Here is a 72,089-nt window from a genome sequence, read left to right as displayed (position 1 = left end):
AGATTAAGCAGCAAGTGTAAAATTCATTATGAGAGGCATAAAAGTAATATGTACAGTCTGTTTCACATTTAAGGGAAAACAGGGGCTCCGAGTTTTCCCCTAAGTGTGAAACAGACCGTACGTATAAGGGTCACCTTATGCAGACACATACTCATAAGATGTTTTCAAGCAGAATATTTATTTGAAACCTAATAATAATTTATATTGCTAAGACAACTTATTTTGAGTGAAATCAAATAATTACATTCTTTCTTGTCAGCCTGGGTGCCAATCTGTTGCCCCTTTACTATTTAGAGAACGAGAGAAAGCTCTTTATTGAAAATACAGTGTTCAGAAAGCATATTTTCGCCTACATGCTACTCTGCAGCGAATGGGACGAAGGAGAAGTAAGGCCCTAGAAAAGGGTAAGCAGAAGAAAAACGAAAGAAAAAATGCAGCTCGTGTCATGTTATCAGCAGTAGAGTAACTGTTCGAGGTGATGAAGGTGGACGGCCAATGCAAAAGAAAAAAAGATCACAGTCCTGATGATACAATGCGCGTGAGTCTTAGTTTAGACAGCAAACCTCAATACATTAAAGCAATAAGTCCAGGGCTTAGTGCTGTTTTGATGGGCAAGTCCAGGAACCCAACACCCATGTCAACGTCAGGGGGCCTTGGTCGGGATTTCCATGTTCATATTATATCGATGTCGCTCGTCTCTTTAAGCTGGGCACTCAAGCAAGATGTTCTCTAGAGATTGCACGGCGCCACATGTAGTTGTCACAACATGGGTTTGTGGACTGGTCATTGGAAAAAAGAAGATTGTTCATGTATGCAAAATTCAGCTGAAGCCGGCGAAACAGGGTCTCCAGATGCCGTGGTAGACATTGTGGTAGCTTTGTTTGGAGTTCTGTGTTGATGTGGAACAAAGACTTGCAATTACTTGAAGTTGAAGACCCTCTTCTATGCCGTTCATTGAGTACATATCGGCTCGCCAAAGCTGAGGCCTCACTTTTAGTGAAAAACACGTTTATAAATTTTATGTGATCATGTCCTTTGCGGGCTAGCTCATTCGCCTTTTCATTACCTATTATACTGCACTTATACTAATTCAGCATTTACACAATGTGAAACACACTACCAAAGTGCACAAAAATTAAGCAGTACCATGATAGGCATGCTCCCTCTCTCAGCCATGGCAGCAGACAAAGATGATCGACTTGAGACTGTTTGATACTGTCAGCATCATACATGCGTGTTCTATTTCGATCACTCTATATATGAAAAATAAGTTCGCACAGGATGCACATGATTAGTGAAGTATTGTAAGCTCTACCAGAGACCTTCTATGTTTTTCTGGTCACGAAACTCCGCCCTCACGATATGGGAGAGGTTCATACGCTGCCCAAAGCTGCCGCGACGCGGCGCCACTGTGCCACAGAGGGCATCGTTCGCGTACCGAAGCGCTTCCGCGGTGCGAGGTGAGCTGAGTGATCAGGTGCGTTCTGTGCATGTGCTGCGCTATTTTTCGAGTGCTGGACTGTTTAGTTGAAGTGGCGGGGTGGGACAACGATGCCGAACACGTGTTGTGTGCCGGGGTGCCATTCCGGCTACAAAGGCACGACCTAAAAGGATTTGTTACAAGGAGCAGTGCGAGAAATGGAAGCGGGCCGTACCACGACAGGAAAGTGGCGGTTTTAACTTCGCATCGAAGTATACGCGTGTGTGCGCGAAACACTTGGACGCCTCGGACATCATCACTGCGTACAATTTCAAGATCAACGGCGACGCCGTGTCCCTGGAGCGTGAGAAGCAGACGCTAAAAACTAACGCCGTTCCAAGGATTTTTGAAGGCCTCCCAGCGTACCTCACGAAACCTCGGTCCCGCTCATCGACAGTTTGACCCTCACGCAAACGACCACGTGAGTCGGCGGGTACGGTGAAGAGCGCCGATCATCGCCGACGCCATGTTTAGACTGGACCCATGCTGCAGTCAGCGAATGACGCATTTCTCCGCATTGCTTTGCAAAGTAGATGTAGAGCCTAGATGGTAGTGGCGCATACCCGCTCTGGGGGATTAGAAGCGCACGAAGCAGCTCAATTTCATTTTCTTTGTCATTAAGTATTCTACGGAAGCAGCCCTTCGCAATAACAATTTAATTGTTTTGATCTTCTGATAAGATATTGCCCACAGTTTAACAGAAAGTGAACAGCTGTGCTCGGCGAACTATCTGGCGCTATGCGCAGCGGAGAATTGGCGCTTACGGGTGAGCGAAGGTGCAACAGCTCACATGTTTGCATCTGATGGTTTGTTGCGAATGTGGGGTGTTTGATTTCAGGCAATTATTAAAAAGCGGAGCCTACCGAAGTGTTGAGGCGAACGGCGATGATGAAGAATTCTGTACCAAGACCGCCCGGCCGTGCACAGCGGACGCATTTCGACGGGGGCGAAATGCAAAATGACCGTTTATTTAAATTTAGGTGCATTTTAAAGAATCTCAGGTGGTCAAAACTAATCCTGAGTCCCCCACTACGGCGTGCCTCATAATCGTATCGCGGTCCTGGCTCTTATAATCCCAGAATTTTTTTTTGGACTGAGACCGCCGCAAGCTCCATGTTATCAGCGGCTTTTTTTTCTCGTCCCACGCGCTCATTTCATGGCAGAAGATGCACTCAGGCAGTTATTTAAGCATGTGGTGCAGATTTGCTGGCAGAATGTGCTTATCAGCATAACTGCCTAGCATTCAAAAATCATTTGAAATGTAAGGGTGGATGCTCAGCTTTGCTGGTGTGATATTTTACACTTAGAGTACAAAACCACATCATTGGTTTTGGGCACCCTCAGGACACCACACAAATACTCGTGTTTTGACCTCTCAGTCATAATTCAAGTAGTTTCCTGAGGTTTTCTCTGTGGTTTTTAGCTGTAAACATGTGAAGCAATCTGTAAATTCGAAAGTGTATTAAGTAAACTGAGACACTATGAAATGCACCATAGCACTGCACGACAAGCAATATAACACTCAGGTGTACACAATTTTTTGTCACATCAGCTCTTTGCGGTGCAGCTCTTTGTAGTGCATATATATATGCACTATTCGTAGCTGCAAACAGCATGCATTTCACATTTACAGCTCAAAATGATCAGTCCAAGAGATTTTTAATGCGTCAGACATTGACACGGTCACTTTTCCACTGTGTTGCACGTTGATAGCTGTGTTTGGTGCAACTTGAGTAGCATATATACAATGGACTGCTACATACAACACCCGTTTTTCACTTCTACTTTGACATTCTACCTTCCGACACAGAAGACAAAAGTACAGACTCGAATTTTTCTTCTCATCAATATACAAAAGGCAAGCAGGTTTTCGGCACCACACGTCTCCATTTTTCTCACATAGCACTCATTGCATGTTCTGAATGTGCATTCATTGCGGTGGAATATCTTCTAATGTGAAAATACTTTGTTTGACGTATTTACACCTGTATATTTTTTACTTACCCATAAATTCTCTCTGATTTACATGTAGAGATACCTCCTTCAGAAGGGGTACGTGTACAGTACCTTCATTAGTGCAGTAACTGTTATGAAAGCTGTGAATTCATAACATAGAAAGGCTATTAAATATAAACAAGAAACCAACAGGCAAGAGCATCATGACAAGCCAGCTGAGATGGTGGCACTATTGTACAGCTTATTTCCCCCTTGTGCGGTCATACGGTTGCAATCCGATAAGCTCACAAAGGTTTGGGTCATTCCCATTCCAAGTGATGAGTGACAGTTGCATAACTACATCTTCATCTGCCTATATCAATGACATAACTATATGTAGCAGCTTCAGCTGTGTGATTATTGGTGTAGCTGAAGTGATGTATCATACATAGTTTCCGCACACAATCTGATTGGATAAAAGCATGCAGGAATTGGTCTTGGAGCTATTGGTTCAGTGGTGGCTTTCCACTAAATTCACTGCTGGATAGATTTCACTTTATCGAAAGGCCCAAGTGAAAATGAGCCAAGAACTCATAACACCAAATGCAATCACCATTTATGATGCAAGAATAACATGTGACACAACGATGAGCAGTGGAATTCTCTCACTAGTGTACGAAGTAGTGTAGCTGTGTTCAGTATTTCAGTGCTGGTATACTAAACACAGAACTTTATACGAGTTGTTTAGATGGCATAATCAACAAGACCCCTCTAATAAGTGATGGCAAAGGATAAATATAAAGCTGCTGCCTCAGGTACTGTCATTGGCCTAAAATATGCATTCTCACATGCAGCAAACACAGTTCATAAACTGGTTTACATACAGGTAAGAAATGTAACCGCATCACGTGGTAAAATTTAAATGAGACCAGCTGAGTACCATATAGAGCATCTTTCATGGGTTCAAGTTGTAGTGACATGTCTTGATATTAGAAGTTGTGCTGTTTTATTCACACACATGCATGTAAACGCAATGTACGCATACAATTTGTGTTTACGTGTAACTGGATTTATGGGATTACTCATTATTAGTTTCGCAATGATTTCTTTTCTCACATGCAGCAACTCATTTGCATGCATACGCTAAGCTGATGTTGCTAATATATAGCTGAGCTTGCCTACCATTTCCAAAAATGACAAAATAAAGAAGTGTCAATGTGTATGACTAAAATTGATGGTTTTACAATATCTTATCTGCCTGGGTAGTAAATTTGTGCAAAAAAATGCAGCACAGTGATCAAAACATTGCGGCTAATATAACATAGTGAGCAAATATTCTGCCGGCAGAGTCACTTGGAAAAATTTGCCACCAATTCATCCTCATTGGCTGTCTTCAATCACATATCTAATGCTGACATAATTGTGAAATTTCTGTTTAGAATATTCTCATGACAGCCAGTAGGCACCTTTTTATTGTGATAGCAGCTTAATTCTCAGGCGCTATGTACTGTGGCCATAAAAATTCTTAAGAATGATGAGGTGACGCACCTCTTTTCATAGTCTGGCACCTTAGCTAAAAACTGTTCAGTTAATGAGTGGAAGCACGGCCTGTGCAAAATAAAGATAACCGAGATGGCCACTCATAGTGTCCAACATCCTACATCCACGAATAATAGGTAACCGTACGCTTACAGCGAGATGAAAATGCACCGCAAAAACACCTAACGGACATACTTTGCAGGCTCAAGTCAGTTTAACACACATTATTTGGTAGTAAAGGTGGGCAGAACGAACAACAGGGTAAAAAATATAGCACTTCCTAGTCACATAATTCTGGTCCCTGGGATAAATAATGTTCGCATTAAACTGAAGGCTTGTGCCAAAACAGGTGGCATGAACCAGAGAACGAAATAGGGTGGATGCACACAGTAACGGCAAAGTTTCGTTTAGCTTATTCTGCCTGCATTACTAACGTCACCATTGCTAGCCAGTGAGGAAGAACTCTGGGCAAATTTTCTTGCATGCGATTCTGCTGGCTGCAAGCAGAATGTATCACCATACCTGTGTTCAGTCTTATTCTTTTCACATGAATATTCTTTTTTGTCAGGGAACGTAAATTTGTACTTAATCATAAGGAAGTATCCAGTACTCATTCATACCATATTCATCTACAGTACCACTGGTTTCTTCACAAACAGACTCTGTGCTTAGTCACCAGCAAAAACCAAGCAGTTAACATTTTTGAGTACGCAAGCCGCTTGCATCACAAAATATAAAGCTTTTTACTTCGTGCAGTCTAGAAATCCTGATATTCACCACACTGCCCACATGATACAAATCAAGGCTGCTTGAAATTTGCATTCATAGCATTAGTGCTCAGGCGCATCCACATTTGAGGACAGCGCAGTATGTCTTGACTTATTATGATGTTCTATTATGATATTATGAGTATTATGATGTTCCCTAAATTACCCTCACCGATAGAACCATCTTCAATAGCGCCGTAACAACTTTTGCAACAAACGACATATGTACGAAACAGAAAGGTCGGTGTGATAGGGCTTCTCTCTAGGGGTACTAGGTAAGAAAACGCGATCGGCAACACTTATGCACAGTTCACTTCTGAGCATACGCACATCGCATAAAACGAGCACTTTTACGCCTAGTACCACTGCGACACATATATATCCCGATTTTAGCTTGCAACACTTCGTAACAGCAACAACACAGCTCGAACCGGCTCGAACGTCGCGGTCACCACGGCGCATCGCCGGCGGCAAAACGGCTCACGCAGTATAGCACACGAGGAATGATAGCGATAACGAGGAAAGAAATCTTATCGCTACTGATCTTGTCATCACTTTTAAAGGTTGTAAAGGACTGGCGTTCACCACTTTTCGGCAACAAACTGCATACACAAAACACATACAAGTCGCGTACGCTGGGTGCGCCGATCGGACACTTTTCACTTCGACACGCCCTGAATAATGAATGAATGAACTTTATTTTCTCGTTCAAACGAGGGGAGAGTGGGACTAAAGGCACAGAGGCCTGACAGAGGTCCCAGCCCCCCACAGTTACAACAGCGGTGATAACATAAATTTCTTCATTGTATTGAGTAACAAAAAAAAAATTAGCACAAATGGTACCTATATGAACTGTTTACGTCATACAAGCATACGTACAGATGTGAAAGAAACCAAATATCAATGAATAGTGAAAGCAATGTCTTCGGCGAGTAATAATGCACTAAGCGCTTTTTTGAACGAGCTTTCACAAGCGCTAAATTTAACAGTTCTCCTACCTTGTTCAATATTTCTGTCGATTGATTTAGGAATGTTTGTTTTCCATAATTTGTTCTTGTTTGTGGAACGTGCCAGGTTTTCCGGCGTAGAGGGTAACGAGATATTTCATCATTGTCCGTTTTGGTGAATAATTTTTGTTTATGTATGGTGACCAGAAGCTTCTTATAATATATTCTGTCTGCTCGAAGAAGGGAGTAGCGCTGAAATAATGGACCTGTAGCAAGGTCTATGAAACGGCTATGGTGATTGCAGTACATACGAAGGATTCGTTTCTGTAAAAGAATTAATTTGTTTAGAGTAAAAAAGAGCGTTGTATAACTGTTGTTTGAGCCAAAGCAGAATTAGATGTTTTATTCTATTAATGATACCGAGAGATTTAGACAGGTCACTGCAGAGTATCCTTATATGTGAACCCCAGGATAAATGTTCATCAAACCATACGCCTAAGAATTTTTGTTCTTGGACATGGTTAATAGCCGTTTCATTAAAATAAATGTTAATCTCATTGGGTATGTTCTTCTTACGAGCTCTGAATAAAATGTATGTTGACTTTGCAATATTTTATTCTAGACTATTCTCTCTCAGCCAAACTGACAAGCGATTTAGATACGCGTTAACAATATTAGTAAGTTCGGAAGTGTCATTGGATGTAAAAAATACGTTGGTATCATCGGCATACATTGCCAAGTCGGGTGAGTCAAGTATTCGTACAATATCGCTTACATAAATTAAGAACAATAATGGGCCCAGTTTCGAGCCCTGAGGTACAACCTGCTTTATAGGTAAAATGTCAGAGGCAACAGAATTTATCTGAACAAACTGGTTTCGATTCGTTAAATCACTTCTTAATAAATCATTATAGCGACGCCACGTACCGCGTAGATTTCTAATTTATGTAATAATATTTTATGATCAATCGAGTCGAAAGCCTTCCGAAAATCTAAAAAAAGACCAAGTGTAACCTTCTGTTTTTCAATGTTCTCAATTATTTTATCTTTTATATCTAGAAGGGCTTGCGCTGCTGACCTATTTTTTTGGAAACCATATTGGTACTTAGAGATTACGTTATGTTTGGTCAAGAAAGACCACAACCTGTCAACCACGACACTTTGAAAAAGTTTTGAAAATATATTTAAGACCGATATTGGCCGGTAATTTGAGACTTGATCTTTCGCCACCACCTTTATCGATTGGTGTTACTCGAGCGGTTTTTAGCGCATCAGGAAAAATTCCTGAAGATATTGCCACGGGGATGAGAGTAGCAAAAGGGGTAGGAAAATTATATTTACACGATATATACAGAGAAAGAGAGGGCTGGCAAGATCGCAGAACAACAACATGAGCGCTGCCCAGATCGTCGTCTTCACCGTCTTTTTGGCGCATTCTTCCATGCTCGGCATAGCGCGTAACATAGAACCCCCGCCATCGAGAGCGCCGTCTCGGCGCTTAAGGAGCAGTAGGATCTTGTCCGGCAACATAAGGCTTAAGGCGGGAGACGTGCACGATATCAGTGGCGGACGCGGCAGATGAGCGACTGTTCAATAGAGTGATCTCGTACGTGACGTCTTTGACTTGGCGTAGGCCCTTGTAAGGCCCGGAGTATCGGGAAAGAACATTTGACAACAAGCCAACGTGGCGCCAAGACGTCCAGAGGAGGACCAAAGAGCCCGGAGAGTAATTAACGACTCTGTGATGGCTATCGTAGCGGGCCGTGCTGGGAGGCATGAAGATGATCCCGGGCAATCTGGCGAGCCGTTGCAGCCCGAGAAGCTGCATGAGTCAGGTATTCGTACAATATCGTTTACATAAATTAAGAATAATAATGGGCCCAGCTTTTGGGCCCATTATTTGGACAGAAAGGAGCGACCACGGTCGGTCAGCAGCTGTCGAGGAGCGCCGTGGTGAAGAATAACGTCGTTAAGTAGGAATTCCGCAACGTCAGTGGCACAGCTTGTCGGTAGTCTCCGCGTGATAGCGTATCGTGTCGCGTAGTCCGTAGCGACGGCAATCCACTTGTTCCCAGTCAGAGATGTTGGGAATGGCCCGATGAGATCAAGGCCGACGCGGTAGAACGGGACACCGGGAATGTCGATGGGCTGAAGAGGACCGGCTGGCGACAAGGATGGATGCTTGTGGCGCTGGCAAGACTCGCAAGAAGCAACGTATCGGCGCACAGAGCGGTGGAGGCCTGGCCAGAAGAACCGACGCCGAACGCGATCGCACGTGCGAGTTGCTCTGAGATGTCCAGCGGTTGGGGCATCATGAAGCTGTTCGAGGACAGTGGAACGGAGTGTTTCGGGAACAACCAGTAGAAGCTCTGGGCCATCGGAGCTGGTATTGCGTCTGTATAAGATGCCGTCACGAAGCACGAATAATTGTAGGGACGGGGCACAGTCATGAGAGCGTAGACGGCGGATAATTTACCGCAAATTGGCATCGCTGAGCTGTTCGCTGCGTATGTCGGATAAATCGGATATCGCGAAGACACAGGCGTCCGAATCGTGCGCTGACAAGTCGGGAGGGTCCACTGGATGACGGGATAGGCAGTCCGCATCCTGGTGCAGTCTGCCAGACTTGTAAGTGACGTCAAAGCTGTATTCTTGCAGTTTCAGTGCCCAGCGACCAAGTCGTCCAGTCGGATCTTTGAGGGAAGACAACCAGCAAAGCGCATGGTGGCCTGTGATGACCGAAAAGGTGCGGCCAAACAAGTATGGTTGAAACTTTCCGACAGCCCAAACTAGTGCGAGGCACTCGCGCTCAGTGATCGAAAATTTGCACTCCGAAGAGGAAAGAAGGCGACTGGCATAGGCGATGACGCGATCGCGTCCTTGTTGCTGCTGGGCGAGAACAGCACCGATGTCATGTCCACTGGCGTCGGTGCGAAGTTCAGTAGGGGCTGACGGGTCAAAATGGGCCAAGATGGGTGGTGACGTAAGTAACGTGGTGAGCGTGTGAAATGCAGTGGCCTGTTCAGGACCCCAAGAAAATGGCGTTTCCTTTTTCAAGAGTTCCGTGAGTGAACGGGCAACGTCGGCGAAGTTCCTGACAAAACGTCGAAAATAGGAGCACAAGCCGACAAAGCTCCGGACGTCTTTAGTGGAATATGGTATAGGGAAGTGTTTGACAACACGAATTTTTTCTGGGTCAGGTTGCACGCCTTCAGCACTCACAAGGTGGCCAAGCACAGTGATTTCGCGGCGGCCAAAACGGCATTTGGAAGAGTTCAGCTGAAGGCCTGCTCGCCTGAAAACTTCAAGAACAGCCGACAATCGGCTAAGGTGACTGTCAAATGTCGGTGAGAACACGATGACATCGTCAAGGTAACACAGGCAAGTTGACCATTCGTATCCACGGAGGAGGGAGTCCATCATCCTTTCAAATGTGGCTGGGGCATTACACAGTCCAAAGGGCATTACCTTAAACTGGTAAAGTCCATCGGGCGTAACAAATGCGGTCTTTTCACGGTCTTGATCATCGACGGAGATCTGCCAGTAGCCTGACCTCAGGTCGATGGAAGAGAAGTATGCAGAGCCGTGTAGACAGTCGAGAGCGTCGTCGATCCGCAGCAAAGGGTAGACGTCCTTGCACGCCACCTTGTTTAAGTGGCGGTAGTCGACGCAGAAGCGCCAGCTGCCACCTTTCTTCTTCACCAGGACGACCGGTGATGCCCATGGACTGCATGAAGATTCAATGACGTCCTTGGTGAGCATCTTGTCGACTTCACGCTGTATCACTTCTCGCTCGGCATGGGACACGCGAAAGGGACGTCGTCTGATTGGGCTGGCGTCCCCAGTATTGATCTTATGAGTGACCACAGATGTCTGTCCCAAAGGACGGTCATTGAAGTCAAAGATGTCGCGGTAGGACTTCAATATGTGCCGCATATCGGCTGTCTGTGCAGGAAGAAGGTCAGACGCAATCATCTTGTCAATATCACCGTCGACGAGAATGTGTGAGAAAGAGGAAGGGGCAGAGGATAAAGAAGCGTCGGTGACGAATGCAGAAACGGCACACTCATCGATAGAAGCAATGTGGCCTAGAGTCATGCCGCTTGGGATGAGTTGCGTGCACCAGCTAAAGTTCAGTATGGGTAGCGACGTGTGATTATCTGCAACTCTAATAAGCGTGTGAGGAAGAGCGACGTTTTTGGCGTGTACGACGTCAACGATCGGGGTCAAGATGTAATCGCCATCGGGAATGGGCGAACAAGACCGCAAGTCCACATACATAACGGCTTGAGGAGGTAGCCTAACGTAATCCACTGAGCACAAGCGCGGTTGGCGTGCAGTAGCAGCGTCATGGTAGCACGGTAGGTCTAGCTGAAGCAAGCCGGTTCCACAGTCAATAAGGGCAGAATGGGCAGACAGAAAACCCATACCGAGAATGAGGTCATGGGAGCATTTCTCGAGCACGGCAAGGAGTACGCTTGTGGATCGGTCAGCAACACTTATTCGGGCGGAGCACATCCCTAGCACGGGAGACGTTCCGCCATCGGCGACACGAATGAGCGGTACTGTGGGTGGTGTTAGGACCTTCTTAAGGCGGCGACGAAGCTCCGAATTCATCACTGATATCTGAGCCCCAGTGTCCACTAGAGCGACAACATGTGCGTCCAGTTTAACGTCTATCAGGTTTCGTCTGGTCTGCAGTGTGGTCAGAGGATTTGGCAGGCGGGTCGTCGATGCAGCATCACCTCTGGGAGCTGCATCGTCTAGTTTTCCCGAGGGAGTCGTTCAATCGGCGACGTAGGGCGGCGAAATTGGGGCCAGCGAGATGATTGGCGATGCGATAACGGCGAACGGGACTGGTGACCACGTGGGGATGGCGAACGACGATACGACATGGGGGGAGCGTCTTCAGCGGTGGTTTGGGGATGCTCGTGGTAGGGCTGAAATCGGCCGTGATCCATGTCGGGACGACGGTTGTTTCCATAGGGAGCCTGATACCAATACCACCGGCTGTTACAATGGCGGGCCACGTGTCCAATACGACGGCAGTTAAAGCAAATGGGACGGCCATCAGCAGTCCTCCACTCGGCTGGGTTGCGATTACGGAAAGGCGGCCTTTGACCTTGGGCGTGCGAAAGTGAGGGACGGCGGTCGATCGGCTGCGAAGGAGCTGCGAAGGAGCTGTCCAGGCCAGCATTGGAGAGCTCCTGATGAACGATAGCTTGGACTAGTGGCACCATCTGGGAGCTATGATCACAAGTTCGGCCACACGTAGAAGCAGGAGACGCAGCGTCAAGTTCACGTCGGATGATCTTTTTCACGTGTTCCACGGTGAGCAGCGCCGACGGCTCAGGTACATCTTCGCAGGACCACGTTGCTGCCGTGTTCGGAAGTCGAGCGAAATTATTGGCAATGCGTCGACTTTTGGCGGCCTCAAAGCGCTTGTACTCTTGGATGATGGCATCGATGATGTCGCAGTCTTTGCAGATTAGCAGGTTGAAGGCATCATCTGCTATGCCCTTTAACACGTGGCCTACTTTCTCAGACTCCGTCATGCCGTCGTCGGCTTTGCGGCAAAGGGCAAGCACGTCCTGTATATAAGTCAGGTATGACTCTGTCGCTGTCTGTGCACGAGATGCCAGCTCCTTCTTTGCTGCTGCCTTTCTACCTGCGGACTTGCCGAACAGGGAACGCATCTTTTCCTTGCATGCATCCCAGCTCCCAATTTCCTCTTCATTATTCTGAAACCACACCTTCGCGGTTCCCTTGAGATAAAATAATATGTTTACCAACATGATCGTCTCATCCCAGTGATTATTCTTACTTGCACGCTCGTACAGGGGTAGCCAGTCCTCGATGTCGACGTTATCAGTCCCGCAGAATGTGCCTGGGTCCTTTAGCTGAGCCAGGACGACCGTTGTCGTTGCAGCCGCCTCGGTGGGCGCAGACACTTCTTCCGCCATCGTGGATAAAGACAAGCGTCGGCCGCTGCGGAGCTCCGTTGTACCGTGTGGGTACCCCGCACCTCCCACCAAAATGCCACGGGGATGAGAGTAGCAAAAGGGATAGGAAAATTATATTGACACGATATATACAGAGAGAGAGACGGCTGGCAAGATCGCAGAACAACAACATGAGCGCTGCCCAGATCGTCGTCTTCACCGTCTTTTTGGCGCATTCTTCCATGCTCAGCATAGCGCGTAACAATATTGACAAATTGACAATGTAAGCTAGAACGACACTTATTTCGCCCGAAACATATTTAATCGGCTCCGGCCGAATTCCGTCAGGTCCTGCCGAGGCTGTACACTTCATTTTGTCTATCAGATTTTGTATCTCAACACTATCTGTGGGTTGCAGAAAGATAGAGCTGGTCACTGGCGGGATATCGATTACATGAACCATGCTTCTTTCGCCTCCTCTCGAGGCACGTGACCCCGCTTGTACAAAATGTACGTTCATGCTCGTCATTTGACTTTTGTTCAGCAGTTGTATCTGTGACGTGCAACTTGACTTTCTACTCGTTATTTTATTCACAGCGTTCCATATCCGTTTTGGTTCGTTGCGTATGCCAGAAAACAATTGTTGGTAGTAATCTTGTTTGGCTTTCTTCAGTTTGCTTTGTAGGTGATTCCTGAACTTTTTGAATGCCGCGAACTGTTCTTGATCATGTGTTTTTATAAAAAAGTGGTACATCGCATTTTTAGTTTTTATGTCGTTTAATAAATGACGGTTTATCCAAGGTTTTCGTACTTTCTTATTTCTGTTTCGTTCATATCGCAGCGGGAAAGCCGATTCATAAGAACTTTGTATGTTTGAAAGAAAGATGTTAAAAGCTGTGTTAACATCACTTTCATTGTAGACCGCCTGCCAGTCTATAGCTACAATTAATTCCCGAAAGTGTTCTAAAGAAAAATTGTTTATCATTCGGCGATAACAAGGTGCATGGGTAGAGCCATTGTTGTTAGAGAAATTGGTAAAGGAAAATAGGGATAAATGGTCACTTATGTCACTTGCAAGAACGCCGGCAAATACTTCTTCATTTACGTTTGTAACACAGATGTCAATTAAAGTGGCACTATTCGCTGTAACTCTGGTTGGTAACTTAATATGATTTGTGCAGGCATGGCAAGCAAGAAGTGATTTCAGTTCCCATGTCCACGTGTCATGTGAGCTCATATCTATATTGATATCTCCCATGATTATCACAGGCTCATTGCTAGAACAGGCACGTGATAGCAACATGTCTAAAAAATTGCTAAAACTTTTCTTTGTCGCCAGTAGGAGGCCTATATATTACCGATGCCGAGGCCTTTCCTAAATGCACAGTAAGTCATTCTACCTCTTCGGTAACTACAGAGAATTTTTTCACTACTGTAAAACGTATCGTTTCATTTATGTACAAAGTACACTACCTCCCCTTTGACTGATTCTAGTTATGTGCTGCGAGCGATACCCTTCAAAGAAAGGTATGTGGTCGTTTGGTGATAACCAAGTTTCGGTAAAACACAAAACATCAAATTTATTTTCTATTCACGACATCAGATTGTCAATTTCGTCTACTTTGTTCCTTATACTCCTGGCATTAATATGTATAGTTCAAAAATATTTTAAACCTGTGGCTTCTCTGTTGAGACGAAGGACGTCATAATAAGTCTCACTGATTGATCCAAATCCCATCCTAGAAGAATTTTCGAGGTAATGTAGGCGGGCCTGACAATCTATTCGCCATCTGAATATGTGTTGTATACTCAGAATACACGGGTATGTGATGGCCTTCTCGTTAGCAATTCACACGTGAAGCACGGCACAAGAAATCACGAAGGCGACGGCTTGAAATATTTCTTCCGACACTCGCGCAAACCAGTAGCGCCCCCAGGATCTTTGCCAGGGAGGGGGGGGGGGGGTGACAGTTTGCCAATACCATCTAAACAGCACTAATTTCAATTTCTTCGCTGGAAATTGTCAAAAAATGCGCTTTTGCGAGTGTGCAGACGATCACGAAGTCGACGGCTTGCAATATTTCTTCCGACGCTCGCACAAACACAACACACTTCCTCCGCTCCGTCTAATTCTGTCGGCGATAGCCCGCACTGATGAAGACTGGGAGGGTACACCGGCTTGCTGACTTCAACGACTATCTTCGTGGGTGCTGGATAACTCTAGTAAGAATCACAAGAACCAGCAAAATAGCCTAGGCCTCGCGTCACCGCTTCGCTTCGCTTCGAGCAAGCGCCATGTTTGCCGTGATGACATCCTACGCCGTCCGCCTCGTACCAGCCAATGAGAGACGAGCAGGCATGCGGATGGCAAAGTTGCGTCCGCCCGTCCAGACGATCGGGCAGGCTTCCGCCCCTGTCCGCATGCGTGCGGAGCAGATGTGCGGATTGAGCGCGTATGGGCCATTACTAAATAGCTGACACACTTCCCGCCGTTCGCCCGCCTGCTCCTGCGGTGGCACCGCTCTCGTATGCCGACTACCCATCGGGCGTCATTCCTCCGCCGCTCAACCAGGTTGCCGCGACTGCAAGCATTCCCCCACCCCCGCCCCAATGCCATATCCCATCAATGCACCGGGTTCCCCTTGCCCCCGTTCCACGGCAGGCACCTCAGCTTCTATGTCGAGCCGACACGTGGCGCACGCCAGATATGAGGCCTATTGGCTGCGCCTGTGGCACTGCTGGTCACGTTGTTCGCTTTTGTCGTCGCAACATGTCCTCGAACCGTGGCACCTTCAACCAGTTTCGCTACGCGCCGCAACACGCCGCAGAGGTACGTTTCAGAGATGACGCTGATTCGCCGCCGAGACTCTGCGATCGCGACTGCCATTCAGACAATCACCGTTCTCCTTCTTCACGTCGACGGTCACTGTCACCTATGCGTCGTCGGTCACCTCCTGCCGAGGGAAACTGAATAGCGCCGTTCCAGAGGCAAGAAATGCAAACTCATTTGGATTTCTTGCAAAGTTTGCAAATGCAAACTTTTGAAGGCCCCCATTTTAACCACAGAATGAAATTGACGTCAATGTTGAGGGAGCATCCGCACAAGCTCTTGTCGATATCCAGGGCAGCCATTTCTGTCATGCATGAAAATCTGTCGCAAGCTGAAAAAAGTCACGACGTCTTTATCGGGCATGACACTCTGCACTGCTAGCGTGCAACGCATTCATCCTACAGCTGTAGGCACCGCCCGTGAGGTCATCAAAGACGCTTTGTACATCATCGAGTTTTTTGTGTTGCCCTCCTCTTTTCATGATCTCCCCGCAGGGGCGTCTGCGCAAGCAGGCGTTTGGTGAGTTGCGCCACCACGGACCCGAGCACATGAGGGTTGGACCCTCCCGCGTGTAGCCGTGCGCGGCTGAGCCGTGTCTGGGGAAAGGGGGATCCTGGGGGTTGAGCCGATGCCGGGTGTTCGGACCTTTATGGCCCCCCGGCAGAGGCAACACACCCCTTTGGCCTCGGCTTCACATAGACGGCACCCCCGGACTGACCCACCCGGGGGAAATCGGTAGTTGCCTTTTCCTATCCTCCTCTTCAATCTTCGTCTTTTTCTCTCACTTTCAATCTTTCCTGTCTCCTTCTTACTTCTTATATTCTGATTTTCCAGGCAGCTAGGGTTAACCTTGTGTGAGATAGCCAACCTTGGTTATATCATATTTGGTTATAGTGGTTGTGTACAGCTGGCGTTGGCAGGTCTTGTTCATAACAACCCTGTCGCGTCCCCTTGTTGGGCTCCGCGGTGGGCGGCTGGCACCGCTGCCGAAGTCACTAATTTGTATGGCTTCCTCATACCCCAAACTCCCTGATCGCCCTCTCATAAAAAGAGGGCGCACCGATGAATCATTCATCTTCTTCACAAAGGCCACCGAAAATTTTCCACGTTTCCACGTGATTCACTGTGAAAACGCCGACAAAAAAGCAACAAACATTTCACCCTTCTTAGTGTCAAAATGTCTCACGGAGGTCATTGGAAGTGGCTACAAAGCCACCAAGATGGCAAGTGGTGACCTTCTGATTGAGGTAAAAGACAAAATGCAGTACGAGAAACTCGCAAACCTGGTGGCATTTGGCGATAAAACCATATCTGTCAGCGCACACCGAACAATGAACACCGTCAAGGGTGTGGTTTCAGACAGCGACCTCATGGATTTGACTGACGAAGAACTCCTGAATGGGTGGAAAGAAGAAAACGTTATAAATGTACAACGCATAAAAATCAGGCGCGATAACAAAGAACTACCAACCAAACACATAGTACTTACTTTTGGCTCTAGCACACTCCCAGATGCAATAGAAACAGGCTACCTTAAACTGCGTGTAAGACCTTACATTCCGAATCCACGACGTTGCTACAAGTGTCAGAGGTTTGGCCATGCCTCTCAACGCTGCCGAGGACAACTAACTTGTGCGAAATGCGCTGCAAAAGATCACTCTGCTGATGAATGTACTGCTGAGGCCCATTGCGCAAACTGCGATGGCAGCCACCCTGCATATTCCAGATCTTGCGCAGCCTGGAAGAAAGAAAAAGAGATAATTACGATCAAAGTCAAAGAGAATATCACTTTCCGGGAAGCACGACAGCGTCTTTCGCCTTCATTTTCCATGAAAACTTCTTTTGCCGAAGTGGTGCAACAGGGGGCAGCATCACGACGGACCCCGGCGGTCGCCCAAGGTACGCGCAGCGTACTGAAGCGACTGCCACCCGCCCCCATGGTGGGAGCAGCTAAGGCTGCCCTGCCCTTCTCGAAATCGGCCACACCAGAGGCCTCTACTAGCGCTGCCAGCAGCCATCGCAGCTCAGAGGCTAAGGAGGACCCATCGGCCTCCGGGCTGGTGGGTCCACAGCCTTCGTCCCTCGAGGCGAAGGCTACACGACGTACACATCGCTCGTTAGAGCGAGTGTCCAGCGCTTCGGAAGAGGCTATGGACACTACTCCAAGCAAGGTGGTGCAGTCAGCACCTAAAGAGCGGCCAAATTCTTTGGACCGCTCTAGAAAAGACAGAACCAAAATTACAGGGCCGCAAACGGCTCTGTAGGCTAAAACACGTTCTTCGTACACACAGCACCAACTTACCTTCACTATGGACACGCAAATTATGCAGTGGAACGTCAGAGGCCTTCTTAGGAACCTCGACGATATCCAAGAACTCCTTTACCAACACAATCCAAAAGTGCTGTGTGTACAAGAAACACACTTAAAATCAAAACATACAAACTTTCTCCGACAGTATGTTACGTTTCGTAAAGATCGGGATGATGCTCTCGCGTCATCAGGCGGTGTTGCCATCATAATACACAAAAGCATAGCATGCCAACGTTTGCAGCTACAAACGCCCCTTGAAGCAGTGGCAGTTCGACTTGTTCTTCTAAACAAACTCATCACCATTTGCTCGCTTTACATACCCCCACATTACCGCTTACACAAACACGAATTTCAGTCCTTTATAGACGAATTGCCAGAACCTTATCTTGTTCTTGGCGATTTCAATGCGCACAGCAGTCTGTGGGGCGACTCTCGTATCGATGCGCGAGGTCGTCTTGTTGAACAATTTCTTTTCTCGTCTGGTGCGTGCCTCCTGAATAAAAAGGAACCTACATTTTACTGTATTGCAAACAGAACATTTTCTTCTATTGATCTGAGCATAGCTTCCGCGTCTCTATTTTCTGAACTTAAATGGGAAGTTACCAAAAATCCTTACGGGAGCGATCACTTCCCAATACTACTGAGAACAACCAAAGAAAATGAGTCCTTACCACAAGCCCCTCGATGGAAGGTTGATACAGCGGATTGGGAGAAATTTCGAACTCTTACTAGTAGTATCTCCTGGGCTGACATGTCTTCGTTAGGAATTGATGCTGCTGTGGAGTATTTCACTACCTTCATAATTGATGCCGCTTCTAAATGCATATCCCAAATGAGTAGTGTGGCATGCAAACGCCGTGTCCCATGGTGGAACGACGAATGTAGGAGCGCTCGTAGGAAACAGAACAAAGCATGGGGGCTGCTACGTGAGTATCCTACTGCGGAGAATCTTGTCAATTTTAAGAAGGTAAAGTCCCAAGGCAGGAGAACGCGCCGACAGGCCAGAAGAGAGAGCTGGCAGAAGTTTTTATCAAGTATAAACTCGTATACAGATGAATCCAAAGTCTGGAACAGGGTAAATAAAGTAAGAGGACGACAAACATATTCACTCCCTTTGGTAAGCACACAGGGCGACAGCTTGGAAGACCAAGCGAACTTCCTGGGCGCACATTTTGAACATGTGTCCAGCTCATCGCACTACTCGGAAACATTTAAACGATACAAAGCCAGAATAGAAGGACAGAAGCTGGAACGAAAATGCAAAAAACACGAGGCATATAACGAACCGTTAAGATTAGCTGAGCTACAGGCATCACTAAACTGCTGCAACAATTCTGCACCAGGTGCTGACCGTGTCATATATGAAATGCTGAAGCACCTTCCCCATGAAACACAGAAAACCCTCCTTTCCCTCTATAACGCTGTATGGTCTTCCGGCGAGATACCGTCTGCCTGGAAAGAGGCCATTATAATTCCTATCCTGAAACAGGGCAAGGATCCATCGTCTGTTTCGAGTTACCGGCCTATAGCACTAACTAGCTGTCTTTGCAAAGTCTTCGAAAAAATGATAAACCGCCGCCTACTACATTTCCTAGAATCAAACAAACTGCTTGACCCATACCAGTGCGGTTTTCGCGAGGGTCGATCCACCACTGACCATTTGATACGTATTGAGGCGCAGATACGCGAAGCTTTTATTCACAAACAGTTCTTTCTGTCTGTATTTCTAGACATGGAAAAGGCCTACGACACCACATGGCGGTTTGGAATACTGAGAGACCTCTCCCACTTTGGTATACGTGGTAATATGTTAAATGTGATTGCGAGTTATCTGCTGAATCGCACATTCCGTGTGCGAATTGGCAATGTGTTATCACGACCTTTTGTGCAGGAAACTGGTGTACCCCAGGGAGGTGTGCTCAGCTGCACACTCTTTATCGTTAAAATGAACACAATCCGTGCTTCGTTACCACCCGCTATTTTTTATTCCATCTATGTGGACGATATACAAATAGGGTTCAAGTCCTGTAACCTCGCAGTTTGCGAGAGACAAGTACAGCAGGGGTTAAACAAAGTGTCTAAGTGGGCAGACGAAAACGGGTTCAAAGTAAACCCCCACAAAAGTTCTTGTGTTCTTTTCACTAGGAAGAGCGGTCTCGTTGCAGATCCTACTATCGAAATGTATGGACAACAAATACCTATGAACAAAGAACACAAGTTTTTAGGCATCATACTTGACTCTAAGCTTACTTTCACCCACCACATAAAACATCTCAAGGCGAAATGCCTGAAAACAATGAACTTACTGAAACTTTTATCTCGCACTTCCTGGGGCAGTGACAGGAAGTGTCTAATGAATCTTTACAAGAGCCTCATTCGGTCACGATTGGACTATGGTGCCGTAGTATATCACTCTGCCGCCCCGAGCGCGCTAAAAATGCTAGATCCTGTCCACCACCTAGGCATCCGCCTGGCCACTGGCGCATTCAGAACAAGCCCCGTCGAAAGCTTATACGTAGAATCCAATGAGTGGTCACTCCATCTCCAGAGAACATACATCAGCTTCACTTATTTTCTCAAAGTGCACTCCGATTGGGAACATCCTTGTTCTGTAACCATTAATGATTTGAAGTGTGCAACGCTTTTCTATAATCGACCCTCTGTGAGACGACCTTTCTCACTGCGTGTAAGAGAACTCAGCGAAGAGATGGATGTCCCACTTCTAGAACATAGCCTAATGCCTCCAGCTAAGATGTCACCGCCCTGGGAGTGGCACGTGATAGAGTGTGATCTATCCTTTGTAGAGGTCACAAAGCACGCACCCGAGCTCGAAATTGCAATGCATTTCCGCGAACTTCAATCGAAGTACTCGTGCTCGGAATTCTACACCGACGCATCCAAGTCCCATGCTGGCGTATCTTATGCGGCTGTTGGCCCCTCTTTTTCTAAATCTGACGTATTGAACCCCCTAACAAGTATCTTCACAGCAGAAGCCTACGCAGTACTTTCTGCAGTGAAACATATAGACAAATTGAAACTACAAAAGGCAATAATATTCACAGACTCGTTGAGTCTTGTAAAAGCGCTAACATCTTTACAAAAGCATAATAATCCTGTTTTTCTTGAGCTTTACTCACTCTTGTGTGACATATACCAATCTCATAGACATGTAATAATATGCTGGGTGCCTGGTCATAGAGGCATCGACGGCAATGTGCTAGCAGACCAGTTGGCCACATCAACTACATCGCAAGCTATTAATCCTGCCGCTGCTATTCCCTCCACAGACCTGAAGCCTTTCCTACGAAACAAACTGCGAAGCCACTGGCAACGCTTGTGGGACGCCGAAGCAAATAATAAGCTCCACTTGATTAAGCCACAGGTAGGGTTCTGGCCCTGTACAACTAAAACACGACGAACTGATGTCCTATTCTGTCGTCTCAGAATAGGACACACATATGGTACTCACAATTTTCTATTGAATGGCAATGATCCTCCTACCTGTGGTAGATGTGGCGAGAGGCTCACCGTCCTCCACGTCCTCTTGGAGTGTCGGGATGCCGAAAGAGAAAGAAAGAAACATTTTCCGCTAGCATATCGCTATTGTGTCCCTCTCCATCCCGCTATGTTTCTCGGTAAAGAACCGCTTTTTAGCACCAATGCAGTCCTCGCATTCTTGAAAGATGTTGTGCTACATGTTATTAGCCCAATAAGTTCATAGCACATCCTCTCTCCAGAGGATGTTGCTGTGATAGTTCTTTCTCTTTATAGCACATACCTCCAGGCCCTTGTGTTTCAAGGGCTCTGTTTAGGCACTTGTGCTTCTGGCCAAGTCTAGCATCTTTATATTTTAAGTCGCATCATTCCTCCGCAATGCATTGTTCATGTCCATAGTACACATAATCAGTCATTGCCATAATCTTATTATGTATATATTTTACGCACTTTACAGCGACTGTTTTTAGGCCCCTTTACAGCCATGTCACATCTAGTGTTCATATAGTTCATTCTTCATATACCACTATCAAACCACTACCATCGTCTTGGCGCTCTTTGGCCACATGTGGCCCTTGCGCCAATAAACCACAATAATCATCATCTTTTCATGATCTCATCCACGGGTGGGACTTTCTATCACGTTATAGTGCCATCATAAATTGTTCTCGCGCGCAAGTGGCGCTTTCGCGGCTGTGTCATTCACCATGAGTCGGCGAAGACCTCAGTGTTCGCAAAGTCTTCGCTGATGTTGATACTGACCATCAGTGTAGACATTTGGTCTTGCGGGTGTAACACGTTTGCAGATTTTCTTCTTGCAGCGCAAAACACACGGACGTAAAAGAAGAACGCAGACAAACACAGGCGCTGACTTCCAACAACGATTTATTTCCGGGATGGACGCCACTTTTATACCCTCACGTTTTTTCTGCTTTCTTCACAAGCACGTGCCTACTTACACGGTACATGATAGTCAAAAATACTTGCAGACTAAAGCAAGATAACAAAGCACACGTTAAAATGATACATGATAGTCTAAAATACTTGCAGACTAAGGCAAGATAACAAAGCACATGTTAAAATGATACATGGTAGTCTAATATACTTGCAGACTAAGGCAAGATAACAAAGCACATGGTAAAATGATAAAATAGCACTTGCAGACTAGGCAGATAAAACTATTATGTTCAACGAACGCGCAGGAATTCCAACTACTTCTTGGGGAGTAACAGGGACGATTTGCTAACACAAGCATCGCCGAACTTTTCAATGTGAGCGCTTTCAATGATTAGACGAGTTAGTTCGCATTTGCTTCTCCCTATAATAACTGTATCTTCGAAGCGGGCTCACTGAATCCGCACTTGGGACAATGACTTGCGAGGAAGCCATTAACCGCCGGCTTGTTAACTTTATTCGCATGTTCTCTAAGCCTACCATTGAGGCATCTGCTGGTTTTTCTGATATAACTCCTTCCACATTGCAAAGGTTTTCAGTAAATGACACAGTTCCTACAGTTAAGGTATCCTCTTCGTTTGGCTGCAACCAACCATCCATGGGTCGCACGACAAGTGTCTCCTATACCATCGACACCGGTTCCCATACCTCCTTGCCACAGCGCGCGTATCGCGTTTGCGCCGAAGAGCGCCGAGTTATCACGAAACAAGTGAACGACATGCTACAGCGCGGCGTCATTCAGCCTTCTCAAAGCCCTTGGTCATCTGTTGTCCTAGTGCGCAAAAAAGATGGCTCCATCCGGTTTTATATTCATTATCGCCGCCTAAACAGGATTACGAGAAAACATGTCTACCCTCTGCCTCGGATCGACGATGCTCTTGACTGTCTGCAAGGTGCCGAATACTTCTCGTCTTTATATCTCCTCTCTGGCTATTGGCAGGTTCCCATGGCTGAGGCTGACCGCCCAAAGAAAGCTTTCATTCCTCCTGATGGCCTCTACTAGTTTACCGTTATGCCTTTCGGGCTCTGCAATGCTCCCGCTACCTTCGAGAGCATGATTGATACCATCCTTTGCGGACACAAGTGGAAGACTTGTTTATGTTGTTGTTTTCTCAAAGGATTTTTCAACATCTCACCCGTCTGCATGACATCCTCACCTGTCTCACTTCAGCTGGCCTACAGCTCAACCTCAAGAAGTGCCGTATCGCTGCCCGAAAATTAACTGCCTTGGGTCGTGTTGTCTCGAAACACCACCTCCTTCATGATCCCAACAAGCTTCGCGCCGTCGCCGAGTTTCCAAAGCCAACATCTATCAAGGCCCTGCGAAGTTGCATAGGCCTGTGCTCCTATTTCCGTCGATTCGTCCGGAACCTCGCCTTTATCATCGCACCCTTGAGGAAGCTGCTTACCACAAGCAGCGGCATTTCCGCGTGGTCATCACCATGCGATGAAGCCTTTGAAAAGTTGCGCGGGCTGCTGAATTCTACGCTGATTTTTCGTCATTACGACCCAAATGCATCGCGGAGGTTCACACCTACGCCAGTGGTGTCGGCCGTGGTGCGGTCTTGGCCCAACGGAAAGCCACGAATAAGGAATACGTCGCTGCTTTGCGAGCCGCACCCTTAATAAAGCTGAGTTTAATTACATCGTTACCGTGAAGGAGTGCTTAGCCATCATTTGGGCGTTGGGCAAGTTTCGTCCTTACCTCTACGGTCGTCCTTTCAGCATCATCACTGACCATCACGCCCTGTTTTGGCTCTCTTCCTTGAAAGACCCGTCGGGTCACCTCGGCCGTTGGACGCTTCGCCTGCAGGAATATGACATGCGTGTCGTATACAGCTCTGGCCGAAAGCATTCCGACGCTGACGCGCTCTCTCGCTCGCCGATGACACCTGATGCTGCTTCTCTTTCCGTTCCCTCTACGACCTCAGACCCGCTACTACTAACCGCTATTGATATGCCCTCCGAGCAACGCAAGGACCCATCACTTTCCCTCCTGCTCGACTACCTTGCCGCTCCATCGGTCGTTCCTTCAACGCGGACGCTACGCCGTCAAGCAGCCCACTTTTCCGTGCGAGACAACACCCTCTACCACCGCAACTATATGCCTGATGGTCGTAAATGGCTTCTAGCTATCCCTCGTCACAATGCGCTCCGATATCTGCGCGTATCTCCATGCCAACCCTCAAAGCGCCCACGCCGGCGTCCTAAATACCTTCACAAGGCTGCGTCAACGGTATTACCGGCGTGGAATGTATCGGTGTGTCCAGCAGTATGTTCGATCATGCACCGCCTGCCAACAAAGCAAAACTCCACTGCGCCTTACTGGCCCACTACAGCCGCTACCGTGTCCTGCTCAACCATTCGACCACGTAGGCATCGACCTCTATGGCCCGCTCCCATACAGCGGATGTGGAAACCACTGGATTATTGTTGGCGTTGGTCACCTGACACACTACACCGAGACCGCGGCTCTCCCCGCCGCGACCGCACACGACGTTGCAATGTTCATTCTTCGCAACTTCGTCCTTCGCCACGGTGCTCCTCGAGAACTACTGAGCGATATGGGTCGTGTCTTTATGTCAGGAGCGATACAATCCCTCCTTGGGGAGTGCCAGATCATTCACCGGAAATCGTCCGCGTATCACCCCCAAACGAACGGTCTCACGGAGTGCTTCAACCGAACACTCGGCAACATGTTGAGGATGTATACGTTTCGTCCAACCAAACCAATTGGGCCACCGTACTCCCGTTCGTTACGTTCGCCTATAACAGCGCAACACAAGCCACTAGCTATTTTTCTACTTTTTTTCTCTTGTATGGACGTGAGCCTTCTTGTCCACTGGATACTATCCTGCCCTACCGACCTGACGTCTCCGAGTGCACTACAATTTCAGAACTCGCCCGATACGCCGAAGATTGCCGCCAGCTGGCTCGTTCACTGACCAGCGAGGATCAAGGGCGTCAGAAGACAAGACGTGACAGTCATCAGGCCCCGGCCACCTTCCCTGCCGGTTCCCTTGGCTGTGGATACCGCCTCACACTCCTGGTCTTTCTTCTAAACTACTTCCGCGATACCACGTTCCGTACCCGATCATCGACGCCTGGTCACCTGTGAACTCTATCGTTGAGCCCGTCACACCATCGCCGGACATTTGTTGTTGGGGTCGCGAGACAGTGCATCTTAACCGGCTGACGCCATATTATGAACCCCTCATCTTGTCTGATCCCTGAGTCGGCAGGATGGCGCCGTTTTACACCCGGGGCCAATTTAATGAAGCAGACGCTATCACATTTGAGGAGGAGGAAGAAGAAGTGATCGTAGAGAGCAGCTTCAGCTTCGAGCTCTTTGTGTTTTGTATTCTACCTTCGGTGATTTCTGCAATCAGTGGCAAGAACACTGGGGGACGTGGTCCTCTGCAAGGGGGGACCCGAACCCCGCCCAGCAATTGGGTCCTGAACGACCACTTCGTTATGCATCCGACGTGAGTGACCGCTTCGACCCCAGCATGGTCCCGCTTGAGTCATCTGATGGCTCCTCAGGTGAAGATATGGGCTGGGACAGTGATTTTACGTTGGTGTCAAGCAGACGTCTGAAGAGGAAGATTAGGAGGACATCACCGACCAGTCGTCAGGCGACGAAAAAGGCAAGTGGCCAGCGGTCATATACTATGGCGTACGTACCAACCACGACAGCGTACAACTTCAACTCACTGAATAGGCAGAGCCTGTCGGAATATTTTGATCGAACTGCCCCTGGTCAAGTGGAAGAAATACGTATAAACAATCGAAAGAACATACTTACGGTGGAAGTCAATACGCAGACCATTCTGGAAACACTGAAAGAAATCACTCAGTTGGGAAGCATCCCCGTTCACGCATTCCTCACATACGGCAAGGAAGCGACAACAGGCGTCATCTACGACGTGGACATTGAGATTACAGACGCTGACCTCGCGAAGCTGCTGTCACCGTCGGCTCCTGTGCTCAGCTTTCACCGTTTTGGGCGGTCTCGATGTGTGAAACTAGTATTTCAATCGGAAACTTTGCCAACACATGTCAAGGTTGGATATGTCAGGCATTCGGTACGCCCTTACGTGCCGAGGGTGTTACAGTGTCATAAGTGTGTGAAAATTAGACATGTCAGTGCAGTTTGCAGGGGTGCAGTAACATGCAAACGTTGTGGTGGACCTCATGGAGACAGCAATTGCAACGTTGCTGCAAAGTGTCCAAATTGTTCTGGTGCCCACGACGCAACCTCAAAAGAATGCCCAAAGATCAGGAATGAAATCGGTATTCTGAAGAAGATGGTTCGAGACCATTACACGCACAGGGAAGCGGCAAAGGCTATACAGCGCCGCAGACGCCGTTCACGGCACCGACGTCAACGGGACCACAGCGTTCCTCGCGTAGAAGGATCGACGGTTCAAGCGCAGCCCCCACCACTTCCTCGTGTGAGGAATGAAGACACACGTGCACCAAAGCCTTTATATTCTGCGAAAGGGCAAGGTGACTCGTCATCGACCCCAAACACATCGGAGGCTCAGTGGCCCTCGTTACCTTCAAGGCCTGCGTCCGTCTTTGAAGGCCTTCAAGGCCTTCAAAGACGGACGATATTGACGTCCAGAGTATGCTGAAAAATTTGATGGGCTCAATGCGCAGGATTCTTTCCAGCCTAAATACCCCGGCTGCTAAGGCTGTCGTGCAGCTACTTGAAGTATTGGAACCACTTCTAGTGGTTCTTCACTAAACAAGTACGGCGATGATTTTTGAAGAACGGATGCGACAATCACTTCTTATGCAATGGAATGCTCGAGGTTTACGTGGTCGTTTGTCGGATTTCCGACAGCGGATATTTAAGTACCAATTTCCAGTTATTGTTATCTGTGAACCTAATATGGATTCTTCTTTCCGTATTTCTGGATATGTCCAGATATGGTCTCGTAACGACCAAACCTCAAGCAAAGTATTAGTTTGTGTACGTCATGATCTGGTATACTTCAGACATGACGTCCCATCACATACTACTAACGATTACGTATGCCTTACCATAAAGCACAGATGGCGCACGTTCTCAGTGATTGGAGGATACATCCACCCAAGAGCGAGGATTGATTGTTCGCACCTGATGTCTGTGCTGCAAGCATCGCAAGGTCCGCATATTGTGATTGGTGATTTCAACGCACACCATCCCCTGTGGGGTAGCACTATGACGAATACTCGTGGCAAAGCTTTGGCCGACTTTATGTGCAGTCAAGGATTATATGTGCTCAATGACGGATCTCCTACATTTATTCGTGGGACAACCTACAGCAGTTGTCTCGACCTAACGTTTGTGTCAAGGAGCCTTCTGTCCTCAGCAAGCTGGTCGACGGATGTAGAGACTCACGGTAGTGAGTCTCTACATCCGTCGACCAACTTATGTTCGCTCCCAACTTATGTTCAATTTAGCTGGTTTCGCCACTCAGCCTCACGTTGCATCAGTCAAACAGACTGGACTTTATTTAAGACGTCTGTCGATGCCGGCTGTCAGAGTCTGACATCTCCATCCGCAATAGAGGGCATCCTTGCGTCTACCCTGCGGGAGAAAACCAGAGAGGTTAGCGTACCGAGACACAGATCATCGGTCGACACACAATATGAGGCCCTTCGTGCAATCCGTCGCCGCGCGGAACGGCGATACAGAAGAACAAAATCACCGTTAGATATTTCGAACTGTCGCCGAATTCAACGACATGTACTTCATCATCTCGACAAGCTTGACAGACAGCGTTGGAGGGCATTCTGTGGATCCCTAGACCCGAGACAACCTCTATCCAAGATCTGGTGGGTCATACGAAGTCTTCAGACATCTCCACAAGAAAAACACCCATTCCGTGCCGTGGCTCTACATCAACGCCGGACCGAATTGGAGGTAGCAGACGACTACTGTAAACTTATTGTGGACACGTCAAATGCACTGAGCTCATCGCTTGTCACCGTCGCGCCCCCATCACCTGATGAGCGACTCGAAGTACCTTTTACGATGCAAGAGCTTGACGCTGCAATTTCTGCTTCCCGACGCTCATCGGCACCAGGACCTGACGGAATCACATATGCTGCACTCCACCATCTTGGCACAGAAGCACGACGTATCCTTCTATCTTTTTATAATGCCACATGGGAGTCTGGAAATGTTCCAGATAGTTGGAAATGCAGTCGCATTGTAGCATTACTTAAACCGGGGAAGTGCCCTAACGAGCTTTCCTCCTATAGACCGATCGCCTTAGCCAGTTGCGTCGGCAAAGTAATGGTAAGAATGGTTTTGTCAAGGATGGAGTGGTTCCTAGAGCAATAATTGATTTCCTGATTTTATGAATGGATTCAGAAGAGGCCGTTCTTCGATCGACGGTGTTATCGACTTGGTCTCCACTGTTGAACAGGAAAGAAGTCGCCGCCGGTTAGTTGGAGCTGTTTTCCTGGATATTAAGGGTGCATACGACAATGTTCTCCATTATGCAATCCTTGATGCACTGGAAGATTTAGCCGTCGGTGGCCGGCTATATGCATGGATAGTTAGCTATCTCAGTGGCCGAACCGTGTACATGTCGACAAGTGATGGCGACACCAGGCCAGCACGATATCCACCGAGGTGTTCCACAAGGGGGAGTTCTCAGTCCAACTCTCTTCAATATTACACTGATTGGCCTTGCATCTGAACTTCCTAACACGGTAAAGATTAGCGCATATGCGGACGACATATGCATATGGGCATCTGGAGCTACCCGTCCCCAAATGCGTGCTAGACTCCAACGTGCAGTGACAATCACAGCTAAATATTTGCGGCGTCAAGGCCTTCAGCTCTCAACAGCAAAATGTTCCGTGATTGCATTCACGCGAAAACGAATGACCAGGTATCCCATAATTGTTAATGGAACAGCGATACCTGCAGTAACACACCACAAATTCCTTGGCGTAGTCATAGACCGGGGATTATCTTGGTCAAGACACGTGGCTGCAATGAAGTCAAAGCTGAGGAGTTTCGTTCACGTCCTTCGCGTCGTTGCAGGAACAAGATGGGGCCCTTCGGAGTCATCGCTACTTCAACTGTACCAAGCGCTATTCATAGGAGTCACCGAGATTTCGAGAAAATACCGGACGCGGCAGCAATATGGCAATGTACCACACGAAGTTCCATCTTCATTTCAGCGTTCAAACAATGAAATGCAGTTTTTACCACAGCTTACATGAGGAGATGATGGAGATAGTCATTTTTTTCACGTACATGGAGGCGGAGCTTTTGGCATCTTTCCGTGGTATTATAGCGCCCACCGACGCCGCAACGCGGGGCCCTTTGGTCGGCGCTCTCAGCCGGTGCCTTAGCGCCGGCTGTCAAAGAAGTGAAAAAATTAAGATGCACAGCGCGTGCTCGAGGCGCAAGCTCGTCACGCCCAGTGTCGTTCTAGAAGCTAGCCACGCTGGTCGTCGCAGCCGCCGCTCGGCTCACCACCTTCGCCATTTTGAGTAGGGACGACGGCACGGCTCGTACGGCCGCAGGCCGCTATCACGTCATCCTACAGTGGTGCTACACTATTGAAATTTTAAAAATTGTTTTTCAAGTTCATGACATAACAGTATATACGGTACAGCATGCCAGCGCTCTCAAGCATGGGACTTAGTTGTGTGCGCACACTGGAGAGCATTCAAGCTCAAGCATTGCGCACATGTTTGGGCCTCCCACGATGCACGTCAACCAATGGAACTATAGCGGAAGCTCGTGCTTGCCCGATTGCTGTATACTTGATCTGCGAGCCTCTTCGACTGCACCTCCGCGTGTTGACCCGACACAGACACCATTCTTTGTCATCGCTCCCTGCCATACAGCCAGGTTGCAGCTTTTCAAGGATTCTATTGCGTCATCAGAATATTGTACCGTCAAGATTTTGTCCCGACTGTATTCCGATAACACCCCCATGGGTTCTGCCTAAACCGTATGTTGCTCTGCAGATTCCCGGCATTACAAAAAAGACGTCCATTGCATCCATTGGCCTTAAGCAGCTTACTCAATGTCACCTTTATGCAAAGTACGGTGATACCATACACGTGTTTACGGATGCCTCTGTCACACCATATGCCTCCACTGCAGCCTTCGTCATTCCACATATGATCGTCGCACGGCAGTTTAAACTAGACCACAGGACAATATCAACTGCCGCAGAACTTGCTGCTATCCGGGAGGCACTTCAATTTCTCTCCAAGGAGCCTTCTCGCACATGGACGATATTCTGTGATTGCAAACCAGCTCTTCAAACCATTGACTGTGTTCTCAGGCGGGGCCCGTATTATTCAATTGCTATAGAAATCGCAGAGCTTCTCGACCTTGCAAATAGAAATCGCCATATTATCACCTTTCAATGGATACCTTCGCACTGTGGTGTGATAGGGAACGAGCAGGCAGACGCTGAAGCGAAAGCTGCTTTAAATAATGCGACTGAAGTACGCATTCCATTCTCACAGACCGACACAAATGCCCTACTTCGTTGCGTAATACGCAATTGTATGTTGCAGCACTGGACCCAACCAGATCATCAACACAAGCGAGTGCATAAATGGGGCCCAGAAATGACATACCGCATTCCTCACAAGCTCAAAGGAAGCCAATCAAGCATCGTGCACCGGATACGCCTTGGTGTCGCATTCACGAATCGTTACAGACATATGATTGGTTGCAGTGGCATTAGCCCCAAATGTGAATACTGCCAGGTACCAGAAACACTTGACCATATATTTTGCGTTTGTCCCGCGTACGCGCAAGAACGACAGAAACTGGTATCTTCAATTGCAGAAGTCCATAAGAGGCCCCTATCAGGCGAGTTTCTTTTAGGTCCTTGGCCCAATGCAAACAGCGCAGCCCTGATAACCAGTGCCGCTTTAGTCTTTCTACAAGCCACTGGGCTAGACGCACGGCTTTAGAGATGCCACAACGTTGTAAAATTGTACATACACAGCTCCTCCTCTTATCATTATCATCCATCAGCCCGTTTCCCCCCCGTCCCTTCTCCCCAGTGTGGAGTAGCAGGCCAGAGCAAGTTACAGGTCAGGCCGATCCTCTCTGCCTTTCTGTAAATAAATTTCTCTCTCTCTCTCTATCACATTTGATTTAAGCGATCACATGCCCCGATTTTTCACGGAACTTTCAGTTCACAGACTTTGGGTATTTTCCGTTCTCCTACAAAGAATTTAGACTGCTCTGATGTGTATAACGAGGCTGACTCCAACACATCATATGACGCACTTTTATGAAAAATGTGTCACGTAATGTGTCATCTAACCCGAGGGTTATCAAAGAGTATAAAGGCGAGAGAAATTTTATGACACACTCATTTGCATGAAGTATTTAGCGATGATAACCAAATATAAAAAGATCAGGAATAAGTTTACCTCCGATCTTAAGAAGCTCGGTGTGAGTACTTTAAATCTGTGTTTTCTGATATATCAATCACAACACCAGGAAAAATGGCGTGCTGCTCGTAGGTGAAAAGGCACTCATGACGATGCCATTCCTAGCGTGCTTACTTCTGATGGTGTGCAATATAGGGACACTTGTTTAGCCGACAGATTTATAGATTGTTTTCGTGAATACTGGAGCATGTATCCAATCACATGATCAAACAAAGGACTTAGAAAAATACGGACCCTTTGAAAGCACCAATGCTATTTTCCTGCAGCCATGCAGTGAAGTTCACGTGTATTATCTTCCTAAGTCATTAAAAATTATGATGCAGGAACTAGTGATCTCAAAGCCGAGCCTATGATATTCGTTGCTGACATTTTGTCCGGCCCCTTATGCCATATATATAACAACGCTGTAGCCACTGGCATCTTTCCCGATAATATGAAAATCGCTAGAATAGTTTTATTGTATAGGGCAGGCTCCCTTAATTACTTGAATGAGTAGAGGAAGATATCGGTCCTACTTTCCTTCTCATAAGTATTAGTACAACTCTTAAATAAAACACGGCTAGCAAAATTTTTGAATCAAAAACCAGTTCTTGTAAACCAACAATATGGCTCTCCACGAGAAAAAGTCGACGAAAATGGCCCTCCATAAAGTGAAAGAAAAAATGCTTCGTAATTTTGACGAGCAATGGTATACTCTGGGACTTTTTTTAGATTTCCGGAAAGCCTTCAATTTCATTAAATTAGAAAGCTGATTTTACAAGCTCCCCTTTCATGGAATCAACGATGTTGCCCTAAGCTTGATATGTAGTTAACTCTCGGGTAGATTACAAAGTACTTGTCACAATGATTTCTGCTCACGTATGAAGCAAATAACATACGGTGTACCTCAAGGGTCTATTTTAGGTCCGCTATTTCATATTATATACGTTAATGATGTGCTGAATATGCCCCTTACTTCTGATATTGTCGTGTATGCTGACAATTGTTTCGGGCCGGGGTTTGGTGAACCTTCAACAGCGTCTGTTTTAAGCTCGAACCAGGTTGATCATCGGAGAGGGTCTGGCATGGAAGACGAGGGGGCGTAAAAGCAAATAACACCAGTTTAATACATGGTTACGGGTGAGCGGTGTGCTCCAAAGAAAGCATACGAGAAACGTTCAGCGTGCATGCACCTGCACGCTAGGGCAAAGCAAAAGTTTTCTCCACGAGGCTGCTTGCTGGCTTTCTTATACCCTCCACCATACGGGCACTCTTTCCCTCTTCTGGCCCAACTGCACGACCGGGCAAACCAGACGAAATAGTGAGGGTGGGTGACCGTAGCGGGGTGAACGTCCCCAGCAGAGATGAGATGATCGCAAGGCGGCACGATAGATTTCGTCTCTGACGTATGTCTGACCCTCGTGACGGACGCGTCTGTTCATGTCGACGAGGGAGATCTTTGGGCACGCCGTTTCCCATGCGCTTGCACGTGGTCGGGGCATGGCCACTCCAAGTGAATCGTAACAGACTGCACGTAGTCCGGGCATGGCCGTTCTACGTGAATCGTAACACATTACAAATGTGTTATTTTCTGAGTATCTGCTACGTGAAAGAGAAATGGCGGTGAATATTTGATAAATGAGCTGCTAATTTTCTTGAATGAACTTGAATTAAATGTTAGTAAAACCAAAGATGTTGTCTTTAACGCCAAAAATGAACCCCATGACTTCAATAGCTCCATGATTAAGCGTGCGTCAGCTGTAAAGATCCTTCGCGTTTTTCTCGAAGATATCTTAAATTTTAAGCTGGTCACCCCATGTAAGTAATATTCACTCTACACTTCCCGGGGCCTATAGGTATACTGTATAGCAACAGACGTTTATTTCCAACGTTGGTTAAACTTCGCTTGTACAATACACTAATTCTGTCACATTTGCACCATTGTTTGCTAACTTTGAGTACTACAATCAAAGCTAATGTGGAAAGAATAATTATTATTAAAAATAGCTATGATTGTTGCATTGAAAACCTAGGCCACCATGATTATAGAGCCGGATTTGTCTTAAAACTAGATGTTTTAAGTTATTCAACTATTTCTTCTAAGGCTCGCTACGTACTATATACGGGCAGAAAGAGTTAAAAAAGATTACTCTTTCTGTGGAACCGTCACATAATCTTAGACACAGCTATTTATTACTCCTCGCTGCCAGACAAACTATTGTGATAAACAACTTCGGTATTTAATCAAAAAAATTTAAAACCAACATTCAAGCACGCATGATAATATGAAAACACGCGAATCGCATATTGATTTCAAGAAGTTCATGACCTTAATCATGTTAAGTTAACAATGTTATATCATGTTCAGAATAACAGTTTGTAGACGTATACTGCTTTGTCAATATTTTATCAAATTTCTTGCGCGCTAGGTCTCAGTTTCTTTCCTGCTTTCGTTTGTCTCGGCGTGTATAGAGCATTGTATAACGTTTCCTTTGTCTGATATAATTGTTTTACTTGGAACTCACTGTGTGCTTTGCCTGCAAAATTGTACTATGTCTCGTTTTGTTTACTTTTTATATTGTATATCTCCATCTATTACGTACTCGCAGTGATTCTATTACTACGTCATTTTTCCCTTTCTGTGATATCACCCATGTTTGGAGCAATGCACGAGTGACAGGACTCAGGTAAGGCAGATTTCTGCCCTTAGCCTTGTCATCCAAGACAAACATGTGCCTAAAATGATTTGCAATAAAAAAAAGAACGATGTGCAAGCAAAGCTTCAAACTCTGCCGAGCCGCCATTGTTTGTCTGATCTCCATGTATCAAAGTGGCGTGCGCTGGCTACATGCATCGCCCACAGCGCTGGTGTTGCTAATGTGAGAGCAACCAGAAAATTGTCAGCCCTTTATAACCTGACAGAATGGCAATGAGGTGTATTTGACAAGTTGTATGCGTAACCGCTATACGCTTGCAACTTAGCTACCGTTAAAATACAGCATGTAAATTGGCCACCACGAAAGCGGCTTCTTCTTCCTGCTTAGTCTTTCGGAGTGGACCATTGTGGACCGCCCTGGTCGCTAAGACGGCCGATTGTCGCACAAATGAAAACACGTGAAACAGAAATAAAGCCTACGGGCGCCAATAGTCCTCCCTATCGACCAGTTTAGAACAACACAAGGAAACAGAAAAGAACAAGATAGCAACACAGGTTAAAGTGACCATAAGCCAGGCGACGTACCCGTTGTAAAACTCAATAGCACACGAAAGAAATGCTACCAAAAGGTGAAACAGCAAAGACAGCAATTTCCTCCACAAGCGGCTGCTAGCGGCGGTAGTTTGCAGATTACGACCGATCCTGTCGCTAGCGTATACACGTTAGAACGCACCGTGAAAAAAAAAAAAACAAAGCAAGCGAAAGACAGAAGCGCTTTATTGGTCGAGCAGCAAAAGCCAGACGGAGACCTGACGGACATAGATGGACATTTACGCTGCATCAATGGCATCGAGGCACGGGAAAGTAGCGAACAATGCCAGGCGATTGCTGCTGTTGTTTTATGAGTTTTATTGCAGTTGAACTGACGCATAGTTCTGGGGAAAAATCACAACAGTGATTTCTCAACAAAATTAAGTTCTTGCGGAAGATGTGGCCGCGTAGTGCAAATGGTGTGAAGCACAATCGCAGTTCCGTAAATGTTTTGCAATAATGATACAACAAATGTTACTGGGATCTTAATTTTTTTTCTCAGAATTTTAATCCTAAGAGAGAGCTTATATACGGTAGTAGCAACAGTTCGTAACGCTTACTTGACTTTTCTTACCAACAGAAGACGTACGCTGTGAGGTAAAGATTCTAGCGACCACAAATACATGTAGTCGATGCTCATATCGAATTTCCGAAGTAGAGAAATCAAGCAAAGAAACAAGCTGATAATGAAGCTTTGAAAGTATATTGTCACAAGAGAATCATGGAGGGAAACAATTCGGTTCGCAAAGGTGTAAAGGGGCGCCTTATGTTGTTCAGAAAATAAAAGTTCTACGGTCGAAACACAAAACTGACATAAGTGTGAGCATTGCGGTCCACACTTCTCCCCCGAATATGCCTGCTAGCCGCCTTCAACTCCTCCTCTTACCCTGTAATCTGAACCGTTGATCGAAAATCTCTCCTCCATCAGGATACACGTGGCCTCATCCTCTGGCGTGTCTGCGTCCTAACCGAGAATATTTACTCTCTGGGGTAGTATTTCTCCAGAGAGTAAGCGCCGGGGGTGGCGCTAACACCAGCCATCACATCTACCTGGGGAAAACCAACCAAATACAATGTCCAGCGTTCGATGTGCTCCACGTTTGCGTGTGCAGCGGATGCTTGTCAACTTCTTTGGACGTGCGCTGGGATAAAGACAGTCCGCTAAAGCGTACTTAAGGGTCCCAAGTATAGACGAATAGACGAGTGGAAGATGGGTGCACTTCGCACCGATCGAAATGAGGTCGCCGCAGCCGGTATTTCGCGACCTCGTGCTTAGCGGCGCAAAGCCACTAAGCAACCATGGCGGGTAGCTATAACCTCTAATCGATTTTATACAAATTGCATTAACTATTCACAAACAAGTTCGCTCTAGCCCTGTAGAATTGGTATATACTGCCGGGTCCCACCTTGTTGGCAAAACAAAGCGTTTACAATTGTTGAACCTCACATTTTCTTACGCCTGGTTGTAGTATGGATCACAGTGGACACATTATGCAATCGCAGTGTTTCTGAACAAGGTACCGCTGTTCTTTCCCTTATTCTAGGATGTCAAGACGGCCCAAGTGTTTCAAAAAGTTCTGAAAAGGTACTTGATGCTTTGTAAGGTAAACTTAGATATATTTTCTAGCGTCACTTGTGCTTATGTTCACATTTATGTGCCTTGGTCTGTGGAATTATGTGCCTCTTAGCAAACACACTGTTCTGTATAGCTACTCTCTTTCGGTGTATGTCGCTACTGATTCCTGGTGTATATCACTTTGGCTGTTACTCTGTATCATATGAATAATCGACAGTGGCCCGGAACCACGCCAGGCAGATTGATACCTAGGACTTATGCCTCAGGCTCCTGAAGAGTGTCTGAAACAAAATTAAAGCTCCTTTTGCAATGTTGCCGATTTGTTTTTGGGGGGAAAGGGAGGTGTCAGAACATGGCCTAGAGCATGAAATCAGCTCCAACACATATGTATATTTGTATGGGTAAATAGTTCCACCTGAAAAACAACCACGGCTAGTACCTTTGGTCATTTCCTGTACACCTCAAATGCCTGTCTCTCTAGTTCCTGTAATGCCACTATACCTTATGGTTTTTACAATCCCTCAATGTTCAATGCTAGTAATACCCGAGTTCGAAGCTACATCAGGTAAAAAGGCGTGTTGCTATGTCAAGAAGCACACGCCAGCTACTTTGTTTCACTCAGGGCCAAGCCAAGCCAAGTGCAGGTATGGTCTATGGGTTGTGCTGTGTGCGCTGCACTTGTAAATACTTTTCTACACCTCTAGCGAAAGGACATTTACAGTGTTTGCACCTTGCAAGACATCATACAAATGACAGAGTGTAGCAAAATATTCAGAAATACGCTTGTAAATGTCTAGAATGCTTGCATAAATGATTTATTCATAAAAACAGCATCTTCAAATTAAGGAGTTCGAACTTTTATCGAACATCACCCCAACATGCTTCATGTTTCAGCAAATATAAACAAGGTGGCTTGTTTACATTGTAGTGGGGAAGAGAGTCAGCAGCCATTCAGACAGAGGATGACGAAGTCCAGCAGCCCGGAGAGCGCGAGACAGCGGACAGAGGACACATTATGCAATCGGCCCCGCGAGACGCGAGACAGTTTGCACAGCACTCACCTCATCCTCAGACATTACAGTTTTGAACGAACTAGAAAGATTAATCCCTTCGACCTTACGTCTGGTGCGTTTAATATGGGTACCAGGTCACCATGGTTTGCTCTTAAATGAAATGGCCGATGCACTCGCACGTACATCCCTACAGAGACCAGTCATGCATGTTCTGCCGACTTCTGCTCATATCACCGCGGCTAGGTTTAGAAAACTATGTCTCTTAAATTACTCTGCAAAACAGACATTCCAAATCACAGACTTAAAACATTTGCTTTACCCTTGGGATAATCAATGGTGTCCCACACGTAAATTGGAAATCTCAATTACAAAATTACGATGCCGTATTCCACCCCTAAATTGTTATTTACACAGGTCTGGTCTAGCGATGTCCCCTCTATGTCATTTCTGCAATGAACCTGAAACTATTGATCATTATTTATTAAACTGCCGCCGATTCGCAATCCAGAGAAAGAAATACTTCGAAATACCGTTCCGGAAATTAGGCATCGCTATAAACGCTGAAAATATTCTATCTTTCGGGGCATATACACTGGGTTTTAGCCACAGGAACGTATGCAGGGCTGCTATGCGAGTTCCTCGGTGAAACAAGGAGAATACCAAGTTAACTTACTGATATATTGTTTATTATTATTTTACAAAATTCCAATTTATGTTAATTTACTGATTGATAATTTATTAATTTCCGAAAATTCCAGTTAAATTGATTGAAATTTATTACCTTCTAACTTGATCTCCTTCCAAAAAGCACACTAATTCCCTATAACATAAAATAAAATACGGCTCTAACATCAGTTAGTTTCATTGCGTAATTTCAACCCATCTGTTTAACCGCCGGCTTCTTGGCCAATCCCCCGTGGTGGGTATGCGCCATGGCATAGGAAGCAAGCAAGCAAGCAAGCAAGCGAGACAGCGACCGACGCTCTTGAACCAAGGCTGTTGCGTAGCTCTAACTGCTTTGTAATTAAACCCCCTCACAGATTGGTGGAAGGGTGCTGGGTATTCTACCAGTCTCCCAACCTGGAATTACGAAGCCGTACCTAACCTCCAGCTTCAGCGATGCCGGAAGAAACCACCACGCAAGGCTCCTCCTAGACTCAAGCCACTGTCTATCCCGGCGTGCTGCCTCAGCGTCACCCACCGATATTCAGCGGGACTGACAATCAAGACGTCGAGGACTGGCTGACAAGTTATCAGAGGGTGAGCGCAGTCAACAAATGGGACGATGCAACTAGGCTGACCAATGTAATCCTTTACTTGACCGGCGTCGCCAGTCTCTGGTTCCGGAACCACGAGGCGAAGATTATTAACTGGGCGTCGTTCAAAACAACGTTTTCGAAAATCTTCGGCTGCCCCGCGGTGCGCAAACTCCGTGCAGAACAGCGACTTCGTGAACGCGCTCAACAACCCGGTGAGAACTTCACCAGCTATATTGAAGATGTTGTCGACTTGTGTAAGCGTATAAACCCGTCGATGCACGAGTCAGACAAGATCAAGCAAATCCTCAAAGAAATAGCTGATGACGCATTTCAAACCCTATTGGCAGAAGACCCACAAGCCGTCGCCGATGTTGTCAGCTTGTGCCAGAGTTTCGACGAATTCAGCAAGCAACGTTCCCAAACTCGCCGCCCTCTGGAACAGAATGACTCGATCGCGGCGTTGACTTTGGGCGACCAGAATGCACCGTTGCTTCAGATCAAGCAGTTCGTACGTGAGGAGGTCGCCCGACAGCTCTCCATTTTATCGAGCACGCCCGAGCCAGCCCAGGCGCAACATCTGGCCCCAGTGATACGCCAAGTTATACAGGGAGAGGTCACCGATGCTTTGCCTTTCACTCGTCCGCCACCTCCTGAGCCGGCGCCCTTGTCGTATGCGCAAGTCGTCGCTGCCGGGCCGCCTCGTCAACCGACCTATTCTGCCGCGTCGGCACCTGTTCGGCCCCCATCAGTTCCGTTCAGCCGACCAGTCCCCGCAAATCCATGTCGCACTGCAGACAATCGCCCTATCTGTTATTCTTGCGGCTATGCTGGACATGTGGCACCCTTCTGTCGCCATCGCCCTCCTGTTCCAATAGATGTCATGCGACCGTCTGCTTACGATCTTGGGCGCTTTGGCGGCACAGCGCGGCCCCAACAATTCTCTTTGCCCGAGCGCATGCCCTCAGCTACCCGCCGATCTCCATCCCCCCGACGTCGCTCTCTGTCACCTAGGCGCCGTCGACCCTGCCCTTCCGACGCGGAAAACTAAACGTCGCAATTCCCGAAGCACGAACTGCGTCGTCGTCGAAAAATCCGAGTCCTCGAATTTCTCCAGCGAACCTCATCGACGTTATTGTGGATGGCTTTCGTACCCTTGCGCTTTGGGACACTGGTGCTGCTGTTTCAGTGATTGATATAAAACTTTACCGCTTGCTTCGGAAGGTTACGACGACGTCAACAGGATTATCCCTCCGTACCGCCAGCGCACCCCATATTCAACCGTTAGCCGCCTGCACAGCCCGCGTAATAATTCAAGATATTGTTTATCCTATTGAGTTGCTTGTGCTTCCAGCCTGCTCGCATGATGTCATCCTCGGTTGGGATTTTCTTTCTCGCCATCATGCTGTTATTGACTGTGCTCGTGCCGAGGTGGTGTTCTCTGCATTGTGTTCCGCGTCGTCTGCACCTACAATGGCAAAGTTGTTTGTCGCCGAGGATACGAACATACCACCCCTCATAACATCAACTAGAAGATCGGGAACACCAATTACATCGATTGTAGGCCGAATAAAAATAGGGAGAAAACGATCGTTAAAAATTATTTTGAAAGCATACGTTTAATCCCCACACACCAAATATTCAGAACACGTCGGCAATAACATGGCCCCCATTTCGTGTCCAAAATACTATTGCTCCGTTCTTTTCTTCTTTCAGGGCAGCGGCAAACATTGCAAGCATTTCAGATAACGCCCCGAGAGAGGCAAAGTTAACGAGGGTATAGTAATTTTCATTTAGCACATAACAAACCCATGCACTACGAAATTTGCCTCTGCATAACGCCCCGCATTTTTATACATTTATATATCAAATATAAATATAAACTAGCTAAAGAACTTTGGTATTTCAGGACAGCATGAAATCGCGCCAGTTACTTTTTCGAGTGCTTTTAGCCGCAATAGTAACTTCTCTCTAAAGTAGCATGGCGAGTCAAATAACTCCATTAAAGTCAAGGGAAGACGCAGGGAAGACCCCGTGTCACCCGGCTAGTCCCACGTAGGGACCGCAAAGTAGCACCATGTAGGATTTCTAACACATAAGGACACAGAGAGGAACATGAAAAAAATTTAGAACATTTCTTTAACTAAACTGTAGTAGGGTAAGACGGGGCAAAACACGACATAAGTTTGCAAATAGTGAATATTTAAAAAAAATCTAATCCAATATGATAAAACTGGAACATTCTTTTGGATACAGGGTATGTGCTTCATAAGCATGGCTTTGTTCTCGCTGTTCAAAACTTTAAGAAAAAAGATTTAAGTAAAGGTGACAAAGGTATCATTTTGCCCCAACCTGCGGGGCAAAATGAGACGCTGAGTTGGGCAAAACTAGGTCGTCTCAGAAAAATTTAGGTTGTTCAGTTCTTGCAGGAGAAGCTCTTGAAATTACCTCTGTGAGCACTCACGCAGTCTTTATGAAGCCACTCTTTACACTACACGCAGAGCCTGGCAGAGCCTGGTGCTTGCAGTTTAAGCTCCGCCAGTCTTTCTTTGTGCTAATATTGCACTTTCTTGGACGTTTGCACTTTGCTGGCTCATTCAACGAATGTAAGCTATATCTGTCCTCACGAGTCTCCTTCGCCTCTTCTTGTCCTCTAGATGTAGATGCCAGCCGTTTCACGGCTTTCATCATGCTCAACTTGGCATTGTGAAGCGCTGAAGTTAGAACTATGTAAGCTTCAGAGTTCCTTGCTTTAGTCTTTCCTAATTTCGGCGCTGAAGAAATCTCATGCAGAGTAACGCCTCTCAGAATAATTTTCCCAGTGTTCAGGTTGTTACACGACGAGGCTATTTCAGCGTTAGTGTCTTCATTGTTTTCCACATTATCTCCTGTTACGTTGGTGGATGGCGGCTTGTGAAACTCGGGGGCATGTGAAACAGTGCAGGAAAATGACCACAAACCACCCTTTCGAAATTCTGATGATATTCTCTTGTACGTCCGCACCATCCTAAACAAGAAAATATAATATATAAAGAGCGTTAATAAATTATTCACTTAGTAAGAAATTATTTATGCCAATTTAACGCCTTTCTACCGCGTTTTGCCACTTTGAAATGGCCGAATTTTAATGAATGTCTCCTTTAACCCACGACACTTACAGAAATAAACTTTTGGTAGCATGTAGCTAGTGGTACAACGCAACAATATAAATACTTACTCTTCTGAACTGAGGCGGGATTATCTTCATGCGCGGCTCCAAAAATTTTCAGCCAGCAGAATTTCACCCCTTTTGGGCGGGTCACGAGCTCACTGACTGACTGAGTTCATGCGGGATTTTTTACCGCATGAACTCTTCGCATAATATCGAACTTTTTATAAAAAATAATGGACGACTACCGCCCCCCCCCCCTATTGATGAAATAAAGAAATAATGGACGACTACCCCCCACCCCCTATTGATGAAATAAAGAAATATAAAAAAACTTTTTTGTCTTAGGTATAAATGGCAGCAAAGTCAAAATGTCGTGTTTTGCCCCGTGTCTCATTTGGCCACGCCTTACCCGACTCACTGTAATATAACTAAAATGAGAGCTATATATAAAGTGTAGCACGTGTAAATGCAACAGTCAATGATAATGAAGTACGCATAGTAAGGTTCTATCAATATGCCAGAATGTTAGTGAAACAGTTCTAAACTCAATGTATTCAACATCATTCTGAAAATGTTGAACAGGGACGCTAGAGACCAGGCAGTTTGAAACTATGTCACAGTGTGCAGATGTATTAAAAGAGATAACTTCGCCTTGTGATAGAAAAGTAATATACTTAATAATGAATACGTTCTTGCGGGAAAGCCATACCAAGAAATGGTGTAGGCTTTATGCTTTGCACCAGGGTGTCGAACCGAGCCGGAACTGAACCGGAAACTGGAGCTGAACTATTATTTTCAGCTGAACCAGAACCGAACCAAATCGTTATTTTTGCGCCATCTCTGAACTTATCCCGAACCGGAACTTATTCGAGGAACCATTGCGAACCAGTTCGATAAAACATTCATAAGGCCCTGTGGACCAATGTTGCCTCAGCGATTTTCTCGCTACATTTAGCTACTTTCTTTTTTGTTTAGCGATAATTTCTTTCTATTGAGCGATATCGGTCCTTTTTTAAGCAACGTGATAGAACAACCGGCGACAATTTAGGGACTTGTAAATTCGGAAAGTTTCGAAAATTACTTTTAAGAACGCACTTCATTTTTTAAATGCAATCACTGTGTAAGCGGCCGAAATTGGCTGTGCGTATTGTGGGCTCTGTGTCCTGACGTATCACTGGTCGGTTGCTGACGCATCAGTGGTCTTCACACGGGGCTTCACAGGAGGGTGGTCTTAACAGGATCCGTGTAATGCTGATAAAATGTTTCTTTTTTTTCTATTTATTTACAAACGCAACTTCGATGTGTCTGTATAGGTATAGTACATTCAATAAATACATCCAATTTGTCAAGATTTCCAAGTGTAGCAGAAAGTAAGTCTAACAAAACTTATTGCAATAAATTTTATGGTGAGATATAAAACCTGGTAGATAAATAATAATATAGATCGACTTGAGAAAGGCGTAGATATCGAAATAGCGGGACATGTTCACGCTAGTCTGAACTCACTGCCTCATTTTGTCATAGCCTTTAGACAGATTATTATAGCACCAAGCTATCATGTATATCAAAAACTGAAGCGTGGTATTCTGCCTGTATATATGCAATGTTTTTTCGTCAACACTGTTAACATGTGACTAAGCGCTTGTCGCAGTATTTAGCGATGCTTTCATGAGTGCCGAGAACAAGAAATGTTCCAGGGATAATGTGGACCAAGTGCGCTTTTGGGTACTGAAAAACCAGATAACTAGTATTCATTTGAATCATGCTCCATTACCACACATTATGAAAGTAAACGCAGAATTTTTGCAGCGCATCGTTCGTTTTATGTAGGTACATCAGTAAAGCAAAACTTCCGTACACTTAGCTGGTAAATTAACTGTTTACCCCTCTCCTGTACCGAGATAAGACAAAAGAGAAAAGTGCTGGCAGATAGATGACTTACGCCATGCTAGCTTATCATGTTTAAAGCGCCTGCGTTTTTTTTTTAATTTGCTATTAAGTTGTAGCATAAATTATGGCGACCTTACAGACAAATTTCAGGACATCTTCTTTCTCACTTGGCAACACGCTTAAAACATTTTATCAACATTGCTGTGGATTCTCTGCTAGCAAAAGTAAGAGCTGTTAAGTATTCGATGGTAGAACGACCGCCGGTAGACAAGGAACGGACGACCAGCACCAATGCCCACAAGACAATCTCGTTTATTTTTGTGAAATGCAATTTTTGTGCGTTTGCTGACCAATCAGACTGGCGCAACCATAAATACAAAAGCGAGTGTCGGTGACCGTGGCAATCTTATCTAAAGATGCAAGCGGGAGCACAAGGGAATCACTACAGACATAACAGAGCGGAAACGTTGTATAAAGGCCCAAGCCTTCTGTAGTAGGAAATCGACTCCCACCGCTACAGGGAAGACTCGTATAACTGTATATAAAGTTAGTTGTGATGCTCATTACATGTTAATTTTTGTACAACCAAGGCTGGCTGCAGTGCAGCATGGTCACAAAGTAATTTATCTCCATCAACTAAATAGCAACCTGCATAATAGTGCGAAAGCTCGTAACGCGATAGGAGCGCCAAATCGAAAACTTACGGCATTAATAAAAAAAGAAGATATGACAGCGTTGAAGTTTCGGCACTTAAATAACGCAACTTGAACGGGTGCATCGTTAGATTTCGGTAGCAGAATGGGCAGAACAAAACATCTTTGTAAGGGCAACAACCATTAACGCAGGCCTGTGTAGTTACCAAATCTTATCATATTAGTCCCTCACTTGTCCCACAACACCCACGGGCAAATGCATGGTAGCTTACAAGCACAAAAATAATATTATTAGTGTTTTCAAAGCAATGGGAACTATGATATTCGAAAACAAACCAGAGTATGCCTGCGCGCCTGCGATCATTGTCTATATATTTTCGTGCGTGATTTTAAAGACACGAAAGGTACATCGGTCCGCGTCATGTAACAGTCGAAGTAAACTACCTGTCCCTCAAATAAATTCGCGGGTGAACCATAAAATGTTGCTTTAAACCCGTAAAAACCAGTTTGAACCACTTCGAACCGTTATATTTTACGCTCCGAACCGAACCTGAACTGAACCGGAAAATAATTAGAAGTCTGAACCTGGGCCCAACCCGAAATCTTTGGTTCGACACCCTGCTTTGTACCGATCCCAGCCCCCTTCACTTTGTTGAGGCGTTCGAAACGCAAACGACGGAGATAACATGTCAATAGGTTCAGGACTATCAATCACTTGGTACAATGTGCAAACAAAACATGCGACGAATAAACATGAACTGTTATTGTCAAACGCATGTAGGTTGTAAATAACGAGAGCTCGTAATTAACAACGCATAGAAACAACAGGGAAATCAGGACCATCACCTGTATGTTCAATACAATTTTAAAAGCCTTATTCTTCTACATGTTGAACATACAGCTCTTTTTTTTGTGTTTTTTTTTTGGCAACATCAATCAAGTCCTGGCATATATGTCTACATTTTGCTCATTGCGTATGTAATAACTTCCAAATCGTTTAGATATGACATTAAGCCCGTGTATCTTTCGTTGCCGCATTTTTTCTCAAATTTAAGCTTCTAACAACTACGGGTACTACACTAGTTTTCAGCACCATTGACAAAAAGTTGTCGACTACACACATGCACTCAATGTTCTCAAGGCTGCCAATGTCATAAAAGATGATACCGTAAGCATATGGCAAGCAGGGTATGGCTTGCGTAACTGATTTTTTGATGCACCCGCCGAGGTTTTCACAATACAATCAGCACAAAAGAGAAACCGCATGAAAGGATACAGGCATCTAAAAGAGACTTCCAACATGGAAGGCTATCGGGGGAGTATTATGTAAAATGACTTTCTTGCTCTGACCATTATCCGTAAGTACAGCTCACAAAATTCATATAGAAAATTCATCAGTGAAGTGAAGCCGATAACACTCGTCACACTACTATTCACGAGCAGGTCTGCAGCTTGAAATGTTCTCACTATGAGGCAAAGACTAAAGCGCAAACATCGTTACGGTAAAATGAGCACATCCTACTTATGGTGCCGTTACGCTAGCTCTATCAAAACTTTTCCGATTTTGCACTCTGCATTACTTTTACTCCGCATTCGAAGCGTAATGGGTGTTTCTAGTTTTTCAAAATTTACGTGATCCCTGAACTGCGGATGTGATGCGAGTCTTAGGACTTCGTTTGTGTGGTAGGCCAAGCCTTTTCAAAGTACCAAAGGTAAAAAAAAAACATAGTAGGGTCTCATCCATCTATTCAGTGTAGTAAATAGTGCAAAATATTGATTCTTTTTAGGTAACAAGTCGAAAGCTACGCAGGAATTGCTATGGGGCATTGAAAATGTCCTGAACAAAAAAATACCACGTTTAAGTTTTTTATCCCCTCGCATCTTTTAGCTTCAGTACGACTGTATACTGAATAACCGGGATGTCCTGGTACACTGCCTATACGAGTCTCTTATTTTTGCAGCCGAAGAGACACATATGCGTACCGAGTTGTTTTGGTTCGCTGGCTGATAAAATGAACCCAGAAAGGGCAGACCTCGCTGTCTTAGATATTTTATGAAGAAGCGCGCCGGTGATTTTCAGCGAGCATGTGACGACATTTATACTTCGAACCCACAGGCTCAACGCATGCAGCGACGCTGGCTAAATACGAATATTTTATTCAACACTTTCTGTACGCAGGCGCACCCTGGGTCCGTGGTTTTGCTAAGCTAAAATGATTTTTATGTGTGGCAAAGCTATTATTTCTGCGCGTTTCCGTTGAGAGAGAGAAGGTGGCAACGAGAGGGCAGGCAACCCGGTTTAATCAGTATCATGTCTTTGTCACAATTTTCTTCACATGCATAATTATCTTGCTAGGTAGTGTAAGAAAAACACATTGGACATCGAGGCTGACTAATCGAAAAACAGGGCGTATTGGGTGTCATCGCGAAGGTCTGCTTTTACCTGCTCAAGCTGCGATTACCTGGGACTGTAAGGAACTTGCTTCAGTTTACGTATTCACCAGTTAGTTTCAGACGTGGGAGTATGACATAGCGGTTCGTAATATAGTCAAAATAGGACTATATGATAATACTAAAAGCAGCAAGATAACTCATGTGAATATAAACTAAGAAAATGTATTGTGCAGATGGTTTAGAAAAGAGGTTCAACAAATCTGGCATCTTGAAGGAAGCTCTGCCTTTGATACAGGTGATGGTAATGTGTGGGTAGCTGAAATAAGAAATAGTTATTGGTACGAACAAAAACAGTCAGACAATAGCTTTAAAACAGTAAGAAAAAAACTTTTTAGATGTAATGAAAAGAGAATACTACATCTAATATTGTCGAGTTATGTTTTCGTTTATTGTACCGTTATTCAAGGAGATTTTACGATGGCCAGAGGTCTTTCCTGGCACGACGAACGCCCATGCATTTCGTCGGATACTTCGAAAATTAATATTTCGAAACTGGTTCAGTCTTGAAAATTCGTTCCAAGAAGATACGCCTTGAGAACTCAGCGGCTATAATTCGTAGATTGATAGATGTGCCATAAAATAATTATTTAAAAACACAATTGGCATAATTATGTTAATTATTGAATTAGGCGTTCTGATTTCTCATGGAAGTAATGGCCGCCTCATCGAGTAGTTTAAATCAAGGATTATAATTGTACTATCTGCCACAGGCAATTTTGTAAAATTTGGTGAAACCAAAATGAAACACCCTGTATATGCAAAGTTACTGCAAAAACCATTTTCACATATTATTGGTACATTTCAAGTAGGTCTAAAGGATATCAATTTTGTCCGCTTTATATTTTCTTCGATAGAGCTATGAATAATTTGACATAACTTATATATCGCTTTTCATGGCTAAGTGCCATTTCGAACTTGACAGTCTAGTTTTCCCAATTTTGCAATTTTCTACAATTTTATTAAAAATTGACGGCCCAACTAAAAAAGATTCGCCATCCCGGCCCTTAGAAAGTCAATGTCCGGCGAAGCTGTGGAAAACCGCCACAACTTTATAAATGCGAAATCATTATATGGCCCATGAAGCGAAAAATCCGATGTTAAGATCCGGTGGTACCAAAACCCATGTGACCCGCCGTGGTTGCTCAGTGGCTATGGTGTTGGGCTGCTGAGCACAAGGTCGCGGGTTCGAATCCCTGCCATGACGGCCGCATTTCGATGGGGGCGAAATGTGAAAACATCTGTGTACTTAGATTTAGGTGCACGTTAAAGAACCCCAGGTGGTCCAAATTTCCGGAGTCTCCCACTACGGCGTGCCTCATAAGCAGAACTGGTTTTGGCACGTGAAACCCCATAATTTAATTTACTATTTTTTAAACCCATGTGACCAATTGGTGACATCATGTTCAGCATAACGACAAAACGTGATTACTTCATCACGTCAAACGTTACGTGATAATGGCATCGTCACTTGACGATATCGCCTGATGACGTAATCTGAAGATATCGTCACGCCAAATTTGATGTCACGCGATGACGTCTTCCTCAAGTCATGATGTCACCTGATGAAGTCACATGGTGTCTCTTGAGAAGCAGACGCAGCACTTTGTGCGCTTCCCGCTTTTTTGCACAGTCTCTGGGATCGGCCCACATTTTTGTGTGAGCAAAGGTCGAGCACGCGGAGGTGAAAAATCCCGACCAACTCGATGCTAGTAGCTTCGCTGTAAAACTTGCTCCCTGCAGTCACAAAGTGTTAACTTTTATTGCGATAGCAGTTATATGGACACTTCAACCGGATTTCGGCTGTCGGCGTCGCCGTCGCCGTGAGGTTCCGTATAGATTCCCAGCGCGATAAAATCGTCGCCGAGCGCCGTATGCGCGAGCGAAAGCGCGCGGGGGACGCGCGCTATCACTGAGGGTGAACTCCCCCGCGCGCTATCACGGAGAGCGAACGCACGGCGGAAAGCAAACGCGACCGTCGCGCGAAAGGCCGGGGGGGGGGGGTGGGATGGAGGGAGGCGGGGCGGCGCTGTGCATTGGCACCAAAGGCCTATCTTGCCACTCAATCTCCCACGCGAAAGCAAGAAAGCGGGAAGGCAGCGCGGGATGTAGGGGGGGAGCTTCTCCTCTGCCAACAACTTCTCCTCTGCACAACTCCTATGCACTTTGCCCTGCGTTGGCGGTCGCCTGCACTGTCTCTTATCGCCACACGGCTCTGACCTTTGTATGCGCTGTGCATCAGTAGCGCACCGAAGATCTCTTCCAGGGGGGGGGGGGGGGGGGGAGGGGAGGGGTTGACAGTTTGCCAATACCATCTAAACAGCACTAATTTCAATTTTTTCACTGGGAATTGTCAAAAATGCGCTTTTTGCGAGTGTGCAGACGATTGCGCGTCTTACATCTTAGTTGCAGTACTCAAATCCGAAAGGAAAGACAAGGGGTTAAAAAAAAGGGGGGGGGGGGGTTAGGTCGGCCTCAGTGGGGGGTTACAAGCGGTAGGGCTTTCACTTGGGCTTGTTGGTTTTCCATAAGACCGTGTATCATTGCGCGCAAAATGACATGGACAAAAGAGGGAACACGTATAACACACACGAAGCCCAAACTATCAATAGATTTATTGCGAGAAGACGTGACCTTTTTATACCTTGCCACAGGCAGTACAGCACATGACACCAAGGACGGAACCACACCGACACGAAAAATCAACACGCACGTGACGTGCTATTCAAATACGCTATTTCCTTAGCTGATAGGGTGATAGATGCCATGCTAATACACTTATCTTTTAAAGTTGTGATGCAGTGGGCCTCAATAATGCGTCGTGTCATCTCATTGTTCGACTTTTCAATGATCATGCAGTCTTTGAACATTGGTCTACAGCCGCATTCATCACAATGAAGTGCCAGCCACCCTCCCGTCTTGTTATTTACGTTGTTAGCATGCTCGCTGAGACGGTCGTTGATGCAACGTCCCGTTTGTCCGACATAAAAACGCTTACATGATAAAGGTATCTTATATACTACGCCGACATTGCATTTCACCCATTCGTTTTGGTGATTCTTGCCACATGCTTTCTTTTCTTTCTTGTTCGGGTTAGTAATTTTGCAAATTTTTCCAAGCTTATTCGGCGCGGAAAACACGACTCGAACGTTGGCTTTTTTGCCGATCTTCTTGATGTTGTGCGACACTTTATGGATGTATGGGATTATAGTGAACTTCCTTTTTTCTGTCTCCATCTCTTGGGAGGTGGGGACCACGGTGGAGCCAGATGCCCTGATATTAAGTTGCTTCTCCGCTACGGACACTAACAGGTGCCTCGGGTAACCTGCTTCTAAAAGGCGTGAAATTTGCTGGCCCAAACTTCGGCTCGTCATGTGTGGGCAAGACTTTTCCAGGGCGTTCTTAAGGCAGAGATTGGCGATTGCCCTTTTTATTAGTTTTGAATGGGCTGATTTGAACGGGAGGAGGAGTTTGTTTGCTCGTGGTTCATAGCTCCAGCACATGCGGTTTTCTTTAAAAGCGAACCTGACATCAAGAAAACGAATATTGTCTTCAGTTGGAAGTTCATGGGTGATTTGTAATGGATACAGGCATTTCTCTGCGAGAGCAAGAACTTTTGCGGATTCTCGGCTAAAATCTGTCGGGTCACACTCTAAAAGAAATAAAAAATCGTCTACGAATCGGAACCCTTTAACCACCTTAGTGGGTCGAAGTTCAGTGACTAACGACTTGTCAAGTTGTGATAAAAATAAATTGCTTAGGACTGGTGCTATGCAAGAACCTATGCAGATGCCTTTTTTCTGTGGGTAGTATCTGTCCTCCCATTTGATGAAGGTGGATTTGAGATAAAACTGGAGAAGTTCCAGAAATTGTTAATTTGAAATACCGGACTCATTATGAAAAGCAACCCCCCCAAATGCGTCAATAGCGTGGTCCACGCATCTTAACAAACCTTTATCTGGTAAACTGTAGTATAGGTCGGTGATGTCAATAGAAAAACATTTAAGATTTTTCGCTGGTTGTGAGTTAATGAACCTTAACACCTCGTTAGAGTTCTTAATGAGCAACGGGTCGTCAACTGGTAAAAGTTCCAGTTTTTTCTGCAAGAACCTGGCCATTGCCTTCTGCCATGTGTCATGCTCAGACACAATGACCCTAAGAGGGGCGTCTACTTTGCGGGTTTTAACTGTGAAGAAAACTTCAAGATGGATCTTGCAACTCTTATTTATGCTTTTCTTTAGCTGTGCAAGGTTAAGCCGTGAACGTATTTTCTTAGCTTCGCTTTTTTTGTTTCTGCATGAAAATTCCTTCGTGACTCTTAAAAGACTTTTCGATGGCTTATCTGGCCTTTTCACTGAAGGTGCCGGAGGTTAAAACTGCGAATCCCCCGGCTCTACAGACAATACCTGTCTGTACAAATACACCAGACAGCGCCTATACCCAGGGCAAACAGCATCCTGGGGGAATTTCAGCTCCTCGCAGACCGTACCACGGAATTTTTGTGGCAGCTGCAACTGAGACAGCTCCGGAACCATGTTCGAAAGGAACGACCTGCACCAAGTTGCCCTGTCCATCTTCCTGAAAAACTGCATCTGCCGAATGACGCGCGTCGAGTGCTAGGCCTCGGGCCAAAATTCGCCGTACAAGACAAATCAACACCACCGGATCTGCTTTCCTACGTCCGTCAGGTTTCCCATTTTGCTCCCGAAGACGAAGCCCGGAACTGCATTTCCCAAGGTGTGGACATTCTAAACCGATGTAAGCAGACAACCCCTTCGCTTCCTGTAAAACGCGTGGTGCGGTACTTAGTGGATAATGAATTATGTGTGCTGCAGGCCGATAAAGAAGGGAGATTCGCAGTTTTAACCTCCGGCACCTTCAGTGAAAAGGCCAGACAAGCCATCGAAAAGTCTTTTAAGAGTCACGAAGGAATTTCCATGCAGAAACACAAAAGCGAAGCTAAGAAAATACGTTAGCGGCTTAACCTTGCACAGCTAAAGAAAAGCATAGATAAGAGTTGCAAGAGCCATCTTCAAGTTTTCTTCACAGTTAAAACCCACAAAGTAGACGCCCCTCTTAGGGTCATTGTGTCTGAGCACGACACATGGCAGAAGGCAATGGCCAGGTTCTTGCAGAAAAAACTGGAACTTTTACCAGTTGACGACCCGTTGCTCATTAAGAACTCTAACGAGGTGTTACGGTTCATTAACTCACACCCAGCGAAAAATCTTAAAGGTTTTTCTATTGACATCACCGACCTATACTAGTTTACCACATAAAGGTTTGTTAAGATGCGTGGACCACGCTATTGACGCATTTGGGGGGGTTGCTTTTCAGAATGAGTCCGGTATTTCAAATTAACAATTTCTGGAACTTCTCCAGTTTTATCTCAAATCCACCTTCATCAAATGGGAGGACAGATACTACCTACAGAAAAAAGACATCTGCATAGGTTCTTGCATTGCACCAGTCCTAAGCAATTTATTTTTATCACAACTTGACAAGTCGTTAGTCACTGAACTTCGACCCACTAAGGTGGTTAAAGGGTTCCGATTCGTAGACGATTTTTTATTTCTTTTAGAGTGTGACCCGACAGATTTTAGCCGAGAATCCGCAAAAATTCTCGCTCTCGCAGAGAAATGCCTGTATCCATTACAAATCACCCATGAAATTCCAACTGAAGACAATATTCGTTTTCTTGATGTCAGGTTCGCTTTTAAAGAAAACCGCGTGTGCTGGAGCTATGAACCACGAGCAAACAAACCCCTCCTCCCGTTCAAATCAGCCCATTCAAAACTAATAAAAAGGGCAATCGCCAATCTCTGCCTTAAGAACGCCCTGGAAAAGTCTTGCCCACACATGACGAGCCGAAGTTTGGGCCAGCAAATTTCACGCCTTTTAGAAGCAGGTTACCCGAGGCACCTCTTAGTGTCCGTAGCGGAGAAGCAACTTAAGAATGTCAGGGCATCTGGCTCCACCGTGGTCCCCACCTCCCAAGAGATGGAGAAAGAAAAAAGGAAGTTCACTATAATCCCATACATCCATAAAGTGTCGCACAACATCAAGAAGATCGGCCAAAAAGCTAACGTTCGAGTCGTGTTTTCCGCGCCGAATAAGCTTGGAAAAATTTGCAAAATTACTAACCCGAGAGGGAGAGAGAGAAGTCATAAGGGAAAGGCAGGGAGGTTAACCAGGCTGGGCCCGGTAGGCTACCCTGCACTGGGGAAGGGGGAGAAGGGATTGAAAGAGGAGAAGGAAGAGAGAAGTTCAGAGTTCACACCTCACACATTTACAGTCAAGCGTTCATGGCTAAGTTTCGTCACAGGCGGTCATGTAGGCTTGTGCACTTCAAAAAGCGCAGCAGCGCCTTTGTATCTCTGTACATAGAAGACGCACGAGGCCACGGGCCCAAGATCTTCTCCTCCGTAAAAGGCCTGTCGTCTAAGTGCCCCAAAGCAGTCCGAAGGGCACCCGAACAAGAAAGAAAAGAAAGCATGTGGCAAGAATCACCAAAACGAATGGGTGAAATGCAATGTCGGCGTAGTATATAAGATACTTTTATCATGTAAGCGTTTTTATGTCGGACAAACGGGACGTTGCATCAACGACCGGCTCCGCGAGCATGCTGTGATGAATGCGGCTGTAGACCAATGTTCAAAGAGTGCATGATCATTGAAAAGTCGAACAATGAGATGACACGACGCATTATTGAGGCCCACTGCATCACAACTTTAAAAGATAAGTGTATTAGCATGGCATCTATCACCCTATCAGCTAAGGAAATAGCGTAATTGAATAGCACGTCACGCGCGTGTTGATTTTTCGTGTCGGTGTGGTTCCGTCCTTGGTGTCATGCGCTGTACTGCCTGTGGCAAGGTATAAAAAGGTCTCGTCTTCTCGCAATAAATCTGTTGATAGTTTGCGCTTCGTGTGTGTTATACGTGTTCCCTTTTTTGTCCATGTCATTTTGCACGCAATGATACACGGTCTTGTTACAACCGGCTTTGTAACACAGTGCAGCTTTGTAACACACGAAGATTACCCGGTTGCAGGCGCCTCGCAAAATCATGATCGCCTGTTCAGCCATTGGCTGTTCAAATTCAAGCGTTAATGGTAAAACCATGTAACTACGGCCTTGCAGCGTCCGTTGCTGAGTTAGCTGTGCGCAAGCATCAGAGTCATGGCTGCCACTTCCAAAACTGAACCATCAATGAACAAAAAGAAAATTAACGTACAGTGGCACTTATCAGGCGGCGATGAGCTGTGTAAGGGCCGACACAGAATGATTCGCCAAGATGTTTATTTCTCTAACATTTACCCAAGCAATAATAACTATTTCAGTGCACGCATACACATATAGAGGTATTATGAAACATGGTTTTACGGCGCAAATTTATATGGGACACAGCGAGATACATACATAATACTCGTAACCAACTAGCCCACCTTATATCCTTCAATACAGATAGAGATAATGCACAGCCGTAATATGTTGGCGATACGGCCATTTTCCCATCTTGTTGACAAAAAAAGCAAAAACTTCCAACTACGTACCAGTAGAAATCAACCTCGAGTTTCGACCAAGAAATACAGTTGACAGCGCGCAGTTTTCCGACATTTTCAGCACTTCATTTTGTAATTACGCTAGCTGCACCGTTACTGACGATACCGGTTGCAGCGACGATCACAGGGCAGTACTTACAAGGCTGCTATAGCCATCGCCTCAGCACCAGATTTTCTAAGGAACGCTTCTATACGCTTGATATAATGACTGACCCTCAGGCAGAGCACTCAGTGACAGTGCGTCCAAGCAGCGGCAAATGTCGTAGAGCTAAACCTGTCAGAAACAAAAGAAAAAAGAAAACCAGAGTTTGTTTATGAATAAAAGCATATCCTTGCACTTATTGACTCGTCATCGTCGCGCCCAGAGTGCCCTGAAACCTAGAAATCAGCTGCATCAATGGTACGACAATGCTGGTCGACAAAGCGGACAAGAAGCTTCGCACGACTGACAGTTGAAACCATGTAGAAAGACACGTGCGCCGGGCACGCCGCGGGTACCGCTGCGTCGTCCGTCGAACTGGAAGCTGCTAGCAGACGGCGCGCCCCACAATTCTCTGCGATTTCTCACTTTACGGGTCACCTATTATCGTGCCTAGCAGCGGTCAACATCATGTGACCAGCAGCAAATTTGCAGGAACTGTGCAGGAAGACACCAGGATCACGCTGATACCACATTTCTTGGGCAAGCGGATCCGGTTTCCTCTAACAACTATAAGACCACCACCACATCATGCCGGCCCACCACGCGAAGCCTAACGGCGGAGCGAAGCGCAGAACGCCGGCAGCCAGCTCCCGGTCCAAGCGGAGCGCCGCGACGGCCCAAATCGCAACGGACGACTCCGAACTAGCCCAGGACAACATGGACATGGATGACCAAGCCATCGAAACCCAAGTGGGATCTGCGGCGGATGCTAAAGAAGAGTTCCTCTCACCTGACGAGGTGGTACAGGGGGAATCTACCAGAGACGACGACGCGGAGGAAATCTCACCAAGGGAAGACGACGAAGCCAAGAATGGTCAGTGGCAACTTGCAATGTCGTTGCGAGAGCGAAAACGTTTACGAAAACAAGTGCGAGCAGCCCCTGATGACAGCGGAGCTCGAAACGGCGGCGAGGGCAACAGTTGCGACGCCAGAACGCCTGCAGGAGAGCGAGCTAAACGCGGGGAGCGTCTGCAAGGAAACGACGGCGAACGCGCGCCGCGCCGCTACCCAGAAACTACATAAATATTATCATACGGCCCAAGCCAGGGCTAGCTGTGAAAGAACTTTAATTAAAACCTACGAAGTTGCACGAGCAATAGAACATGCAAGCGGCGACCCGGAGACCTGCTTCGTAGGTCTCCGGAAGAGTGCACACGAGTAGGTTGTTTTACAATTTGGTAAAGGTTTAGGGTTAACATAATATCGAAGATTATATCAGACGAGGCTGAGTGATGTAGCATCGTATGCCAGTTGATATCTGGGAGATTGAAATCTCCCAGAAGTATTAGTATGTTTCCAGTGGCGTAGCGACACAGCTATGTGTGCAAGGATGTTAAAACATCAATGTTTGATGAAGGACTTCGATATGCGCTGCCGACTACGACATGGCAGGAAGAAAAGTGAATTTTGCAGAAAACTGCTTCAACCCCTTCAACGTCGGGAAGGAGCGTGAAAGAAATGTCTTTATTTGTTAGGATAACTACGCTTCCTCCTCGCGTTTTCCTGTCTTTACGTAAGATGGCGTAGTTTGGCGGTGATATCTCGAAGTCCTTAACATCACTTGATAGCCATGTTTCTGTTAGGGAGATAAAGTCTGGTTCAAAGCTGAGCATAAAAGATTCCAGCCAGTTTAGTTTTTGATGGATGCTGCGAGCATTTATGTTCGCAAATTTTATTTTGTACGTTAGCGGTTGCGTGGACGCAAGGTCCGCGGTTCTGATTAGGCGTTTTTTTTTTTTTTTTTTTTTTGGTGGGAACTCCGGAAAGCCGGTCGAATGCAGTTTGATTCCTCATCCCAGCTGAATAAAGCATTGTTAATTTTTAGTTTGTCATATACCAGAGAAACCTTGTCACCGGATGCTTTCTTTACTTTAGCTGCTTTCCACAGGTTCCTTCTGATTTCGCGAACCCGGGGCGCCCCTCCGCTCCGCACGCATGCGGACCGGGGCGAAAGCCTGTCCAATCGTCTGGACGGGCGGACGCAACTTTGCCATCCGCATGCCTGCTCGTCTCTCATTGGCTGGTACGAGGCGGACTGCGTAGGACGTCATCCCGGCAAACATGGCGCTTGCTCGAAGCGAAGAGAAGCGGTGACGCGAGGCCTAGGCTACAGCCGCGTCAGAAACAGTCTATTTTGATCGTTCTTGTGATTCTTACTAGAGTTATCCAGCACCCACGAAGATAGTCGTCGAAGGCAGCAAGCCGGTGTACTCTCGCAGGCTTCATCAGTGCGGGCGATCGCCGACAGAATCAGACGGAGCGGAGGAAGTGTGTTGTGTTTGCGCGAGCGTCGGAAGGAATATTTCAAGCCGTCGACTTCGCGATTTCTTGTGCTGTGCTTCGCGTGTGAATTGCAAACGAGAAGGTCATCACATACCCGTGTATTCTGAGTATACAACACATGTTCAGGGCGTGGCGAAGTGAAAAGTGTCCGATTGGAGTACCCAGCGTACGCGACTTGTATGTGTTCTGTGTATGCAGTTTGTTGCCGCGAAGTGGTGAACGCCAGTCCTTTACAACCTTTAGAAGTGATGACAAGATCAGTAGCGATAAGATTTTTTTCCTCGTTATCGCTGTCATTCCTCGTGTGCTATAGTGCGTGAGCCGTTTTGCCGCCTGCGATGCGCCGTGGTGACCGCTATGGTCGAGCCGGTTCGAGCTGTGTTGTTGCTGTTACGAAGTGTTTGCAAGCTACAAATCGGGATATATATGTGTCGCAGTGGTACTAGGCGTAAAAGTGCTCGTTTTTTGCGATGTGCGTATGCTCAGAAGTGAACTATGCATAAGTGTTGCCGATCGCGCTCTCTTACGTATATAGTACCCCGATAGAGAAGCCCTATCACACCGACCTTTCTGCTTCGTACATGTGTCGTTTCTTGCAAAAGTTGTTACTGCACTTTTGAAGAGGCTTCTATCGGTGAGGGTAATTTAGGGACCATCATAATAGTTACATACGTCAAGACATACTGTGCTGTCTTGTAATGGGGAGGCGCCTGAGCACTAATGCTATGAATGTAAATTTCGAGCAGCCTTGATTTATATCTTGTGGGCAGTGTTGTGAATATCAGGAATTTCTAGGCTGCACGAAGTAAATAGCTTTATATTTTGTGATGCAAGTGGCTTGCATACCCAAGAATGCTAACTGCTTGGTTTTTGCTGGTGACTAAGCGGAGTCTGTGAAGAAACCAGTGGTATTGTAGACGAATATGGTATGGATGAGTACTGGATACGTCCTTATGATTAAGTACAAATTTACGTTCCATGATAAAAAACAATATGCATGTAAAAAATAACAAGAAAACACAGGTATGGTGATATATCCTGCTAGCAGCCAGCAGAATCGCATGCAAGAAATTTTGCCCAGAGTTCTTCCTCACTGGCTAGCTATGGTCACGTTACTAATGCAGGCAGAATAAGCTAAACGAAAGCTTGCCGTGACTGTGTGCATCCACCCTATTTCGTTCTCTGGTTCGTGTCATCTGTTTTATCATGAGCCTTCAGTTTAATGCGAACAATATTTATCACAAGAACCAGCATTGTCTGACTAGGAAGTGCTATATTTTTAATCCTCTTGTTCGTTCTGCCCACAGTCATTATCAAATAATCTGCGTTAAACTCACTTGAGCCTGCAAAGTATGTCCATTAGGTGTTTTTCCGGTGCCCTTTCATCTAGCTGTAAGCATACTGTTACCTATCATTCGTGGGTGTAGGATGTTAGACGCTACGAGTGGCCATCTCAGTGATCTTTATTTTGCACAGGCTATGCTTACACTCATTAACTGAACAGTTTTCAGCTGCGCTGCCAGACAATGGAAAGATGTGCCTCACCTCATCATTCTTAAGCATTTTCATGGCCACAGTGCATTGCGCCTGAGAATTAGGCTCCTATAACAGAAATTTTCACAATTATGTCAGCATTAGATATGTGATTGAAGGCAGCCAATGAGGATGAACTGGTGGCAAAAATTTCCAAGTGACTCTGCCAGCAGAATATTTGCTCCCTATGTTATATTAGCCGCAATGTTTTGGTCAGTGTGCTGCATTTTTTTGCACAAATTTACTATCCAGGCAGATAAGAGATTGTCAAACCATCAATTTTAGTCATCCGCATGGACACTTCTTTATTTTGTCATATTTTGGAAATGGTAGCCAAGCCCAGCTATATATTAGCAACATCCGCTTAACGTATGCACGCAGTTGAGTTGCTGCATGTGAGAAAAGAAATCATTGCGAAACTAATAGTAAATAATCCAGTAAAAAACCTATTTGTATTTACGTATTGATTGTGTAAATTGTGCTGTTCATTTTATGCACACAGTAACACGTAAACACAAATTGTATGCGTAAATTGCGTTTACATGCACGTGTGTGAATAAAACAGCACAACTTCTAATATCAAGACATGTCACTAAAACTTGACCCCATGAAAGATGCTCTATATGGTACTCAGCTGGTCTTATTTAAATTTTATCGCGTGATGCGGTTACATTTCTTACCTGTTTGTAAACCAGATTATGAACTGTATCTGCTGCATGTGAGAATGCACATTTTAGGCCAATGACAGTACCTGAGGCAGCAGCTTTTTATTTATCCTTTGCCAGCGCTTATTAGAGGGGTCTTGTTGATTATGCCGTCTAAACAACTCGTATAAAGTTCTGTGTTTAGTATACCAGCACTGAAATACTGAACACAGCTACACAACTTCGTATACTAGTCAGAGAATTCCACTGCTCATCGTCCTGTCACATGTTCTTCAATCATAAATGGTGACTGCATTTGGTGTCATGAGTTCTAGACTCATTTTCACTTAGGCCTTTCGATAAAGTGAAATCTATCCTACAGTGAATTTAGTGGAAAGCCACCACTGAACCAATAACTCCAAGACAAATTCCTGCATTCCTTTAGCCAATCAGATTGTGTGCGGAAACTATGTATGATACATCGCTTCAGCTACACCAATAATCACACAGCTGAAGCTGCTACATATAGTTAAGTCATTGATATAGGCAGATGAAGATGTACTTATGCAAAGCTCACTCGTCACTTCAAATGGGAATTACCCAAAACTTTGTGAGCTTATCGGATTGCAACCATATGACTGCACAAGGGGGAACTAAGCTGTACAATAGGGCCACCATCTCAGCTGGCTTGTCATGATGCTCTTTGTCAGCATTAGATATGTGATTGAAGGCAGCCAATGAGGATGAACTGGTGGCAAAAATTTCCAAGTGACTCTGCCAGCAGAATATTTGCTCCCTATGTTATATTAGCCGCAATGTTTTGGTCAGTGTGCTGCTTTTTTTGCACAAATTTACTATCCAGGCAGATAAGAGATTGTCAAACCATCAATTTTAGTCATCCGCATGGACACTTCTTTATTGTGTCATATTTTGGAAATGGTAGCCAAGCCCAGCTATATATTAGCAACATCCGCTTAACGTATGCACGCAGTTGAGTTGCTGCATGTGAGAAAAGAAATCATTGCGAAACTAATAGTAAATAATCCAGTAAAAAACCTATTTGTATTTACGTATTGATTGTGTAAATTGTGCTGTTCATTTTATGCACACAGTAACACGTAAACACAAATTGTATGCGTAAATTGCGTTTACATGCACGTGTGTGAATAAAACAGCACAACTTCTAATATCAAGACATGTCACTAAAACTTGACCCCATGAAAGATGCTCTATATGGTACTCAGCTGGTCTTATTTAAATTTTATCGCGTGATGCGGTTACATTTCTTACCTGTTTGTAAACCAGTTTATGAACTGTATCTGCTGCATGTGAGAATGCACATTTTAGGCCAATGACAGTACCTGAGGCAGCAGCTTTTTATTTATCCTTTGCCAGCGCTTATTAGAGGGGTCTTGTTGATTATGCCGTCTAAACAACTCGTATAAAGTTCTGTGTTTAGTATACCAGCACTGAAATACTGAACACAGCTACACAACTTCGTATACTAGTCAGAGAATTCCACTGCTCATCGTCCTGTCACATGTTCTTCAATCATAAATGGTGACTGCATTTGGTGTCATGAGTTCTAGACTCATTTTCACTTAGGCCTTTCGATAAAGTGAAATCTATCCTACAGTGAATTTAGTGGAAAGCCACCACTGAACCAATAACTCCAAGACAAATTCCTGCATTCCTTTAGCCAATCAGATTGTGTGCGGAAACTATGTATGATACATCGCTTCAGCTACACCAATAATCACACAGCTGAAGCTGCTACATATAGTTAAGTCATTGATATAGGCAGATGAAGATGTACTTATGCAACGCTCACTCGTCACTTCAAATGGGAATTACCCAAAACTTTGTGAGCTTCTCGGATTGCAACCATATGACTGCACAAGGGGGAACTAAGCTGTACAATAGGGCCACCATCTCAGCTGGCTTGTCATGATGCTCTTGCCTGTTGGTTTCTTGTTTATATTTAATAGCCTTTCTAAGTTATGAATTCACAGCTTTCATAACAGTTACTGCACTAATGCAGGTATTGCATACGTACCCCTTCTGAAGGAGGTATCTGTACATGTAAAGCAGAGAGAATTTATGGGTAAGTAAAAAATATACAGGTCTAAATACGTCAAACAAAGTATTTTCACATTAGAAGATATTTCACCGCAATGAATGCACATTCAGAACATGCATTAAGGGCAATGTGAGAAAAATGGACACATGTGGTGCTGCAAACCTGCTTGCCTTTTGAATATTGATGTAAAGAAAAATTCCAGTCTGTACTTTTGTCTTTTGTGTTGGAGGGTAGAATGTCAAAGTAGAAGTGCAAAACGGGTGTTGTATGTAGCAGTCCATTATATATATATATATATATATATATATATTATATATATATGCTACTGAAGTTCCACCTAACACAGCTATCAACGTGCAAAGCATTGGACAAGTGACCGTGTCAATGTCTGATTCATTAAAAATCTCTTGCACTGATCATTTCGAGCTTCAAATGTGAAATGCATGCTGTTTCCAGCTACAAATAGTGCATATATATATATATATATATATATATATGCACCACAAAGAGCTGCACCACAAAAAGCTGATGTGACAAAAAATTGTGGACACCTGACTGTTATATGCTTGTCGTGCAGTGCTAGGGTGCATTTCATTGTGTCTTAGTTTACTGAACACTTACGAATTTACAGATTGCTTCACATGTTTACACCTAAAAACCACAAAGGAAACCTCGGGAAACTACTTGCATTATGACTGAGAGGTCACAACACGAGTATTTGTGTGGTGTCCTTCCTGTTCAATGATGTGGTTTTGCACTATAAATGTAAAATGTCACACCAGCAAAGCCGAGAAATCACCCTTACATTTCAGACGCATTTTTGAATGCTAGGCAGTTATGCAAGTGTGCTAATAAGCACATTCTGCCAGCAAATCTGCACTACCTTAATTTAAGCGCGATGGAAAGGGATGTTAGCGATGGCATAGCCAAACTGTTCTGGCGTGCCTGCAGGAATACAGCAGTGCCTGGTGGCACCGCATAGCTCAGGCGTAACAGTGAACAACTAGTAAAGAAATCGACTGATACTAAGCTGACCCATATGTAGGAGCATTATATTACCTAAGCCACACGCAAAGTTGCTTTCAGTGTACTGAAAAACCAGAGCTTTGATTTGTCAAGTTATTTTACTGCACAAACACACAGCACTGCAATAAAGTCTGTACAATGGTGATCAATGAAGCAAGCAATGAGATTACTTGTGATGTGCGGATTTGAATAGTACATGTGAATGCATACTCAATTCACCAGTATTGTTTTCGCCTGGAACCATTTTATGTTTGGTACAGAGGCTGAGCCACTGTGGCTTCCTGACTACAAATTTCAGTGATCTCTTTCACGGTGCTCATGGGGGTACCATTCATTTTGCTACTCGATTAGTGACTAGATAGATAACGGAGCGCACCAATCTTGCCCTTTTATGCAGAACCCCTCGCCCATTATTTACTAAGCTGAACCAAAATTACTATTGGTTGGTTTGTTATAAAAATAAAGAATGGCAATAAATGTTTCCTCACTTTTTGTGTGGGCCTGTCTTCTGCCATATGAGCCTTCATTTCATTGTCATGTGCATGTTAAAGCAGCTACTAATTAAGAAAGACAAAAACAAAACCACTTACTACATCAGATACATTTTCACACCACGAGTGATCACTGAGCTCACTGCGAAGCTAAGTCATTTAATAATCTTGGTTTGCTGTCAAATAAAATACAGGTACTGGCCAACTGTTTGTTACGGTATGCATTTTTTCATTTTCCTAAAATCTGGCTGTGCATCAGCTAGCTAGGTTGTTGCTACATAAATACATAGACAACGCGTAGCCCATGCCCAACTCACTAAAATAACCTGAGTAGAGCTTACAATAGTTAACTTATCATGTGCATCCTGTGTGAACTTATTTTTCACATATAGAGTGATCGAAATAGAACACGCATGTATGATGCTGACAGTATCAAACGGTCTCAGGTCGATCATCTTTGTCTGCTGCAATGGCTGAGAGAGGGAGCATGCCTATCATGGTACCGCTTAATTTTTGTGCACTTTGGTAATGTGTTTTACATTGTGTAAATGCTGAATTAGTATAAGTGCAGTATAATAGGTAATGAAAAGGCGGATGAGTTAGCCCACAAAGGACATGATCACATAAAATTTATAAAAGTGTTTTTCACTAAAAGTGAGGCTTAAGCTTTGGCGAGCCGATATGTACTCAATGAATGGCATAGAAGATGGTCTTCAACTGCAGGTAATTGCATGTTTTTGTTCTACATCAACACAGAACTCCAATCAAGGCTACCACAATGTCTACCACGGCATCTGGAGACCCTGTTTCGCCGGCTTCAACTGGATGTTGCATACAAGAACAGTCTTCTTTTTTTGCAATGGCCAGTCCACAAACCCATGTTGTGACAACTACATGTGGCGCCGTGCAATCTCTAGAGCACATCTTGCTTGAGTGCCCAGCTTAAAGAGATGAGCGATATCGATATAAAATGAACATGCAAAAACTCTACCAAGGACCCCTGACATTGACATGGGTGTTGGGTTCCTGGCCTTGCCCATCAAAGGAGCACTAAGCCCTGGACTTATTGCTTTATTGTATTGAGGTTTGCTGTCTAAACTAAGACCCACGGGCATCGTCTCATCAAGACTGTGATCGTATTTTCTGTTGCATTGGCCGTCTACCTTCATCACCTCGAACACTTACTTTACTGCTGATGACATGACATGAGCTGCATGTTCTTTTTTTCGTTTTTCTTCTGCTTACCCTTTTCTAGGGCCTTACTTCTCCTTCGTCCCATTCGCTGCAGAGTAGCATGTAGGGGAAAATATGCTTCCTGAACACTCTGAATTTTCAATAAAGAGCTTTCTATTTCTCTCTGAGTAGTAAAGGGGCAACAGATTGGACACCTAGGCTGACAAGAAAGAACGTAACTATTTGATTTCACTCGAAATAACTTGTCTTATCAGCAATATAAATTATTATTAGTTTTTAAATAAATATGCTGCTTGAAAACATCTCATGAGTATGTGTCTGCATAAGGTGACCACTATACGTAGAGTTTGTTTCACACTTAGGGGAAAACTCGGAGCACCTGTTTTCCCCTACATGTGAAACAGACTGTACGTATTGCTTTTATACCTGTCATAATGAATTGTACACTTGCTGCTTAACCTTCAATTCCTTGCTGCGTCAAGTTAAGCACTTATGCACAACCTTTTTACACACTGTGAGAACTTCATCCATGACTGAGCCCATCTACGGTTTTATTTTGTTTGGAAAGCTTACAAGCAGCAAGTATTCAATTTCTGAGGCACGTTTTATGCCGCGCTTCGTCTTTGGTGGTTTTATATATGCAAAAAAAAGAAAAGAAAGGCATTTCATCCATCCAAGTGCTTTTATTGCGATAGCAATTATATGGACACTTCAACCGGATTTCTGCCGTCGGCGTCGCCGTCGCCGTGAGGTTCCGTACAGATAAAATCTTCGCCGCGCGCCGTATGCCCGAGCGGAAGCACGCGGGGACGCGCGCTATCACGGAGAGCGAACGCACTCAATCTCCCACGCGCAAGCAAGGAAGCGGGAAGTCAGCGCCGGAGGAAGCGGGGGGGGGGGGGGGGGGGGGCGCACTTCTACTCTGCCAACAACTGCGCTCGTCGCTTTCTCGCACCGTCTCTTATCTCAACACGGCTCTGACCTTTCTATGCGCTGTGTATTCGCCGCTCAGTTTCCGTTGAAGCGATAGCCCGCACGTACCTTCGCCCGCTGCGGCGTATGCGCTTGCTGCCAGCGTTTTGACAGTCGTTGTCTGCAGTCATTCAGTGTGATCTATTCATGTTTGTTTGTGCGCGCTCACACCACGCTTGTTCATTAAGTTAGTAATAGTCGGGCCACATTTTCCAACGCACGCTACACATGCAATGCTGCCCGGATCGGCAGTGCAGCACTACAGGTGTGTCCCTTCGCACGCGCTGCCCACGGGAAGCGCTTCTCATCAACACCACCGCTCGTGGTCATCGAGCCTTTCTTCATGTCGGTCTACTTACGCCGCAACACACCTGCTTACTTAATCAGCTCATGTTTACTACAATTCATATTGCTACCAAAGCCGCTCACCTTACTTCGTATGACATTGCTGTGTTGCTATCGCATTCATTGCTTCTCGCTTAGGGTGAAACTACTTTTTTTAAGCACTCTTAAAATAGGCAGAGTGAAAAAAAAGCAGGAAAGCAAGCAAAATTTGCTTGCACAGTCGTAAAATTGTATGATGAAACTGATTCTTTATTGGGCAAACCTGTGCCCACAAAAGCAAGTTACACTCGAACCACAACGATAGCGGCGAACACAGTCGGCTATCGTCGAAAATCTCATCAGCGGCGAAATGCGTCGGCTTTTATGCATTAGTCATCGAAGGTTCCAGATTATTCCCTGGTGACCGCTTGTCTTCCAGGAAGTTCTAGACAATTCGCGTTCATCAAACAATCAGATGACGTAAGCGTCGGTGACAACAGACAACGGATAGAAGCATCGATAACGTTCGAGAAACTTCGGAAACATGTTGGCGCGTCCTGTGCCTAGCGATAACGTTTAACATTTGTTAGTCGGTGAAAAGCGGTCACCGATGAAAGATAAACAGGTACACGTGTCAATAGCAGCGAGGTTTACTCGGAGCCTCACACGCGTGCTGAATAGTAAAGAGGGGTGTCGTGTCGACTACGCAGCGGTATTCCGCGACAGTTGTGCGTGTGTTCTGTTTTCTTGCAAACTGTCACTAGCACTACAGAAACAGCGCCATCGCACCGAACACGAGGATTTTGGTCGAATCACTCGGCGATACTATCGCTTTCGCGTAACGTAGAACGCGGCGCGTTGGATGATTTGAGAGGTTTTGCTCAAACTGCGAAGGCAGCGCGCGCTGACAGTGATCGTCCGATGATACGTGCCATGTTGCGACATGATGCGATTGCAATACATTTTTAAAAAGTGGCGCAGATAAGATGACTGTGAGGTGTTTCGAACAAGGATGACGGCGCCAATGCAACACATGGGGCTACAGAACAGAATGTGACAGCCTAGAGTCGCATTTTCACCGTGACGCGGAAACTTGAAGTCGCATCTGCAATAATATGACAGCGTCGTCTGCTGTCAAATGTAGTTGCCAGCCTTGAACACTTTGCTCCGCCGAATGGTTGCCGGCTGTCAACAGACCGCGTCGTCCAATCGTAGTGCGTGTGGAATCCACTCGTGCGGATTCAGCGTACACCGCGTTTTTCGACACGATCCGCCTTTTGGCCGTCCGCCCCGGTCCGCAAGAGGGTGAAGGCGTGCGGAACGGACGGGCGGATTGAGCACGTATGGGCCCTAAGGGATCCTCCTGAGGACCACACATGTGAACCAGAGTGTGTCCTACGGCGGCATAGGAATGCACCAAGAAACTCAAATGGGTCCCCCAAAGGGGCAGGCCACAACTGTTGCAACGTCGAAGCCGACCAGAAAGCAACGGCATCCTCAAGAAACGCTGGTTTAGCAAGGGCTGCGAGGACTCTGCATCACCAGATGGGACCCGTTCTATGTCCAGCTCTCGAGACCGCTCCAACTCCAGGGGCAGTGACCAAGAGAGGGGCCAAACAACAAAACAACAGCAGCAAAAGAGCAAGAAGAAGCATAACAAGGAAGCCAAAGATAAGGTGAGCTGGGCTGCAGTCGCCTCCCAAACTCCACACCAAACAACACATCTCACGCGCCTAGGACACGAACTAGATCTAATGTGAGTGCGAATAGGAGACCTAGAAAGAGAAAATAGGTAATTGAAAAAGCAACAAACGCAGCAACCACAACAAGGACCTAAACTTGCCCAGACAGGAGTGAAAGGGCAAAAACTACCTAACTTTGAAGGCGACACCGTAATTCCCCTGTCGATACTGAAAGATACGATAAAGGAAGATATACCCACAATCATAGAGCAGGTGATAATACAGGTAGATCGAAAATTAGATGTTCTGGACAAGAAAATCCAGGCACAACAAATAGAATTCACGAAAGCGTTGCGAAAGCATACCACAGGCAGTAAAATAAGAGAAAAAGCAGAGAAAGTTTACAATAGGCCAGGACTGTCGGCCATGACCCAGTCGACAAACAATGCTTAAACATCAAGAGCATGTTTCAGAAGAGTGCGAAATATGGCAGTGGAACAGCCACGGGTACCGGTGTAAAATTGGACAACTGTCACAGCTGGTGATGGCACACCAAAGGTTGCCAGCTATCATAGCCCAAAACCTAAGATTACGGGGATAGGAAACCTTCTGTACCGAAGATGAAAGCTGGAAGGTCGCGACATTGGTGGACAAGAAAGTTAAAGTAATCTTTCACAAGTCCATAGAAGGAATGGACATTCCGCATATAAAAACTGAAATCACATATAAAGGCACCAGAGGAAAGAGGGCCTTCATAATAAATATCTACAGCTCCCCGAGTCATAAAAGAGCAACGTTCGACAAATTATTTCGAGAGGCAGCAAAAATGGTCAAGGGCAGCCCTCTAGTGATAGTTGGGGATTTTAACGCCAGGCACTCAAGCTGGGGGTATCCCACCCAGGACAATAAAGGCAAGAATATCACAGGACAAATAGAAGCACTCGGCATGACACTTCTAGCAGACCCTGCATGCGATCCCAACAAGAACAGGAAATAGTATCTCCTCGGACACAAGTCCGGGCCTAACCATAACCAAAAAGTTGCAGTGGCTTAGCTCGGCTATGCCAGGATATACGTAGCGTTAGCAAAGGTTCAGCTGATTATTCTTAGCTTTCCTGGTTGTCTAGATTGTCAAGGATTAGCTTGATTGTCATGCTTACTGCTGAGCACGAGGTCGCGGGATCGAATCCCGGCCACGGCGGCCGTATTTCGATGGGGGCTAAATGCGAAAACACCCGTGTACTTAGATTTAGGTGCACGTTAAAGAACCCCAGGTGGTCCAAATTTCCGGAGTCCCCCACTACGGCGTGCCTCATAATCAGAACTGGTTTTGGCACGTAAAACCCCATAATTTAATTTTTTGTCATGCTTACTGCTGCTCCAATGACACACACGCGGTATACGTATTATGTGGCACATGTATATAGCCTTCTTCTGTTCATTCCTCCTACGCTCAACCGCTAATTGCCAGGCAACTACTTCGGGATCCGATGAGTCAAGCTTCTCCGTTCTTCTGCGCTGTTGAGCAGCATTTGCGCTCTCCTTCTCCATGGCTATACCACACTGGCAAACGCCAGTCAGAAGCGCAGCGGCTCCAGCGCAGTGTCAGACGGCGACTCCACAGCGAGCGCGCGCCGGCGCCAGTGCGTCTACCACGGCTACGACGTCACTCCTCTGGAATGCGCAGACCGGCGGCGGTGAGTCGCGCGCGGCGGCGGCGGAGTGCGCGAGAGGTGCCGGCTCCGGTGGCTCCGGTGCGCAAGCCATGTGACATCACTGATCCTTGCGCATGCGCAGCACGGCTCTTGATGTGCCGCGCGAAACGGGCTTGGCTAAGCCTGTGTAGCTAACGCTACAAAATTGTCCAAATGCGGAGTGGTGCAACACCCTCGAAAATCTAGGAAGTGACCATTTCATTAAAAGTACCACAATCCGCACGGGCGTAATCTGCAAACAAATAGCTACAGCTAAAATAACAGACTGGTGGGCATATAGAGAATCGCTTAAAGAACTAGCCACTGACATAAATGATTTAGATAAGTGGTGCGAAGCCATACGGAATCTCAAGCGGAAACATACCAAAGCCGTCACCAGGACGTAAAAAACACCTGAAGTGGACCCTCACCTACTGCACCTGTGGGATGCAAGAAGAAGCCTGACCAAAAGATGGAAGCGACAGAAACGCAACAGGAAGCCCAAAATGAAAATCAAAGAAATAACACAGCAGGCCGAGGAATACGCTAACCAACTTGCAACAGCCAACTGGGAACGCTTCTGCGGGTTACTAAATGGAACCCTAGGGACAGCAAAAACGTGGAACATCCTCAGAGGAATGATTGACCCACTCAAAACCAGACGCAAAGGACAAGAGAACTTGGAGAGATTACTACACTCATACCCAGGCACAAAAGAACCACTCCTTCAGGCAGTCCATAACAAATGCTTCGGTGACAATGCCCCGATACCCACCTACCAAGCTGACTACAGCGGACACCCACACCCAGGAATGGATGAACTCTTCACGGAAGCAGACGTTAGAGCAGCAATCGCCAGTGCAAAACTGAACACAGCGGCAGGGGCGGAACAAATATCAAACGCCATGATTAGAAATATGAATGATGAAGCCATAACAGCCCTCACGAACTTTATAAATGACCATTGGGTCAAAGGAACGATACCACAGCAATGGAAACACTCTGTGATAATCATGATCCCAAAACCAGGGAAGAAATTGTTTTTAGAAAGCCTTAGGCCCATCTCTCTTACATCATGTCTAGGAAAACTGTTCGAGAGATTAGTAAACACTCGACCCCAACGTCATCTTGAAGAAAACAACTTACTGCCTGACACCATGTTTGGTTTCTAATTACATCTTTCAACACAGGACGTTATCCTGTTTTTAAAAGAGGAAGTGTTAACCAATGTCCCCAAAGCAGGAGAAAACATTCTCATGGCTGTCGAAATAAAAGGGGCCTTTGAAAATGTAAGTCATAAAGGCATACTGGATGGACTAGCAGAGACCAACTGCGGTCAAAGAACGTACCAGTACATCCGAAGCTTCCTTAACCAGAGAACAGCCGTCATCAAAGTAAAGGATGATGAATCTAAAGTCATCCATCCTCCTAACAAAGGAACGCCACAGGGTGCATGGCTGTATAAACGTACACTCACCAACTGAAGAACACAAAGACAACAGATTGACGTTTCAGCGCCCAGTACGGGTGCCTTGCTCACAATGAACGAATGCATGGTGATCTTTATTATATATGCGGCGGTAGACGTAAGGCGCTAGCGTACAACTCAGGGAGGGGGCCCCGTGTCCGGTTTATTGTGTTAGTCGTAGATTGTATGCAAAATGATTCGAGAAGCAATCGCGATGATAATTTCTTCTCTCTTTCGATGATGGAGGCCGAATGCCAGTTAATACTGTGACCAGTCTTCTCGTGATGCTCTGCTAGGGCGCTGGAAACCGTGTGTCCTTTGGCTACATCATTGCGGTGCTGCTGTAGCCTTCTTTTAAAGTTTCCCGTCTCGCCTACGTAGCACGCCTGGCAGTACTGGCAAGGAATTTTGTAGATGACGCCGGGATATTTTTCTTTTTCGAGGCTGTCTTTGACTCGGAAGAGTTGTTGTTTTAGTTTGCTTGAAGGGACGTGGCAGATTTGTACATCATAATCTTTGAAAATTCTTGATATTGACTCGCTCACGCCTCGTGCATATGGGAGAGACGCCCATTTCCTTGTTCTCATCGACCTGATAGGAGGTTCAGCGGCACGCTTTTCTTCAGTCTTTATAAACTGGTGGGGGTAGCCATTGCTGACCAAATCCTGCGTCACCCTCTTCAACTCAGCTCTGCGTGCGTCAGTAGTCGAACACAATCGAAATGCACGGGTGAACAGTGTAGAGGCAACAGATCGTTTGTGTCCAACGGGATGGGCTGAATCAAAGTGCAGATAGTTCCCTGTGTGGGTAGGCTTCCCATAAACGCTTGTTGAAAGGCCTGATGCAGTACGCATGACTTGAACGTCAAGGAAAGCCAGGCGACCATTCGGCTTCCATCATCGAAAGAGAGAAGAAATTATCATCGCGATTGCTTCTCGAATCATTTTGCATACAATCTACGACTAACACAATAAACCGGATACGGGGCCCCCTCCCTAAGTTGTACGCAAGCGCCTTACGTCTACCGCCGCATATATAATAAAGATCACCATGCATTCGTTCATTGTGAACAAGGCACCCGTACTGGGCGCCGAAACGTCAATCTGTTGTCTTTGTGTTCTTCAGTTGGTGAGTGTACGTTTATACAGCCATGTTCTTTCCTCGCCAGACGAGTTTTCGTCAAACCCTAGACTTCTTCGCCACAGGGTGCAGTAATCTCGCCCACATTCTTCAACATAGCCATGATTGGACTAGCCAAAAAACTCCAAGAAATTCCCGACATCCATCATTCCCCATACGCGGATGATATAACAATATGGGACCAAGGGCAGCTTGGGAGAAAAGGAGGAGAAGCTGCAATGGGCAGCCAATATAATAGAGAAATATATAAAACAAAGAGGACTGCAGTGCTCGGCGGAGAAATCAGAACTCGAGATCATGCTGGAAGGGAAGATTATTCCGGAGAGGTCAATAGTTAGCGTGTTGGGGATGTGGCTACAATCGAATAACAGATGTCTCCACACATTAAACACAATCAGAAAAACAAAGCAACAGATTAACCGGATGATAACCCGTGTGGCTCATAATCGGACATGGATGGGGGAACAAGACACCCTCAGACTTGTGAAAAGCCTGGTCATTAGTAGATTAATATACTGCCTGGCTTACCCTGTCATGAATAGCAAGGAAAAAGAAAAGGCTCACCAAATAATAAGGATGGCATATAAGACAGCCCTGCGGCTGCCACGCAACACTTAAAATGGGAAGCTTCTAGCCCACGGCCTTCACAATACATTTGATGAGCTGGCTGAGGCCCAACTCATAGCGCAGAGCAGTCGATTGGCGCAAAAACCAGCCGGCAGAACTCTCCTTCGTAGAGTCGGCCTTGGAGAATGCATACAAGCATACAAAAGCACTAAAGAGCTACCCTACCAGATCAGAAATTTGTATGGGGTTTCACCAATACCGCAAAATATGGATCCTACATTACACGCAGGAAGGAGAAAGGCTGAATACACAGGCAAAACAACGAAGTACACGGGCACTGCAAGATTCACGGATGCTTCACCATATCGG

Source organism: Dermacentor silvarum, chromosome 6 (genome assembly GCF_013339745.2).
Source record: "Dermacentor silvarum isolate Dsil-2018 chromosome 6, BIME_Dsil_1.4, whole genome shotgun sequence".
Taxonomy (NCBI): Eukaryota; Metazoa; Arthropoda; class Arachnida; order Ixodida; family Ixodidae; genus Dermacentor; species Dermacentor silvarum.
This window is presented reverse-complemented; position numbering follows the sequence as displayed.